At 41.9% G+C, this 60,948-nt stretch overlaps 3 protein-coding genes across 3 annotated transcripts in view; 1 reads left to right on the plus strand and 2 right to left on the minus strand.

Moving 5' to 3' along the window:
- apc2 (APC regulator of WNT signaling pathway 2) overlaps positions 1-97 on the minus strand; it is a gene marked incomplete at its 3' end in the record, with an annotated part of 25,973 nt that extends 25,876 nt beyond the window's left edge. The window contains exon 1 of the mRNA XM_079221488.1: positions 1-97. This exon is cut by the window's left edge and continues 59 nt beyond it. Coding sequence (XP_079077614.1) covers positions 1-82 — 82 coding nt within the window. The 5' untranslated portion in view covers positions 83-97.
- Positions 98-20,311: 20,214 nt separating this feature from the next.
- On the plus strand, positions 20,312-21,415 carry diras1a (DIRAS family, GTP-binding RAS-like 1a; the record flags this gene model as incomplete). Its single annotated transcript, XM_079221311.1, has 3 exons — positions 20,312-20,449; positions 20,557-20,727; positions 21,125-21,415. The coding sequence occupies 3 exons, from the start codon at positions 20,312-20,314 to the stop codon at positions 21,413-21,415; spliced, it is 600 nt and encodes a 199-aa protein (XP_079077437.1).
- A 12,812-nt stretch (positions 21,416-34,227) lies between these two features.
- Positions 34,228-49,462, minus strand: tprg1 (tumor protein p63 regulated 1). The gene is made up of 6 exons (XM_079220747.1): positions 49,424-49,462; positions 48,703-48,913; positions 46,647-46,738; positions 44,277-44,453; positions 35,329-35,482; positions 34,228-35,218 (listed from the first exon to the last, which is right to left on the minus strand). The coding sequence occupies exons 2-6, from the start codon at positions 48,904-48,906 to the stop codon at positions 35,024-35,026; spliced, it is 822 nt and encodes a 273-aa protein (XP_079076873.1). The 5' UTR covers positions 48,907-48,913; positions 49,424-49,462; the 3' UTR covers positions 34,228-35,023.
- Between the last annotated feature and the right edge of the window lie 11,486 nt (positions 49,463-60,948).

Here is a 60,948-nt window from a genome sequence, read left to right on the forward strand (position 1 = left end):
CCCTCCTCAGGTGGGAGTTCTCCTTGCGGAGCGCCTCCACCTGGTGGGCCAGCTGGTCGTAGGAAGCCACAGTGTTGGCCATCTTCACACTCTGCAGCGCCCCCTGCAGGAGCACAGAGGAGAAGGAGAAGCGTTGGACTGAGGGATGAGAGGCTGGTGGCCGGTTTTATGGACCTGCCACCAGGTGATACACTTTGACACTTTCACACAGGTTGATGCTCCTTCGGTGTAATAAACACGCATCCATGCAATATCAGGAATTTATGACGACGATTTCTCCCAAAACACCTGACCAAAACCAGGTCAACAAACTGTTGGCCCGCAAATGCACCAACGCTGGCGGTTACCATCCAAATAAAAGCCTAAAAATAAGTAGCTCATCAAAAGAAGTTGATGTCGGCTGTTTATTTTTTGTGACTACAAGGTTAGCTAACCATATTGGAAAAATGCAAGAGAAGTCGGAATAAAGGATGTTTTCCTGTTCTCCCCATTCTGCATGAATGAAGACCAATTCAATCGCACAAGGACACGAAGCAGAAGTAACAAAGCACTCAAACAAACTTAAACAAACGTGAGGAGAGGCACACGTACACAGAGGTTTAAAGCCAGACTTGAACCAGAGTTTGTTACGATGCGACGCTCTGCATCCTAAACCGCAACAGGACGCCCTGATGGAAGAGTTCTAGGAAATGTTGAGTTTGCGTCAGCAGCATCTCAAGCTTCTTACACACAGTTTGCTTTGAAACACATATTGATTAAGCTACCAAGCACTCATTTATTCAGTTCATTGTTCAGTCTGTGAAATATTGATGACAAATTGGAGCCCAAAATGAAGATTTTTCTTTCAAAGATGCACTTGATGGCAGATGAAGAGGAATTGAGCAAATCCCCTCATATTTTTCTAAAAATTAAAGTTTGGCAGAAATTAACAGCTCATTGAAGTGATTTGTGTTGCAAACGGACACAAACATAAAGTTTGGTATGGTATTGAATTTATAATTATATATATATATATATATATATATATATATATATATATATATATATATATATATATGTTTTAACAAAAACAGATTGACAGTAACAGTGTGCATAGACAAACAAATATCAACTAAAACTCACTTTGTGAGTGAGTGTGTGTGCATATTTGTGTCTGTCCATGACTTTTCCTGCAATCTTCATAATATTTTGGGTGGCCTGTTACGGCTGCATGCTCAAGGACCTCTCGTGGTTGCGGTGACTCATGTCTTCCCAAAACACTTATTATTATTATTATTATTATTATTAACTTGGTGAGTTTGATCTGCATGACTTTGAGCCGATTCCCTGCATACGTCACCACTTGTTTGCCCAGGCCGTTGGGATCAATTGTGGGTTGACTAGTTGACGAACTAGGTGATATCTGCAATAAGTTACCAAACATATATGAGATGAGAGAAGCGTTTCAGTCTAGTCAGTATAACACGCACACACAAAAATGCTTTTTTTTCTATTCTTATGGAATGTAACTTTGTCATTCAGTTCATATTCAGATAGAAACGATATCTCCTCCTCTGCAGCAGATGCGTCTAATAATCTGTCGCTTCAGTTTTCCGTTTGGCTCGATGTTTCTCAGTCTGTTAGATAACGTGTTATCCAAGTTTCTCCTGCGGCTGTTTTCCAGCCTCCGCTCAGCTGATCCTGAATCTGTCTGACAACAAACACTTTCCACTCGTTACTCTGCTCTTCATCTTTCTGTTTTCATCTTTCTGCAGATTGTTTCTGCAGAACTGCTGAAAAAAAAAATGGAATCTGACTTTTCATCAGTTTATTCAACCTTTTAAATTAATCATCAGAAGATTTTTTTAGGCACGTGTTGTTTGTTGTTATGTAACTGTAATCATTTTACATAACAAATTATTGACTGCAAACGTAATGCCAATAGATCATCTTTCATCAATATAACGAGGGCACAATCTGACAAACAAACGGACGACATGCTTCATCTGTTTTTTTATATTGAAAGTGCGATGAAATGTTTTTATGGTTGAGTTGGTTTTTAGTCACGTGCGTAATACATTTACCTCCAGATAACCGAGAATGAGGACTGTGGATTCTGTCCTCCATCACAATATGAATTATCTTATAATCCTGATGAACTGAGGGAATTATTGCAGGAAGCTAAACCTGTTCAGTGTTCATCTGGATGTTCATCTGGATGTTCATCTGGATGCCTGACTTTAAACCAAAACCACCATCGTTCCTGAACCGAGGAGAACATCTTAGCGTTGGGGTCAGCAGAAACACGCACCGTGCACTAATCAATCGATAAACCGATCAATAATGAGACCTCAGATGGCGTGTGTGTGACACAGTGAGGTCATAACTTTGGGGTCAGGGCTGCACATGCTCAGTGCGCTCTGTAAAGCAGCTCATGTGACTGAGTCGGGCCGTGACCTTCACTGCAGAGACGACAAATCAGTGAACTCGCACCAACGTGTGAGAGGAAGTGACTCTGCGGTTTGTTTGTTTTCCGTTTCAGACAGTACATAAAAACAACTGTCTGTTTATCCGTTGTTATTAAGATGGTTTTGAATCTCTGTCGTCAGGTTTGTTTTTTTGTGCTCGGCACAGCAGATCTGGAGTCAGCAGGCGGTCCAGTGCACCAAATGTCACTGCTGCAGCATTTATTATGAAGAGCTGGCCCTCTGGGATTGTGGGTAAGAGGAGGAGGGTGGGGGCACCTGATCCAGACTGTCATTTAATGTGGATCTACTGGACGTGTTCTCAGGTTGCAGAAGACAGGAATGAAGTCATGTTATTCCCACCGTTCAAAACATGTTAGCAGCTGATGTATAAAATGTGATGTAATACTTTCATCATGATGCATCCATTTTGTTATTATTGTTAATTTGATAATCTAAACCTTTTTCACTTTGAGTGATACAAAAAAATTTGAACCGCTTTAGTTGTTTTCTACAACAATAGAGCATGTCAATTAATTTGAGTGTCAGAAAATAGATTTATATAGATAAATGTATACACAGCATTTATAAAGTTCATGTTGGAGACAGATTACTGAGCAGCAGAGGAGCAGATACTGGACTTCTAGTTAAAAAACTTTGAATCCTACATTTCCCATAATGCAACTCGATAGCATTAAAGACTCTTTAATGAGGCGCATGAGCTCTGTGACTATTCCCCGTCAAGTGAGGTAAACGTCTCCACACTGCTGGTGACCGTTACTGCTGTTAGATAGCGAGCTGGCGTCAGGAGGCTGCAGCATCCGACTAACTTCAGCCTTAAGATTATAACAGCTGGCTAACAGGAAGAAGACTGAAGGGACATGACGGCAGATCAAACGGTATTTATTAAGGTATCGCTAACTCTCAAGTTAAGACAAGGTCACAAATTAATTATCATTATGTCTATAAAACAAACATTTGTTTAACAAAAAAACTAAATGCATTAACATCTATGGGATCTTCGCTTTTCTAGCCCCACAAAAAGCGATGCAGCTACTCACTATTACTGCTCACTGAGTTTCAAGTCCACACACCAACGAATATCGTCCCGCCAGAGAACGCGACACCAAACGTGTCACAAGCGGACAGCCCAGGAGGTCAACACAGTAATTAAAGGCACGATACGTAGAAAAGAATCAAACAACCCATTCGCCCCACTGTCCCTGGATGTGATGCTGTGTTCACCGCCCTGACGTGTGGTTGTATGATGTGCTCATCAGTACGACTGTTGCTGTGAGTGTATCAGCAACAGTCGACGGAGCGAGGAGAAACAGGCAGGAGGACCAGCACGTGATTGAAGAAATATACTGCTGTGGACGGGGGAAGCTAAACAAATGACCTACAACAATCTGTATCATTTTAAGTTTACACACATTAGATATATTTTCCAAACAAATGTTATGCAAAAATATTGTATACTGAGACTGATTAATTGACTGATTTATTTTTGGGTCTTTAGTCTTTGGCTAAATCATGTTTTGCTGCTGCCACAGCAGCGTGCCCCACCATCAGCTATCATCTACTGAAGGTCATACACTGACTAATATGTACCTCACATAAATCCCCTCCGAGACATCTGAAATATCCCTTTAACCTCCAAACAGTCCAAACAGAGAGGCAGGGAGAGAGATGTCTGCGTGTGCTCTTGTGTTCTTATGATGACCTCAGGAAGACAAAAAGAGAAGGGTAACCAAGACAATTAGAGCCGATCCAGACAGGACAGACAGATCCATGGTGATCCCACAATGAACAAGCTTTCTCCCGTGATGATGATGATGATGATGATGATGATGATGATCCACGTTTGGATCCACTCAGGTATCAGTCGCATAAAAAGACCTGCAGCGCCACAACAGACCTGACGAGGCTGAAGAGAAATGATGATTTCCCGTCTCCTACAAACAAAATGTCCTCTCCAACATATTTAGTTTCACCAAACGACCAGATCCTCCAACACAACATGAGCTGTTAAGGACTGGAGCATCATGACTCCGTGTTCTGGTTCTGCTCAGACTCTCATGCCTCTGTGTTCATGACAGTGAAACCTCCTGGACTGGTTTCATAATAAAACAGTCTGCAGTGTCTTGAGACACACTGTGGTTATCAACCACCGTCTTTCACAAAGACCGATTGAACCAGACATCAATGGTGGTCCTCAAAGACAGAGTAGGTCTTAAAGTGTGTGTGTGTGAGAAGGTTAAGTGTGTTAAGGTTAAGTGTGTGTGTGTGTGTGTGTGTGTGTGTGTGTGTGTGTGTGGGCCCCCATCATAAAGACCTCAGCTGGTGTGTGTGTGTGTGTGTGTGTGTGTGTGTGTGTGTGTGTGTGTGTGTGTGTGTGTGTGTGTGTGTGATGTCGGTGTTTCTCATCAAAACACTGCTCTGACATATTGATGTTCTGTGTTACCATGGTCCCCCCATCATCATCATCATCCAGTGATGTCTCTTTCCACCTCCCTTTTCATCTCAAACACACACACACACACACACACACACACACACACACACACACACACACAGAGAAAGAGAGAGAGAGAGAGAGAGCGCTCACTGCTGCAGTCGTTGGCAAAGCATGCTGGGTAAGAAAATGTGGGAGCTCCCGGGAGGATAACGAATCAGACGGGGACTTTAAAGCGAGCGTTAACGGGGCCCATTAACGGGCTGCAGTTGCTATGGCAACAGCCGATCCGATGCGCGTGACCCCGATACGAGACGACGACGAGGAGATGAAACGGGACGAGCTCAGAGAGAAAGACAAAGCATCAAACCATCTGCAGTAATATCTGCTTATTGCAGAAATGTCTAACATTGGCCATTCAGCCACAAGAAATGTGGATTTAATTTAGAAACTGTGAGTTAATTTAGAGTCTCACCGTAAACTGTTATACGCTCAGTTTGAATCAGGCTCACGATAAAAAAAAAAAAAAATACAAAATGAATCTATTAGCGTAAAACGAAACACTGGGTAAAAAAAAAGGGAATATATATATATATATATATATATATATATATATATATATATATATATATATATATATATATATATATAGCGCATATAAATATTGAAACATTCTTTTTCAGTAGAATTTGGGACAACTTCTTTCCAATCAGCCGGCATATTGTTATTGGATATCGCTCCATCACAGCTGACTGAACATCACAGCACTAATGCGCACGTCCACCTCAATGAGGAAAGATCATCAGTAGTCAAATGTTTACAACGGTCCACGTCCCATTGGCTTCTCAAATTCACGCAGTGAGTCAGCGCAGTCTTCCTCTGCAAAGGCCTAATTATGTATGCATGCATGCTGATGTAAAAAAAGTAATATTATATAATGCGACAACCAATAATGTGTCTGTCGTTTCAGGCCTGATTAACTTCCTCTTCTTCCTCCTGCCGAAGGTGATTTCCGTCTTTAGTCATGACCTCATCTGTTAAAACAGATCTACTGACCAAGGAAGACGGCTCACACACTGGAGATCATGGTAAATGGACCCGTACAGCACTTTTCTAGTCTTCCGACCACTCAAAGCGCTTTAACACTACATGACATCATTCACACACTGATGAGAGGAGCTACCATGCAAGGTGCAACATCAGGATGATCAACCATTCATACACAAGCAATTATACATTCCTTCACGAGCATACGGGAGCAAATTAGGGTTAAGTGTCTTGCTCAAGGACACATCGACATGGACTAGCGGAGCCGGGGATCAAACCGCCGATCCTCTGATTGAAGGACGACCCTGCTCACCACTGGGCCACAGTCGCTCTATATGTTGTGTGATTTTAATCATGGATGTATTAGTCTTCTCCGCTGCTCTCTTTCTTTCTGAAATCAGATTCTAAAGGTGTGGAACTCTCTTTACAGTAAATGCTCCCACATTAGAGATATATTGTGTATCTGAACAAAGGGAGTGTCGATCACTCCCACACCACCACTCCCCCACATCCTTCCCAACCTGCATCTCTCGCTCACCCCCTGTAGGGAACGTCTGGTTACCCTGGCAACCGCATCCTCCAGGCAAAGAGGAGGAGGAAGAGAAAATGGCGTTAGTGTGTGCAGAGCGAATGCAGTCAAAAATCTCTAACATCGTCTTCTTCTTGTCTCAGATTCAGGGAGTTTAAAAGACCTTCGACCTCAACTGTAACACAGTCCTGATGCTTTTACACTGATACTGGAACCCGGATGAGAGTATAATTTCATTTGGTGCGTCAGAGGAGACACTCCCTGAGACATTAAAAAGCAACCCCTCGATCAGTAAGTGCCCTCCGGATGCTAAAAGCTAAGCTAAACGAGTCAATTTGAGTTATACGGCGCCGGATCACGACAAATCACCACGTTGATGAAAGCTAGATGACTATAGCGTATCATCCACAACGTGTCGCACACGGTTTCCTTTCTGCTGCAGCTCAAGCAGACCCAAACCAGCAGTGAATGTTTCTACTCACAAGTACTGTGTGTGTTTTAAAGCCTGATGCCTCCTCTGCCTTTGTGCCATAGAGCTCCGTCAACAACGATGAGCCTCACTGAGTCACTGCGAGACTCGTTCCTTCATCCCATGAACACACACTGTAGGCCATTTTGACAAAACCCCACACACACCGTCCCGCTGCCATGAATACTCACTGGAGCACCAAATGTGGATTAATCCGCCGCTGAAAGTAGTCCCTAACAAATGCACTATTTCTAAAAGCTACAGTGACTGTCCTTTTTAAACATGAAACTATGCATTTGTGTTTTTAGAGATTTACGTCTAGACTTGGAACCGGCGGAGCTGAGAGCGGAGAGCACATACGTCAAGTGGAAGACTTGAGAGATGGACTGATGTGCTGTTGGTTTGGGTCTTTTTAATGGGATTGTTTTGATGATTAGAAAAACCTGATCCTTTACTCTTGCAAAATGATTCACCGTCATCTTATCCTCCAAAAACTTGAACTAATAACTTAAATTGTGACAGAAATTGACAAAAATAGCAAATTGTTACTGGAGGTACAATCACTGTGTTTTCAAGACTTGTGGGTACAAAGAGGAGGAAGAGGAGGAGGAGGAGGAGGAAGAGGAGATGGGTGGATGTTGGAGGAAGCTTTTACCGCACATTCAACAGGCTTCATTCAGCACATTAACAAAGGGCTGTGTCATCACAGAGTGAGTCAGCGCTCGCACTTCCTGTCTGCGAACACATGGCCATATTGTTGTTGTTGAGGAAACATGAAATGTGCTGCTTCTGTCTCTGTGACTTCTGGAGGTCGACGGCGTGTCCGCGTCTTTATCTGGAGAAAATCTAAAATTACTTAATCCGACTTCACACGGCTCCAGACATTTTAGACTGCTATGAAACATGTGGGGTAAAACTCCTGGAAACACCTGGAAACACCTGGAAACAGACACACTGCGACACACAAAACGAACACAGGAGACAACCTGACTGTTCGGACTGAATGTGAGGCCTTTCCATCAAACCAAACTTTCAAGCTCAATGTGGACTATGAATCCCCAAGAGTCTGAATACCTCCGTCTTCACGACAACGGCGTGAACGCCACTTGCGATTGAGCGGGTGAAAGCTCTGGAACAAAACAACGAGTGGACCTTGAGTTGACATCGTTGTTTGGAACCAAGAATAAGATTCAGAATAAAATTCAGCAGATTTAACCAGCAAGAAGAAGGTCAAAGGTCAGAGGTGACACATCACTGCCACATCAGACGTCTGTGTTTGATGGAAAACGTTCAGCTCTCCGTCCAAAGCTGCTTATTTTATTTTTTTTTATACATAAAATGTATAACTCGTACATAACTTCATCGCTGCCTCTCTCAGTGAGAGAGAAATGAATTCCGTTCCCCGAGGCTCGCTGAGTCACGACCCGAAAACACGGCAAATATTTTTAACGATCCGAACTGAGTCTGATACACACAGGTCAGGGGTCAGAGGTCAAACTCCTTTTACCCTCTTGGTCTGTTTCTGATAGAAATCAGCACGTCCGTGTGAATATAACAGAGACATTTCTGACGTTTCTCTGATTTTATCCACGTGATGCATCAGTGATATTGGTGACAAGAGGTGCCTGTGAAGACCCCAAAGGGTGACAGGCGTTTATCCGCCACAGCCACCGCCTGTTCAGCCGGCTGCCGCCTGGCAAGAGGCGCAGAAGCATCAGCTGCCGGACCACCAGGCCTCAGAGCAGCTTCTCTCCTCAGGATGTGAGACTTGAAGGGTTGTCTCATGTCAAAAAAATGGACTACATCATTTTTGTTGAGCAGTGACAATAAATCAACCATAACCCTTGAGCGTTTGCTCACTGCAGCTTTATTTAGGAGGAAACTAAAATCAAGAAATCACTTTTTAGATTGATTTCCTTTCTTCCAGCCAGCTGGTTGGAAAAACATGAGAGATGTTGCAGAGAAATAATCCATCAGGTTTGATTGTTTCTCATCATAGGGACTTGCAGCTGACAGAAATCACTTCCTGCTGTTGTGTTCAAGAACACTCAGACATCCGACTTTTGAACACCAGCAGAGGGATGATTATCGGAAAATTAAACAACAGGTAAATTTGTTTGTTTTCTCGTGTTAAATGTTTCTGTTCTACAGCCGCCTCTCGGCTGTCAGAGTTTCCTTGAACGCATCAAAGGGGAAGTACATGTACTGTAGGTCTGAATGTGTGTTTAGGAATTGAGACCTGATAAATGTTGCTGTCAAGACTTTGGCCATTTAAAAAAAAAGAAACTTCACATTCAAAATTACATTTATAAAACAACCAATTCAGTGCTTTGGGAGGAAATTTGTACCAAGAGCGGTTTTACAGATATTTTGTAGATTTATAAAGACACTTTTGCAATACTGGAAGTTAAATTTGATTTGCCAAGTAAAGATTTGACGGCTCAAAGAAAGAAAAAAAGAGTAGCTTTGACATCAAGAATAACTGCGCAGACATTGATGGATCATCTCTCTGCAAAGTCACTGTAGGTTCATTAACGTGTGTTTGCGGGGATGAGGAGGTTTTTACAAACTGTTACTTTATGTAACCATGTTACAACAATATAGGCCTAAATTCCAGTTTGTTCATTGTGACGCACCCTGTGGTGACCTTGTAGCACCATTTTTAGCGATTATTCAACACTTACTAAGAACTCCAGATTACAGCCCTGAAACCAGCATCTGAAATCTCCTCTCATGTTTCTCTCTTTTCCTTCTGTAAACATGTGAATCTGATTAAACTGAAGCTTCAAGGTGAAACTCTGGATTTGATGTGACATTTCCTCTCAGCTGTATCATGATGTCCATCAGTAAAACAGATGTAGAGAGAAGAGGAGCCGCACCCTCCATAGCACATCGGTCAGACTCGTCCATCAGCACGCATTAATGATTCATTTCATTTTTAAACGTCCAAGTGTGGCTTAAAGCCTTCCAGCAGATAAATAAGGAAGCTTATAAATGCAAAAAGGCTAAATTAGTTTTGTGAATACACCAGATTCTGGCACATTTACAACCAGACTGTTGTCAACCTTTTCTAACAAAACCAGTGCGTCCCAAAACCTCAACCTGCGTTTCCCAGTGGTTTATGATGCTGATCACATGACGACCTTTCCCCCTTCACTTCCTGTCCACTCTGTCCTCTACTGGAGGCACATATTAGAATAATAAAAGGACTTGCAGCTTTTAACTCAGGATTCAAAGTGTGTGCTTTTCATAGAATGCCATATGATGTGGCGTTATTATTAAAGATGCATTGAAAATGAACCACAGTCAGCAAAACTCATAATACTGAGCCACGGAATATGATGATAAGAGAATAACACGCCACCTGTGTAATAAGCAAATATATAGCTTAATTTGTCTTGTTCTTATATTCTTGGGAGATTCATCTCTTGGATGATTCCCGCATATTTATTTTCATCACCTCGTAGATAAAACTGATTCAATATCATGTGAATCCAACAAAACAAACATAAAACATGTTTAAAGGCAAACGTCACCAGCAGAGCTGCTCCTGATCCCACAGGGTTCCTTTATTATTCCTATTTCCTCCTTTTACTGGATCTACTTTCACTTTTCATGTCAGATCCATGAATCAACAATAAATAGGCTAATGGACAGAAATAATCAGCAATATGAATCTGTAAAAAATAACCGATCCCTCCATGAGAACAAACATAATAAAAATAATAAAACAATAAAAAAAATAAAAACATAATCAATACAAAGAGAGCGACTTTAAAGGCCACTGAGACAAACGGAATAAATGAGCAGCCTCCACTAAACTGGCCTGGAGCCTCCCAGCACCAGTGAAACCAGCACAGACTGGGACAGACCGCGGGAGACGTTCAAGGCCACAGATCTTCAACCAGCCGGAAACCAAATGAACAGCCTGGAATCAGACCAACACATGTTCACATGTTTGATTCAACGCGGACGAGCTCGACGCGTCCGCGAGCGTGGAAATGTCTCGTTTGCACGCAGATGCAAAGAATCGGATTGATTTATAACATCGACTATATTCTCCGTTTCATTTCAGAAATCAAATTGTGAAATGTGTTTCATCTTCTGTTTTTTTTCCCTGTTGTTTGACCTCTGAAATGTGTGTGTGTGCGTGTGTGTGTGTGTGTGTTTTCTGACGACATTTATGATTCATCGGCTCCTCCATCCTCCATCCCTCTGCCCGCATGATGGAGGAGAAAGAAAATAGGACGCATCCCGCAAAAAAAACAAAAAACGCATAATGATGAATTAGCCCAAATGAAAACATGATCACAACGCAGCTTTGAAGAGCGACTTTAATCCATAAACATTGTATTTTAAACGTTTTAAACGCTTTGTATTAATCTGGACCCGCAGCCTCCTCCCGTCGGATCGGCGCTAATCATCGAGGCGTTTATTGTCTTTAATTCGCAGTTTTCTTTAATTTGCTGCACAGCCTCAAAGAACCGGACCGAGCCGTGCCGGGTCGGTAGTCTATCCCGGGTTAAAAAAAAACATATATGCATGCAATACGAGATCAATGTGAGCTAAAGGCAGAAATATTAGGAGCGGTCTGCTCTTACCTCATGACTCCGAGCTGAGCTGAAGATCACTGAGGGAGAGAGAGGGAGGGAGGGAGAGGGAGAGAGAGGGAGGGAGGGAGAGGGAGAGAGGGCGGGAAGGGGAGGGGGCTGCTATTTCATCCGTTTATGAACCACATATTCATAAAAAGAAAAAATACTCAATACTCTCAACCTTTTGTCATTTAAGTCGTGAGTCTGATTATTAAAAAAATTGACCACCCTACCATTTTTTTTATGTTGTATAACGTGGCAAAAAAAGGACAACAAAATAAGTAGGGCTCTAAATAAGCGACTGTCATCTTTAATGACCAAATTAAATATTCTGCTTACACCCTCACCTATCACCGTCTGCCTTTGAGGAATCCACATGTAATGTATTCGGGGTCTTATTTCCTCACTATACATGTTTTACTGGTCTTTGTCCTCTCCCAACATTTACAAATATTTATTCCAACCATTTTGGCAATACTTCCACTGCCCACTAGATGCCACTTTTGGGATTTTTAAAAAAAATTCATATCAGTTCGTCATATTGCATATTTACATGCGTACATGAGATTTGGTCTCTGCATTTAACCCATCATCCTAAGGAGCAGTGGGCTGCTGTGAAGCGCCGGGGAGCAACTGGGGGTTCAATGTCTTGCTCAAGGACACTGCTATCTTTATTTGGGGGAGTTTTTCCTGATCCGATGTGAGTGTGTGTGCGTACAGATTGTAAAGCCCTCCGAGGCAAATTTGTGTTTGTGATTTTGGGCTATATAAAATAAACTGAATTGAATTGAACTTCGTCATGCGGACTATGGAGAGACTGGGGATCGAACCGGCTACAGCCGCTAGCTACAGCCGCTATACCATCATATTGGCCAATGCTCCCAACCCAGAGGAAGAGATCCACTGTTTTCCTGTTGGATTGCTCCCCATATTATCCCCACACAACTCCCAACATCTTCTCCAAGTCCACAAAACACATGCAAACTCCTGTGAACCCCGACAACCCTGCAAGGATGAAACTCAACATTACTACTCCTGGATTTGGGGGTCTGAGCACCCTGGAATGAGCTCGGCCTGCTTCCTTGAGGCCAACTGAAAGCCCTTCTCTCTCCGAACCCCGAACTCCTTTTATTTTTACTCTGTGACTGTTTAAAGGCCCAAACCCCTTTCTGGTGTCGGCCTGCTGCTTCAGGGGACTCTTGGGCCAACCGAGCCAGAAATGCCTCCTTCAACTCCAGCGTCCACCAGCGGGATCCTTAGGTCGCCTCCATAACAGTAAGGGACTATAGCTGAGGGCCAGAACTCTTGTATCTCTTTCAGTAAAGGTTTTGAACATGGCTCCCTGGATTCCACGTGCCGAGGGTCCCCCCATCCTCCCGGGGACAAATTAAAAATTCTTCTGGAAGTAGGACCTTGTGTTCCCAGTTCACCCGCGCTACACTTTGTTCAGTCTTCTTCCTCCATCTGATCCAACTCACCACCAGGTAGTGATCAGAGCTCTGTTCACCCTCATGAAGATCTGATGACGGCCACAAAGTCCCCCATCGATTGTGAGACCGAGTACTAGAGATTCAGCCTGTGCCGAAACGTTGTGTTTGTTACGGCCAAGTCATGCAAAGAAGTCCCATAACTCCAAATATGTGGACAGCTGAGCATATGTGACATTGTATTCAAGTGAACTGTTGCTCATCTGTGTGTGTATGTGTGTATGTGTGTGTATATATACTGTATCTATATGTGTTTCATTTGTTTTATTGCAACCCTCCAACTGTCCACTAGAGGAGGCTACAGGTCTTGGGTTCAGATTCATGATTTGTTTTGTATGTCCCTTCACAGTGAGACTTACAGAAACATCTACAGTTTCTGCTGATGCAAAATGTGACAATAATCAATCAGTTATTGATCACTCACTGCCGTCAGCCCCAGACTATAAACAGTAACATGCAACATAGACAATAATGTACATTATTAATCCAGAAACATCATGGATTATAGTAAAACACAGACAGGTGTTTTTACTGAGTTTAAATACATGTTGCTGATAATACTTACATACTTATGAATGCAGGACTTTAACCTGTTCCGTTTCTATCTTCAAGCAGTCAACTAGTGGAGTGGGAGGCTTAAAAAGGTCTGGACCTGCACACAAATTAGTGCAGTGGTTCTTAACCTTATTGGAGGTACTGAACCCTGCAAGCTTCATCAGTGCATTCACCGAACCCTTCGTAATTGGAAAAATAAAAAATGATTTCTTCAAAACATAGGTATATATTTTGTTAGTGCACAAAATGAACCATGCATCAGTTGCACACAAAATCACTTTGTTCAAAGAACAAAATCAACAAAACATGAATTTCACACAAAAACATAACTCAATGAATATTTACTGAAAATAAATGAAGAAAAATTGTGTGTTGCGGCCCGACATTGCTAGTGTGAACCGGGCTGTCTTGACCCCTGTCGAACCCTTTAGAGTGACTCACCGAACCACTGGGGTTCGATTGAACCCAGGTTAAGAACCACTGAATTAGTGTATTATTATTTTTATTTCAGTAAAGCACTTCTTCCAAAACAGCTTGTTTGGTGTCTTTCTGTCACAGATGTCGAGAATGAAAATATACAGTTTTCTATCTCACTATTTTCTGTCTTTTTTTAAAACAGTTTCTAATTCTAATTCTATGTAATACATGATCTGCAGTTGTTTCTTTGATCCAATCTAAAGGGATCTGATGGAGCACAAGGAGAACTATGTGAAATACTGTATGTTGAGTGAAAAAATCTTATTTACTGTATCTGTATCATAATCAAATCTTATTAAAAAAAAAACTTTAATATTTTCTTGTCATTTCAACACATTTCTTGAACTTGAACCCAACATCCTCATCATTATAACTGTTTTTAGTGAAAACTTATTGGATTTTAATGTCATGTTTCATAATGTTGTTTTACTCCACACTTTTTCTGTTGATGACGCATGAGTGACGCTGATGGAGGTGGAGGGAAAATGTATTTATACTTTGGAGGACGATGATGATGAGATTTCAAGGGGCGAGCTGAAAATAAGACTTCCGCTTCACAGTTACAGCCTTCAGAATAAAATGTAAAAACAATGTGATTTCTCGCTTTATCTAGGTAATTCATTGTGACCTATATTTGACCAGAATGCTTGTCTGACATCGGAATGTCACATGCGATACCAATTTACAACTACAACAATACTATGTCTTCTATGAGGCTGCATTGTATGTCCTATCTTACTTTAAGGGTTTTTAATGACTGCTTGTTTAGATTCCATGCGGCAAATTAATGTTTTGTTGACCATTTTTGACCTCTGCGGGTTGAGCGATATCGTGCTCTTATTCTGAAAATAAAAAAAAAAACGAGCGAAAGTCTTGTTTCCTGTTTTTTGCCGACTGAGCGGAGGAAGGAGGTGATAGTGATGGATGGAGGAGGAGGAAGAGGAGGGCTGATGTGTTCTGATCAGTAGCAGGTCTGAGGATGATGATGGTGACGATGATGACGATGATGATGATGCTGTGAGTCAGAGAGTGGAGGGTTCACGATGCTCACAGCCGCTCCAGAGTAGAGAGACCCCGCACACAGAGAGACGAGGACCCGCCTAAGGAGACACGGTGAGTCCGCACACACCGTGTACCACCGTGCACGCGTGAGTGCGTGTGTGTGCGTGTGTCTGTGTGTGTGCGTGTGTTTGTTTGTGTGAGTGCGTATGTGTCTGTGTGTGCGTGCGTGTGCGTGCGTATGTGTCTGTGCGTGTGTGTGCACGTTCATCTTAAACTACTGGGTACCCTGCTGTGCGCGTGCCCGAGCCGTCCTTACTTTGAATGGGAGTCAGACTCATTACCATGATGTGAGGAGATAATGACACCCTGCAGCTGATTGAAACTGAGAACAAAGCAGTGGGTCAGCTGTGTGTGTGTGTGTGTGTGTGTGTGTGTGTGTGTGTGTGTGTGTGTGTGTGTGTGTGTGTGTGTGTGTGTGTGTTGTAGCATACAGGTATGTTGTGTGTGTTGTGACCGCTGCCAAATAACATCATCGGAATAGTCGGTGTCGATGTGTTTGGAATACTGCAACGAAAGTAAACTCGTGATTATTTGTAAAGATAAATATGATATAGTCTAAGTACTCCTAAGCAGTGATGGAATCAGTAGATAAGAACCTTAACTGATGCAGAAGTAGGCTAGAAATAAAATAATACTCCATTAAAAGGGTAACAGAAGTAGCTTGGTAACCAACATGAAGCCTAAAAAAAACCTGAAACAAAATGGCCAATTATATTATGTCATAGGATACTTGTTACTGATGCATTAAGTAATATAGTAGTAGTATAGTAGTAGTATTGTATAGTATTGTATAGTATACTGCAGCTACGTACAAATAGTATAGTACAAAACATGACATAACATAACATAAGATGGTGTGGAGCAAGAGTTTCGGCTCATTCTTTGAGTTTAAAAGCTGAAGAATGTTTAGTTCTGATTAAACTAATTACCGGTATTATCATTAGTACCACTGGTACACCACCATGTATATCACACTGTAACTTCCACTGGTACACTGCTGATACGAGTGTGGACTCAGAAACACATGAAGCTAGATCGTAAGAAGAAACTCCCCTGGATTTTGTTTTAATATATTCTTACAGTTTATGAGAATATTAATTATAATAGATTATATTTATATCTAATTGCATTATTATTATAGTTATATTACAATATATTACAATTCAAAGATGAGATTGAAGCTCTGGGGATGTCAAATTTAAGGTGTGAAACTGCAGCAGCGCACCCACACACACACACACACACACACACACACACACACACACACACACACACACACACATACAGTGTTTTGTATCCTGCACTGATAAAACTGAATTCCTGTTGACCTGTGTGTGTGTGTGTGTGTGTGTGTGTGTGTGTGTGTGTGTGTGTGTGTGTGTGTGTGTGTGTGTGTGGGGAAAATGACACAACTTGTGTTGATTGCCCACACAGCATTCCAGAGCACTCAGACACTATTGACACGTTATCACAACGTTCCGCTAACGTTTTAGTCTTTATGTATCTGCCGTCAGTTTTGGGAAGTTTCTTCAAACTAAATAAGGACAGAACGGATGTCCTCGTTACCTTATCACACTCGTTAGTTCATCACACAACTATAACTCCCAGGATGCATTTCACCGACGAACAAACACCCAATCACAGAGCCTCACATTATGTGACGCGCATCGCTATCGCTATGTTCTATATTGATTCGTTGAGTCGGCGAGCCGGAACTAAAGAGTTCCGGCTCGCCGACTCAACGAATCAATATAAAACTGTGACGTGTTTCTTTTCTGAGGAAGTCTTCTGGCTATTTTAGTATTTAGACATGTGAATAGTACAGGGGGAGAAAAAATTAAAATAAAATCCTTGTGCGTTTTGTGTGCAATTTATTGTGTCCTCTTGAACTGGGACTCAGACTACGAACATTTAAGGATGTCATCCAGCAGCCCATCCAGCAGCTCAGTCTCCTGGCGTCTGATGAACATCACAGCCTGAGACAGTCGTGACTGTGGCTTCAGATCGTGTGTCAGAAGATGTATAATTATATTCCTAATCAAGTCTGAGGCACACTGTTCTGACGTGATTAATAACACAATGATAAAGATCTCCCTGTGCATGTTATGTTTCACAGTCTGGTCCCGTGTGTGATTGAGCAGACGTATTCCTGGAGCTCTGGCTCATCCGTGGTGTTTTCCCTGCATTCCGCCTCCGCACAGGAAGTGACGTCGGACGATGTGGGCAGGCGGGTAACCGTGACAACGGCCCTGCCGATGATGACATGTTTGCACTCCTCTGCGAGTGTATAAATCTCCGCTGTCTGTCTCTCCTTCTCCTCCGAGCACCGTCGCCACGGCAACCAGACAACTCGCGCACACACGCACATTCAGATGCTCCCATGGTTACATCCAGAAACACAATGGATGCTATCAGGAGGCAGGTGCGTGTGTGTGTCTGTGTGTGATAGATTAACGAGCTGCTGATTAGTCACTGGTCTAAATTTGTGGCTGAGATAACGAGCGCTGATGTCAGCGCTCTGACTGAAACGCTCAGCTCGGAACAGCGAGCCGCTGATCTGAATTCAAACACTTTTTATTTTTACATGCAGTCTGGTGTTTGTGTCAGTTAGAAGGAAGCCTGAGGAGATATCCAGAAGTCAAAAGGGAGCTGGACTCGCTTTAGATTCGTGAAGATTCAACTATGTGTCCACACTTCAAGGCCCGGGGTCACACGGTGTGAATTGGTCTTTCAACCACTCCGGATGTCAGGATAGTATTTCATCCTATACCAAAATGTCTTAAAGCATCCAAGAAGCATTTCAGATGGACTGAAGTGTATATATGCGTTCTAGCCATATTCTGGATTTACAAACTGGACTGAGGTGTACTGAGGCTTTAGTTATGAAAGGTTGATCGATGCAGAGATCCTGAACCTGTGATTCATTTCAGAGTGTTTTCTTTTAATAGATCTGAGCATTATTTGCGCTGGTAATTCATGCGAAAAGTGTGAATTCGATAGGTCATGCACACACGCATGCAGGAACGGGTCTGTGGAACCAGACTGTGATGCTGTTTGAAAGGTAGACCGTCAGCTTGGCTCACACAGCGAGAAGCAGTGGGTGGAAAGAACCGGATGGTGGAACGGTATCTCCTGTTCTACAGACGCTATTACAGTCTGGATTCGGTGAGCTGCGGGAGGCTGTCAACTGCGAGTGGGAGTAGATAATGCAGTAGATCAGGGATTTATTACAGGGAAATCACATTTTTTCCCACCAGAAAAGTTGTCAAGCCCAGTGGCAAGTGCTCTTGAGACAGTGAAATGGTTTATATTTGAGAGCATAACTCACACTGTCACGTTGAAACCCCCCTTAGTAGTCTCTCCTCCTGGTTCCCATCAGCTCTCTTCTTTAACGAGACGCAAAGCTCTAATCGATGCTCGTCATTCTGCTGAGGGGGAATATAGCTCGGTATGCTGGGAAACTCCCCGAGGCCATTCGCTCCGTCTTTTTTTATCCACGTTATCTGTGAATACGCTGTGAGCGTTCAGAGGGGGCGAGGCGCTCATCAGATGTCCACGTGTTGCGGTCACCGAAGATTTAAATGTCACAGAGCTGCAGCACAAAACAGGCGCATCACAGCAGCATCTATTCATAAAACACACAGGTCCATATGTATACAGTAGGCCTATCATATTTACACATATCTACGTTTTCTTTCTTGCATTCAAATGATCTTTTTCAGCTGAATATATAATAAAATGAAGCTAGATGAACTAAACCAACATTTTTTTTGCTTACAAGTTTACCTTATTGTAGTGACCTGAACAAGTCACTACAATGTACAAAGTGATTTATCTGCTCAAATTAAGCCAGCCTGACAACCTCACTAAAATTAAACTGACTAAAATGAATAACTAAAGACCTTAGCCACAGCTGAACTGGAACAATCGCTAAAAGCATCTACCAAACCTAGCAAGAACTAGCTTGTCTTGTGTGAGGCAGTGGACAATCGAGTTCATAAGCACAACTCAGAGGCAGGTGGCAGGCAAAGTTCTTTAGTCGTGTATTCAGGCAGGGGTCAAACCCAGGAGATCAAACAAACAGGCGAAGAAATCCGATAAGGGGCATGCAAAATCCAAGGTCGACAAGACAAGCATAAACGGGGTCAGAACAGGTAGGCAGCAAGTACAACGATATGCTGGAGAGTTTGGCACAATGGACAAGACAATCTGGCAGAGGACACGTGCAAGTGAGGGGACCTAAATAGTGAGCTAATGAGGGAACGGGCTGCAGGTGAGCTGGATGTGAGGGCCAGGTGACGGTGATAAGGGGTAATCAGGTGTGAGTGGCAGGATCTGGAATGACAGGAGAGTGGTTAGAACTGACAGACAGGATGAAAACACTTAATATGACGGGGAATCCGTGACATATTGATTGATGACCATCACCAACTGTTTAATATTCTCAACAGATACCATTAGCTAGCCTTCACCAAACTGTTTTAGCTGCTAAATATGACTGTAAGCTCATTATTTAGTTGCTAAACATAACTGTAAGATCACTTGTTTAGCTGCTTAATATAACTTTAAGCTAATTTGTTTAGCTGCTAAAAAAAAATATCGGTCTGCTAACCTGAACCAAATACTTTTAAACCAAACTATGGGCTTGCTAACAGTGGATTTAATGAGCAGGGGACTGATGCACTGAAGCTTCTAAATTACATGGTCATTGTTATGGAGATAATCTGCACTTGAAGCTGGTTGGGCGTCCAGCTGAAGGACTCTCCCAGAATAAAACCACGAGAGTGGTTTTCATTTACCAGTTGCCGTTGATGGCACTCAGACTAATTACATTCAGATCGTTTGTCTGTTCCTGCCTCGCTCTGAAGGAACAGTGTGAGTGGAGTTCGTGCTCATTTCCCGCTTGCTTTTAAAAGTATTACCAGATATTGAGTTTTCTATTACTCTTCATTTTATTTGGATGATTTCCATTTTTTTAAAAGCCACCAAAACATTTCTGAAAATAATCTAAATCAACCTGAAACTCGATCCATCATACTACATAATATGTATACATTGGACTTCAACATTAAATGATGTGTGCTTTCACATCCAGGTTTCTCTTTCATTTCTGCCGTAGTACAACTTCTCTTTTCATCTCCTTCTCAGCATACAGTTCAGCTTTCCAGAGCAGCAGCAGACTCACACTCCCAGAATGCCAGAGCAGAGCAACGACTACCGGGTGGTGGTGTTCGGAGCAGGCGGAGTGGGGAAGAGCTCGCTGGTCCTTCGGTTTGTCAAAGGCACTTTCAGAGACACCTACATCCCCACTGTGGAGGACACATACAGACAGGTAAGACATGAAAACTATTTATATTTTTATTAGAACACAGTGTGTGTCATTTAAGCTGTTGTGATAACAACTTGTTGAATTTTGAACATTACCTGTTCTCTCTGCAGGTGATCAGCTGCGACAAGAGCGTCTGCACGCTGCAGATCACTGACACAACAGGAAGTCACCAGTTTCCAGCCATGCAGCGTCTTTCCATCTCCAAGGGCCACGCCTTCATCCTGGTCTTCTCTATCACCAGCCGCCAATCACTGGAAGAGCTGAAACCCATTTACCAGCAGGTCACAGTCTTTCATTTAGTTTCAAGGGGAACAGGATCATTAGATGTCAGATATCAGATATCAGATATTAGATTTCAGATATCAGATATCTTTTAGTTGGGAACTAGCAGCAGTTTGTCATGATAACCACAATTGGGAAAAAACACATGATAGCAGTCACTAATCATTATTTTACATCTTAAATTAAAGTTTTTATGAAAGAATTAAAGTAATTAGCTACAGTAACCTGGTCGGATTTTCTATAAAAAAATAAATACTGATAATATTATCAATTTCTATGAAGCAGTGTACGTTCTTCGCTTAATCTTTACTACAGGTGAAGTTTGAAAGCTTTAAAGCTGCATCATGAATGTTTTCTAGAAAGGTTGTGTTGACTTGATCAAAATATTCCCTTCAGGTCTTGGCCATCAAAGGTACGGTAGAGTCCATTCCCATCATGCTCGTGGGCAACAAAAGCGACGAGACGGCCCAGCGTGAGGTGGAGAGGAAGGATGCCGAGGCTCAGGCCGCCACCTGGAAGTGTGCCTTCATGGAGACGTCGGCCAAGACGAACTCCAACGTAAAGGAACTGTTTCAGGAGCTGCTGTCCCTGGAGAAGAAGAGGGACATGAGCCTGAGCATCGACGGCAAGCGCTCGGCAAAGCAGAAACGAGCCGACAAGTTGAAGGGGAAGTGCAGCATCATGTAGAGCGGGAGGGAGGTGGACTCGCTGTGGAGATGTGGAAGCAGCAGGCAGGAGGGGAAGTTTGCTGACAAGCTCTCATACAGACTCCCCCTTCCATCTTTTCCCAGCTCTGCATTACGGAGGATGGGTCTTGTTTGATGGCTCTCCTCCACCATCCGTCTGAACACTAAAGCCCCGAGGAACAAAAATGAGGAGACCGACTGATAATGAAAACTTGTATTTATACCAGGGCCTTGGGGCTCCTTCTGCCCTGAACTGGATTGTGTTTGTGGCTCCAAAATACATACATATATATATACATACATACATACATACATACATACACAAACACAGAGCTATTTAATGGCTAACACCATCAACGATCACGATAATATTATAATAGAGGAATACTCCACTGATTTTATTGCGAATCTTGGCCCAAGCCATGAATGTAACTTGTATTATAAAGGCCAAAGATACATTAGATATAACTTAATTTATTCCAATGGGAAATTGTTGTACAGCAGTTGCAGTACAAAAAGTAAGTGGAATATAAAGTGGTCACAGATAAAGTAAATCTTTCAGATCATAAACAAGCTCTCATTTGTTTCAGTAGCTCCTACAATACCCAGGATTCACAGCGCATGCTGATATGTTGGTAAAGTTCTGCATGGGCCTGAAACTGACACTCGAACTCAGCTGTACCTGAGTCTTTAAGACCCAACTGGTACTGCACAACTTGATACCACTAAGCTTGCAAGTCTAGAGCAACCCATTGGGTAAACCATTCTCAGTGGGCATTGGGTGAACCTGAACCAAACCAGAGACCCAAGCTTTACCAAAACTAACCTGAAACTTGACACTTATTTTGACAAAATAGCAGGTAAAACACAGTTGCTATTGTTAGCCTAAAGTCTCATAGTATCCAGGACAGGCTCCACAACATGTTCCAGTCCTGAACGAAGCCTGTAAGCTAGCTAATGATAAGCTAACTATTATCCTTGGAAGTGATGTTAGGTTACTAACAGCAAAGCGAGTTAGCTGGACATGCTGACGTTAAGAGCTGCAAGTAGAGCAAATAATAAATTCCTTAAACTTTTACTCCTATGGTTTGGATTTGTGAAATTTTAAAATAAACGTCAAACACCGCTGTGCCATAGTTACAGATGCTTAGCCATGATTGGACAATCATGCAGATTAATAAATGGTCAATTAGCAGTGCTTGACCCAAAGCAGTGCAGACTACATTTTGCAGAATGCGACCACACCTTACAGCGAGCTGCCTTGTGACTTTTCACCACATATTGATAATACATTTAACTATTAAGCAGCTACAGGTCAGGCCAAACTACAGTGAAGTATTCCTTTATCTAATAAGACCAGTGACCTTTCCATTATGAGTCGGCTCTGCTTCCTGTTGTCATTAGAGGAACGCCCACATGCAAGCTAACGGTCTTCCCCCTCCTCAACACAGTACAGGTGTCCAACAAGCTGACGGGAACCCAGAGGAAAGACAAGATGCTCTTAAAACATCAGGAAACTCAGAAAAGGTTGCATTGATTTCCACAAGCACAAGCCGGCCCTTCACTCTGTTTTCATCTCTGTCAGACTCACCGGACACAACTTCATCCGTTAGCGTCAACAATTGGCTGCCGACAGAGCAGCAGTGGAAGCGCACAACTGTGCAAACTGTAAATAGGACTAAAGGAACAGTGCAACATTTTGGGAATCGTCGCCAGAGTCCGATGTTTCAGATGGATATCCTTTTTAATCTCTGTGTCCAGGACAGAGAGACTGGTTTAGCCTAGTTTAGCATAAAGACTGGAAGCAAGCGAGAAACTCCTAGCCAAACTCCATCAAAACCATCCAAATTTACATGTTGGCTACATGAGCTGCTAGTTAGCACAAAGCGGGCACAACCTCCCACACATCTGTAAGCAGGTTGAGTAGCATTGCAGGTAATGTAGGTGCTTCAAGGATTGTTGTGCGAAGTTAAGTCCCTATTCTGCAGAATCAAGACAAGAGGACTTTTAAATGTTGAACTGTTCCTTTAACTAGCAGGAAAGTACTGTACATGAGCACCTGTGTGTGCAGCCGCTGTATATTTGAAATGCCTTTTCCTACAACTTTACTTGACAGTTTGGTATATTTTCCGAAACATAAGTGAGCTTAAAACTTTTCAAAGCACAACGAGCGCAACAAACTCAAGTTGGAGAGCAACAAGCCGACAAGCACACGTTCATCCTGCATCCGTTATCTTATTTACGCGTCAGAGAGTCCATGCTGATCACATTTTATGCGCTTTTGAAAAATGTGCCATGTGTCACTGTAAAATCAGCCTTTTCACATGTTTTGTGTCCGGTATCTCACTGCATCCTCCCCATTACCGCTCCAGGCTGTACTCTTAAATAAAGAAAATGGAGGGAAATAACTTTAAGTTCCAGTTTATAAATTCTTACCATACCATCCATGTTCATGTAGTTTTCACAAGTGTGACATTTAAACAAAGAGGGTAGCTCCTAGTAGAACTCAGCTGTGCTTTTATTTCGGGGTCCATCAGAAATTAAATGAAATTATCTTGAGTAAAGCGCTTTGCAACTCTGGAGGAGATAAAAACATGCATCGATATACAGCTCCATTTCATTTGCGTTCCAACAAAAATCAATCTTATGTCCCTGCATGATTTGCCACAGGAGTGTAGCATGTGCATATAAAATACGAAGGGGCTCAGAATAGACCCCCGAAGGACCCCACAGAAGATTAATTATGCATTATTTAAACATTGTATTTCCTTATATGCTGTAGGATGTGTGTTTGCTACACACTTTTTTCTCCTTCCTCCGTTCAAGTCTAAGCAATAGGGAAGAGAACTCCAACACACACGCATGGAGGAGGAATTATGGTAAAAAACATTCAAACAAATGCATCGGAACTAGTGACCCGGTCACTCCAGCATTTACAAACAACTAAACTTCACAATAAAATGTATTTAATCAAATTAGCAGTTAGCAAGCCTGGAGAGCTGTTGTGACTGGGTGGAGACAACATGTTCGCAGCTGCATTGCTTGTAATATGAAAAGAAATCTGAGAACTAACTGGGCTGGTATATTCATGCAGCGGGGCTAAATGAGTAAAAGGTGTCTGAGGGACAGGTGTGAGGGAGACTAAGGTCAGGTGAACAACAAGGGCAAATTATTATAACTAATCTCCCAACATTTCAGTCTATTTTTTTTTAAAGCTTCTTCACAAGAAACAATCATTTAAAATGATTTATGTCATTTATTGGGGCTTTTGCTTTCAAACAAATAAAAGTAGAGGATATTTTATCTAAAAAAAAAACACATCAGAAATATGTATAACGTGTGTGATGATCGGAGGGTCATTAAATGTGCTAATTTCTATATTCAGAGCCTTTATAAAAAAGCAAACTTTTTGCTGTGTGAAAGATGCTGTGGAGTGTGTGTGTTGTAATCCATGCTTCTCTGTGCTTTGTTTACATCGCCGGGCCGGCCGCGCCCGCTTTTACTGCATGTTAGTGCATGTTACTGCGCTCATGCGGTTACAGATGATTATGCCTTCGGTCATCGCGGAAGCATCAAGCCCGCCCTGCGGACTGTTAGCTCTGTTCGCGCTGTTAGCACTTTGCACCGTTAGCTGCCAACTCAGTTGTCGCCATGTTGAGAGCCGCTAAGAGGCAGTAGAAAGGCTCCCAATCTTGTGTGAAGCGACTTTATAAAACAGCAGAGAAGTGTTGATGAAGGTTTTTTTTTTTTAAATCTATTTTCCTCCTCAAATACATTGTGGACCAACTGACAGGGCTTTGGTTGAGTCTGCAGTCCCACGAGACGCTTGGTGTTCTGTGGCTTCACATTTGCTTTGAGGGTAAAATGGAAACGTCTCTCCTGTGAAGAAAGACAGCGTTGTTGAGCAGAAAATCTCTGTTTCTTTCAAACACAGTTGATGAAAACCTGTTAGACATACCAACATTATTATACACACATTTTAGATACAACTAGATACAAGTCCAGTACCGCACCATCCCAGTAAATTAATGTTAAAACCTCTAAAACCAGTCAAGACTGCTAACATCTGAAATACAGTGATGACAAGACCAATAGATCATGAATTTTGTTGAAACCCTGAGATATTTCTGGAAAAAAACATGTGAATTAGAATATCTTATTTGATTTATTAGAATTAAAAACATTCCACATGGGCACAAGACAACAAAACAAATGTCAACAAGGTTGGGATCTCGATAAATATTTGAACACATTCTTGTCATAAACTCTTGTCAGTCAAAAAAAGACCATCAAAATAGACAATAATAACTGTCCTAATTAGGTCACAAATTAAACGCGTGTGTCAGAAAATAAATAATTAACCCATCAGTCATAGGCTTTTTGGGGCATCATCTGACACAATTTTTGAACAACTAAAAGGATTCAAATTAAATATTTTGAATTTTTGTTGTGGTTTCTTTTCTCCAAAGCTCATTAATCCTGTTCCCATCATTGCAAGTGATGCAGTTAACACCCAATACCTGAGAGAACAGTTCTGCTGCCCCTTGGTGGCTGAAGGGTTACATTACTGCTCACTGCTACGTCACTGGTGGGCTGAGAACACAGAAGGAACGTTTAACAAACTCAGGGTTCCCACTCTGGTCCAGGGATCATGGCCCAGCGTCTCCACAGTTCAAAGTGCTCTCATCCATAAACTACCATTGGAGCGTTAATATGATCCTGCACCATGTGTCTGTTTTGGGGAGCTCTCACAGACGGCCTTATATACTTCTCAGCTAAAAAGGAAAGTAGGACACTTTTGAAATATTTTGTAATTTAACTCATTCTCCATGTGTGCTTAGAGAAGGAACCGTGAAATAGCGTGCTCATAACTCATATCATACGTATGAATACACTGCGTTATCTTTTGTTCCGACAGAATTTAAACTGACATCAAGCCTGAATCTCTGCAAAGTTGAAATGAAATTCCAATCACGTTGACTAATTTAAGTATTTTGTATGGCTTTAGAAAACTATAAAATATGTTTTTCCAAAAATGTATTTAGATGTTTTTCTTTTCTCCGATTAAAGCTAATAATACACAAATGCATCAATAATCATAATAAAATAAATGTATTATGAGATAGACCAGTACTTTACTATTTTAGCAAAAAAGAGAATACACATTGTATTTTTTTTGGTAAAACGGGCCCCGTTAACATATTGTTATTATGTTTAGTGATGGTGTTAGAAATAAAAAAAATGGAAAAGCTAAAGCTTCAAATAAATTGGTATCATTCACTCAACTTGCAATGCTCACACCTGATAGGAAGTGATATCCAACGAGAAATGTACATGTACATAAAAATAGGTTAATATATCACTCTACTGCTCACTGAACAGTTGAAAACATTTACATTTTGCTTGGAGAAAAGAAAAATAGTTTTGGAAGTGGACACTTATCTGACCTCTGTAAAAAAAATAGATATATATAATAAAGAATCCTCATATTATGCATTTACATTGTTTCTACGCCATGCGAGTGGAGATATTACATCTTTTCTATCTGTTCCTCTGTCGCCCAATAAAAAGAATCGCTCTGCTGCCATCTTGAGGACTGCAGGCTGAAGTACCGGGCTCCCATCAGGAGAACTTCAGTGAGACTTTAGAGTCTAAAGTCTCAGGATCCACACGCAGACTCTGGGTAATCAGTGGAAGCATGGAGACGTAACAAAAAAAACAAAGGTAAACACAAAGACATGTGTGTTCAGCCTGGTATATTACATGTAGTCAGAAACATTAAGTATTAAAGATGGAACACATGAAATCAGAGGATATGTATTTATTTATTCATCAAATATTTCATTTTGTTATTGAAGCTGCTTTGACAAAAACAAGTAAATAGATTATTTGAGATAACCTTTCATCTTGTGAGGTAGGCCTGGAAGACATTCAAGTCAGGGAGTAAAAAGTATGAAATACATACACCATTTCACGCCCTCACAGCCTCTCACACTTACCAGTGAATCCCAGGACATAAGTCCCCAGGGTTCAGGGTTTGAGGCCTATCGGGCCATATCCTCTTCTTAAGGGACAGCGGGTACGTTCTAGTGACATCTAGTGGTGAGTTGCAGGTTGCAACCAACTAAACCCTCCCCTCCCTTACCAAGCCTGTCGGAGAACTACGGTGGCCTTCAGGTGGGGCAAAGGTATCTTCAGGGTGTTTGTACAACAAGAATCTTATCAATACCAGATTCTTAGCCATGAATAAATCCTTCCTTTTTAAAACATATATATAGAATTTTAAATACAAATACATCAGGACCGAATTAGACGTTATTTATAATTTAGATATAGCTAAATATTGTTTCCAGAGCGGCTACGGTATTGTTTACAGAAGATAAGTGATGATATAAAGTCATTAATATTCCACTGGAAACAAATGTAAAATTTCAGTTAAATAAATAACTCTTCTGTGTGAAGTTTAAAAATGATAATAATCAATAATTAAGAATACAGACATCAGATGGCATCAGTCATTCCTCCTCCTGTCCTCTGTTCTTCTGGCTGCTTTGTCTCAGCTCTTTGCTAGAAAACTAGTTTTGGGTGATAAGACACCAATTAAAACATATGACATATTATATTAAATATCTGGTAATAAATCCCCCTAAATGAGAAGAATGTGAAAATGTTAATGTCAATGACAGTTGACATAAAAAATGTCTAAATAGCGTGATGTTTATCATTCAGATATTAGCCTGTAAAAGCTCTTAACTGTTCAGATGAAAAAAACAGCAGTTCATAAGTCTCCTAAACGCATCGTTCTACTAACATCCATCAGGCTGTTTGATCATTATGCTTTTGTTAACTGTGGCAGCATACTCTCCAGCTTTTTTATTATGTGTTTGCCATCAAGAGCATGAATGGCTTTTGTCACAGCAGTTAGAAGAAGAGCCACTAAGATAAGATATACTTTTATTGTCCCCTGAGGGGCAATAGAGCTGCACACGGCTGCAATCCTGCTTAAACTGATACATAGCCGACAGACATACGGTCTTAATGTAATACCAATAACGTATTTCAGCAGTCAGACGAAACCAGAAAGAAGAGCCACCAGATGGCAGAAGGGCACTTCACAACAACAGCTATGGAGTTTCCTCACCTCCAGCTGCTTCTCCAGATCCACTGGTGAAATAAGTTGTTCTTATCACATGAAGACCACGTGGCCTTAGGGTGGGACATTCCCAAGGAAAACATATGGCGGTCACTTGATACCATGCAACCTCTCTTTTTTAAAGAAAATATAAAACAGAGTGTTTCGGGCCTAAAACCAAGGATCTGTTGATCTTCACCAATCCACTCAATAGTCAAACTGCAGCGCTTTGCACTGACCTTTTGACCCGGCCACTGAACCAGAGAACTACTGAGAGACGTATCTGTTGTGGATGAAAAATGAACCACAGACAAATAGAAACCATGAAACTAAATGTCACCAAGAGACTACTTATTCTGTAGCTCCTAGAGGACTGCACCTAAATGTTCTGTTTTCACACCTGAACGAACAGGTTTTTCATTGATTGAATTGTTAACAAAAGCACAACGTTCTGCCCCGGGAGGCCGATTTATGGCTGTTTTTGAATGGATTGCGGTGAATTAAAAATAAACTGGAATATTGCAGAAACATGTCTCTAATAAATTGCAGTGTATTTACATTGCACACCCTTTAAACAACATTTTGACTAAATAGAGTGAACATGTTTCTTGTTAACTTCTTGGCACAGAAACCAATACTTACCACCTCTGCCTGTTCTGTTAGTTAAGTCTTAGTATTAGACTCACAGATTCATATCTTACATTTACACTTTTAAGTGGGCCCAGAGGCCACGAACAGAAAACAGTATTTCTTCCTGCCTTAACATCACCTTTTTACAGATTCACACACATCACAATAATGCAAGTGACCATTGAGGCCATGCACTGTATTAATTTAAAAGTATTGAATTATTTCAATAGTTAAAACTACAGCGATGTCAAATCTTAAACGGTTCAGTAGTGTAGTTATTTTGACCAAAATTAAAATGTTGCAATGTCGGGAAAATAAATCGGTATTTCTGATTATTTTTTTAAACACAGATGTTCTTGCAGTGGTTGAAAACTACACATTCACTATTGTTGGAATGTGACTCCACATAATTTTCTGTATATGGCCCAAATCCAGTTTGGCCACCCAAACTTACATAATGTAACAAACCAATAATGTAACTGATCCTTAAATGATGTTTGTTTGAGGCACAACAATCCCTCTGGCTTACTGACACTATTCCTATCAATACTGCTTATTGGGTTGGTTTCTTATCGATAATCATTCTTTGAGTTCTTTTTGATTATTTTGTGAGAAAAAAAGAAAATGAATGCAAAAAACAATCACTATTGTTTTTATTACTCTTGTATGAAAACAAAAAGTATTTCTTGAGCAGCAATATAAGGAGTTCCAAAATCTTTAAAATACATTTACAGCTTAACGATTAGCTTTCATTCAGTAGCCTGTTCCTATTAGAAGATCCGTATGTCATCGCTAACGTTTCCTACAGAGGACAAATCTCTGCTCGCTAAACAGCCAACAACTGTGCATTACTGCAGACTTATGTATTGTTTGTTTGTTAAATTTTTGCTAAATTGCTGGTTTACTTGTGAGGTTTTATTGCATCGAGTGACATGTAGCCACACTTTGGATCTTTTAGTGCTGCCGATGCTGAAGTCTCTTAAGCTTGCATTTCCCCTACTGGCCATCAGGGGGCGACTCCTCTGGTTGTATAGAAATCTATGAGAAAATGACTCTATTCCTCTCTTGATTTACTCCCTCAGTAAACATTGTAAACATGAGTTTATGTCTCAATCTCTAGTTTCAAGTCTTCTTCATGATAAGCATGATGCTCATTTAGTCAAAGAGGCCATACAGCAGAGTATGCTTTAGGGCGGGCTTACAGTGATTGACAGGTCGCTGCTGCAGCCAGAGCCGTGTACAACGTCTCTACGTCACTCCTCCCATATCTCTATTAACCGCATCACCTCAGATGTTTCAGCGGTGAGAAACGGAGAGGAGCGTCGGAGCGGGCCTCCGCTAAAGGTCAGCAGATCAAGGGGCTCAGTCGAAAGCGGCTTTAAGTTTTTGCCCTTTAAAAGAGTCTGTTCCTTAAAGCAGCCAGATTAGTTCAGTATAAAGCGTCAGACACCTGACCTGAGAACAGTGATGTCCTCCTCAGCGAAGGTCTCCCGCTGCCCGGACCTCGTCCACGTCCTCATCTGTTCATGAAAGCTGAAACATAAACGTGTCCCACTTTATTTGCTGCTGCAGTCGGCGTATGAGAATGACATCAGCTAACAGGAAGTATGGCCCAAAGCTGTTGCCTGGCAATGCAATCAGGTCACCTCTGTTTTATGGTTTTTGATGATGTAGGCCATTTTATACGTGTAATATTGTTTAAACTAAGGAAGGTTTCCTGTTGCCCTATATTGCAATATAATTTGACTGAATGAAGTATTATTTTTGTTCTAAGATTTTAGTGGTAATATATGTTGATTATTTGGATTGGACATCATAAATAAACAAAATATTTGTATTATTTATATTTTCTAAATAAAATATCAACAATTCAAATCATCATTTACATGGATGAGGGCCCATAATCTGAAGGTGGCACTATTTGGGGATTTGGAATTCCCCCAACATGTAGATGAGGAATGATATCAATAACTGACTGACCAACACAGGTATCTAATGAAGCAAAACATGGAACTTATGCAGGAGGTATGATATGATGTGAGGGAGTGTTCATTTAGAATAAAGACATATTGAGGGTTTTTATTTTTATTGAAATGTTGGAGATTAAGTATACAGATCATAGAGTTTGGGACAAACTAAAATTTAAATTTTAAACTTCTTCAACATCAACACTAGAGGCTTTGACTGCTTTAGAGGAGCAACTCTGGAGTTATACAGGACTGTAGCTCAACTATAATGGCCCTGTTGGAAACACTCAAACTGTACTTTGTTCCTTGATATTAAAACATGTGAAGCACGTTGGTGTATACATTTATTTACTACATTTAAAATATATATACTAATCCATGTGAAAAATAATGAAAGGGTCTGAGGTCAGCATTCCACAGTGGACTGTAACCTGTAACTCTTGTTTTCATCTCCGTTGTCCTGGAACAAGCAGCGATAAAGCTTCAGCTTCAGACTTCAAGAGGCCTCCTGCCGCTTCTTGGGTCTCCAGTTAAGCTGCTCCTAAGATGTCCTTCACAGCTGGAACAAGTAATTATTGGGTTGTCTTTTGTCTATGTTCCTCCGTTTGATGTTCTGGAGAGTTGTAAGCATAGGAATGGTGTTTCTGGGTTTATACGCATGTTCATGAAGATTCATATCCTGCCACAGCGAGGAGCTAAATGATGTGACGCAATGCCGTGTGTAATATGGACTTCTTTCATTTCAACACAGCTGAGTAAAGTACATTTACTCAAGCACTGTAGTAATGTACAATATTGAGGTACTTGTACTGGAGTGAATGTTCTGCTACAACATTGTTCTCCAGTAATGTTAAACCAATAATAATAATAATAATAATAATAATAAGTAGACCTTTGAGCGCAGGACTACTGATTGAATCTGAGTATTTTACACAGCAGTATTGCTACTTTTACTTCAGTGAAGGATCTGAATATTTAGAACAAAGCTATCTGTAAGGAAATAAAGCTGTTTGTTTGCTTGTGGTTTACAGCTATTGTTGCTGACACATCCACACTGTGCAGGCATGCTTTTCCTCACACGTTCACGCCTTCACACTTCAACTGCGAGGGCAACAGATGGAAAAACTAGAGGGAGGCGAGAAGAAGGGGAGAGAGAGACAGACACAATAAATGCTGTTGGACTTGGCCCGTTAGCAAGCAGCATTTCTCACGACAGGTGTAACATGTTTACCAAACAAACAAGCAACACGGATGTCAGAGAAATGAAAACGGCTACTGGGGAGCTGCACAACCTGTGAAAATGAAACCCGGTATTGAAGCTAGCATATAAATATATATTACATACACATATGGGGCCTTTGAAGGCATCTCAGAGATGAGACTGCGTGCCACACCAGGACTGCAAGTGTCTGGCAGAGTTCGTCTTGTGTTACTCGCCCCGAGCGCGCCGCTTGTTAGTCGGGGTCATCCACAGTGCAGCCGGGGTTTCAACCTGGATTTATAGTTGAAAACTGCTTGATACTTTCCAACCGGATAAAATGTGGTTACAACATCAACGTGTACCAAAACACCAATATGTTCTAAAGTGTTGATGGTTTGTTCAGGTAACCGGTGGGAAGAAAGTAAATTAGATGGAGAAAAAAGATGGCAACAAAAGTGATAATCAATACTATTGAATAGATTTAAAGTCCTGTGATACCAATTTAAACAATTAATTTAAGTCCAGAATGTGTTGAATTAAGCAACAATGACCTAACATGTGAGATGATATAATTTATTTTATTTAGTGAATCCAAATAAATTTTACCCAGATTTTATTATTCAATTCAATTCATATTGTACAGCCCAAAATCAGAAATGACTAATTGGCATCACACATACGACATCCTCTGTCCCGGGAGAAAAGGGGAGAGCAACAGAGGAGGATTCCTCTATCAGGATGGAAAAGTTGCAACATGTAAAAGTACAACATGTGTACAGAAAATGATCTTTTACATGTTTTTGTTTCGATTTATTTATTCAATTCTTTTTACTCAAAGTTGTAATACTTAAAATCTAATCAATTCTATTACGTGTCACTTTGTTGCCATCATTTTTTAAGTAACCATTGGTCACATTTTTTAGGGTGTATATATTTATATTGTTGCTTAAAAACCCATCTATTTTTAGGCCTCTGCTCGAAAATTGCATACCCAAACTAAAAAAGGTATATCTCTGCAACCACTAGGGCTATTTGAATAATGTTGGTGTTATAATAAAAGAGTATAATGTTGGTGTTATAATAAAAGAGTATAATGTAAGTTGTGTGTTCTGATGTGTAAATATCAGTCTATATGTTACTGGTTATGAGTAAATGAAGAAGTGAATTATACAGTTTTTATAGCAATATCTGCCGTAGAGCCCATATGGGCGCCACAGTTTTCAAGGGGTTAATAAATACAAATGAAGTGTTGCCTGTGTCACATGGTCTTCTTGCTCCTGAAAGTGGAAACTGTGGATGTGTTACGACAACAACGTTTTAATTGCTACATATTTTACTGTGAGCATTTTGAAGGTTTAAAAGACGGTCATGTTTAAAAGCGGTTTTCTGTAATTAGACGTTAACGTTCATGACCGCATTTCTAAATTTAAAAAAAGGTAAAATAAATCTGTGCATATCATTTCCTTGTTGTAATACTATATTGTGAGGGAAGAGGAAACTATGTTTAATCACTGATATTCATAAGCAAAATGTGACACACCCTTATACTCTACTACTTTACTGTAGTTCAAGTAGCTTAATAATCAATACTGCATATTCAACCATGTTAGTCAACGTTGTAGAATTGCCAATAAGCCGAGGATTCTCTCACTTCCACTACACTGTAAAACCTCCTGCTGCTATGTAGTCAAATCAAAGGACATTTTATCAGGAACTTAAAGCAGCACTAATATAAAATAAATAAATGAAATAAAATGGCTGTGTAATGTGAAGGAGGCCATTTGTATTAATAAACTATCACCCAACTAGTTCAAGCCACCAGGACTTGAAGTGAATTTGGCACAGTGGTCAAGCGGTGGAATTACAATTACCGGGTCCAAAAATACTTTTCCCCACAGACTAACATTGGGAAAGATGTTTAATGTTTAAATGATGTGTCTCATTGACATTTGCCTCACTGTGAGAGGATTAGGATTCAAAATGTAGCAACCAACTCCCAGTTACGCTCTACTGTGTGATGATAATATTCACTGCAGCAGCAACAGGACATGCATTCTTGCCTAGTATGGACATGGTTAGCGTATGATCATAAACAGTGCAAAGAAAAATATAATATATATATTTTATACCACTACAAAGGACAAGAGAACAAAACACGCACTGTGACACATAAAACACACAAATCAAGGAGGAACTCCAAAACTGTAAATGCACTGTAAAAATAAACAGCGGATGATGAAACTATAAACTGACAAATGTGCCCCCGTGCTCCGGTGAATCTCTGAGGGGCTGAATAGCATGGGAATGAGATTTTTAACAGACACACCGGGGGAAGAACAAAGGAGCCCCGTTAGGAAATTACCATACCGCTGAGGAGCAAATACAAAGCGCCCTGAGAGCAGCGCGAGATCCGCCGGAGCGGTGCTGAAATGCGGATGTTTCACAGTGGTAATAAGCATAGGGGGGAGATCATACAGTTTGTTTTAACCTCACACAGAACATCCTGAGAATCCAGGCTTCAACAAGACACTAAAGCAAACCCCAATATGGAAACGTCTTTGGTCAACCCTGAAAGAATTTGACTGAACGAACATACAAACATGAATTCAAGGCGTCTTCATCTTTCCCCCTCCGACTATCTAAACGACAACACAACTATTACATGAAAAGCAGAAGGTGTTAGAAGCCGAGGTTTCCTCGAGCCATGCAGTATCCCAGTTTGTTCTGGTTGCCGAGGAAAGACATGATGCCCACGTAGGCCTCGATGTGGATCAGCTGGTTCAGGACCAGCACGCCGTTGGCCTTCCCGGGGAACGGCTTCACGGCGTGGGCTTTCTGCGCCGCCTCCTTGAGCCGCTCTTGAAAGCTCTGCATCTGTAACAAGAGGGTGGGAGGACCAGGCAAGTAATCGCACATATAAACACATGTATTTCCTGTTGGCAGCTGTCTCGCCTTGGTCAGGCTGTGGCGGTCGCTCTACTCACGTCGCAGAGGGCGGCGAACTCGGCGCTGAGGTCCTTCACAGGGTGGTCGGTGAAGGTGATGAAGGGGAAGTCAGTGGCGAAGGGGTTCCACCTGGAGGAGAAGGAGGGTTCCCTCAGCCGGTCCCAGAAGACCCGCAACCCGTCCCCCGCCCTCCTGGACATCAGGACACAGAGGAACACACACGTCAGTGTCACGACCGACTCAAACAGGTGAGTCACCATATAAATTACGTTACTTAACATTACTACAAACATTACTGACATTTTTTTAATAAAAAACTAACCAAACTGCAGTTTGTATTTTCAGATTTTCCGGACTTAGTTTTTTTGCGATTCCTGCTTTTGATGAACATGTTTGAATTGAAATTCAATTTATTTGATCTATTCCACTAATAATTGTAGATGGACGCAGACACAGAAATATACACGATCCCTGAGTGAATAAATGAATAATGTAATATTCAAACTAGCTAGAATGGACACGCATGCTGAAAGAACACACACGGCCTTTCACCCTTGGATTTAGCATTTTTCACATATTGTGTTTGATCTACACCAATGACCTTTTGGGAGCAAAAAAATGTATTTAAGAACAGTTAAAAGTACTACAAAGAGAAAACCCCAAAATGTTCCCAACTTCTCTGTGCCTTTCTGTACATAATAATAAATAAAAAAGTTTAAAAGTGGCATCAGCTTTTGGGCGCCTTATATTTTGAGTAATTAAGATACTATGCAGTTGTGTGTCAGCTCCACCAATGAAAACGTGACATGCACAAATGTCCTTTTTGGGATAATCTGCTTTGTTGTCAGTTGAATATTTTGCACTTTTGTCTGACGTTGACGGGCTTGTTGAACTTTTCCCCCCACAGTCAAACTAATGCATCAAAAGAAAACACAACTTGCTGTTTGCTCTCCTTTTTCAAATGTAAGAAAAGGTTACCATGTTGTTGATGGCAACTACAGGCCAAGGATCTGTTTCCAACAGCAACCTGGCAGCTGTTAACATTATGTTTGCTTCAACATCAGTTCACATTATTTCCCCAAAAGGCGGACCACTGCATCTGTTGGTTCCATGTTAACAATGTAAGAATAATGGGGAAAGAAACGGCACTAATCTGTCCTGAGGGCAAATACTGGATGTGAGTGCTGTCTCATGTTTACGGTCCTTGAGGTAATCTACGGCGTGTTCCTCATATTAAAGCAAATACCGCAGGCTTTCATGGAAAAGCCCCGGGGTCATATCTTCGCTCAGCCTAATGAAACGCCAGAAGAAGAGAGCAAACCAAAGACCTCTGAACGCTCCTAGATCCCATCTTTGAGATGATGCTCATCTGCATGCTGTAAAGATTCTCTCTCTACTGTTTGTCCATCAGGTGTGATCTGTGGCTCTCATGTCGCTAAGACTGTCTCATACAGTGTCTTCGATCAAAAGGTGAAGGGTCACCGTGAGTTCAAAACACCCTCCTCTGCATCTCCTTTCAGAGCTGTGCGATAATTATTTTTTTTAACAATGTATTAAAAAAATCTTGGTAAGTACAGAACAGCCACCACTTCCCTGAGCTCCCATAGTTCATAGCAGCGCCGCAGGAGCTTTCTTCAGGATCCAACCTCGAGCAAAGCTGTAAAGTTTGTCTAAAGTCTGTGCCAACAAAAATCTACGACACAACTACTTTATTCCGGCACCTCCAGCTGAGTGGGAGGCGTGTTTGGCGCCGCGTGCACAAGAGCCGATGAAAAGCATCCAGCATTCACGGAATCGTTTCCTGTGAGAAGAAGGCGAGTTCACGTTTGTAACGCGTGTGAATGGAAACACATCCAACATGCTAACTCCGTCTGAGACGGTCTTAAGTTGAGCTGGTATTTTGTGTTTTTTTCAACGCTCCAATGAAGCGTCCTAATCGTATGTAACGCCGTTGGACGGTTCCCGGGGAAATTTAACACCATAACTCCATCAACGAGCGCTTGAGCGACGCTACGACGATGTAGCTAACAGTGTTGTTGCTTTTGTTGCTAGCAGTGTGAACACAGCGTCAGTGTATGTGTGTGTTCAAAGGAGGATATTTATAAAGTTAGGCTTGTACTATAATGTCCCAATCATGAATTATTGGGATTAATCAAAGTTGAATTGCTGGGTTGGTCATCTTGGGCGCACTTCCACTATTTTATGATATTATATATACCAAAAGATTAATTGATTAATTAAGAAAACAATGGATGACAAACAATTCATTTGTAACACAATATGCTCCTGGTATTGTGGGCATGAAAGGTTTTAGAACAGGTAGCTTAAATCAAGTAATCTGATTGGTTGACAGACGGTGTTGATGCCAGAGAGATTGTCATGTTTCATTGTAAACATTATTTATCATTTAATAAATACTATATCTATAACTGTAATATTACCATAGTTGATGAACATTTCATAAACGCAAAAGCTTACTGAATGCATATCCAAAATGCCAAGACTTCCACATTTCCTTCGGCACTGTGTCTTTGTTAAAACATGCGTGTCATGTGTTATGTTTTTAGAGTCATCTGCCGCAACACAAACAAATACTCAAACCCCAAATCTGCTTTCTTAACCTCTTAAAAGCAATATAATAGTTGTGTAAACATGGGTCATGAAGTGAAGCTTCTTACTCTGAATTGGCCGTTTTTTTGTGAATCGGATCTGAACAACTTTAACAATGGGCAAAAAAAAAAAATGGAACTCTGCAAAGTCTTATCTATAATGAACCCGCTGGTTTGCATCCAAAAGTAAGAAGGACGATAAATAAATCAGGGTGCGGGAGATTTCCCCAACGGTGTTCCGATTTCTTTAATGAAGTGTGTCACACTTTGACCAGTTACACCTGAGGCGAAACAATGGTGGATCATAAGGGCGATCAGCTCTACCTGTTTACACAAGAACTATCCAACGTGCTGCTAAACATGTTGCGCCTCCTCCAGAGCAAATTGTATTTTATTTGACCTTTATTTAACCAGGTAAAATCAATTGAGAACCAATTCTCCTTTACAATGATGACCTGGCCAACAGGCAGAAGCACAGTCCACACAAAGTGACAAACAGCACAGATACAATACAGTATGACAAACACATGAGAACACGGCTAAAAACAACATAGGTAAATTACCTATGATTTGTTGCAGCTTTTGTTTGAACATGTTGAGAGAGATGTTAGCTTGAGCGTGTTTTGTAGTGAGTTCAAGTCAAAATGGAAGGAGTTATGACCAAACACAAATGTTGTGCGGGGAGAAAACTTAATCTGAATGGGAATAATAAAAAGCTTTGGCCAATTCCAACAGACTGACAAGCACCTCGAGAAAGAGGCTCAACCGGAGGAAACGCAGCTTCTATAACCTTCCACACTGTTCATGGGAAACGCCAATAAGAGCAACGCCGTATTCTGAGCTTAAGGGCAAAGTGACGACAGATTCCTCCCTGGGACTCATAAGTCAACGCAGCAGATATAAACATCAACCCGTCTCCAGTTGTCCCACACCGACTCAGATAAAAACAAACACATGGGGTGCGATCGCTGGTTGGTCAGCCATCCATTCACGTCTCCATCACCATGTGGAAGCACGACAGAGGGAGAAACAAGGGGGTGGACTGATGACTAGAACATAACAAAGAGCTCGCTTGTTATACACAGCTTCCCTACAACGTCCGGGCCTTGAAAAGACATTTACATTATTCATGACGGAGCTGCTCGTGCAACCCTCCGACGCCTAAAACACACAGCCGCGGTGCCGCGGATGTCATGATGCAAAAAGCTGTGATATCATAGCTGCGGGCTGTTGGCAAACACGTTTCCACCCCGAACATCAGAGTCCACGAGCGGAAAAACCGCTCCAAGGTGTTTGAATTTAGAGCAGCGAATCCCAAAAAAAACATTATACGCCTATTGGTGAAAATTCATGTGTGTATTTACATTTCTTTTTGCAATTTATGCCGCGGAGGTCCTGTTTATGAAAGTGCAGTTGAGGTGAATTACACGGAGTCAAGTAATTGAAGGAAGCAGGGAGTGTGAAATTTCACCCTTGGTGCAGATGATGAAGAAGTGCCAAACAAGTGCCGGAACTTTTATTTTCATCTATTAAGCAAACTAATTTAAAGTTCCTCATCTGTCGGTCTAAAATGTGCGATGCCAGTCCTCGATGTCAAAATACCAAGGAGGTCTTAAGAACTTGTTGCAATGCTCCAAATATTTGGGTTTACACAGGTCCATATTCAAATTCACACCAATATCCTAGACATATAAATACGGCAGTAAATAAATCTCCATTACAAATGACATTCAAATTGAACACATGACATACAAACTAGAGTTATGGCTTTGCTCTCCGGTTGGCAGTGTAATGTTGCCCGTGGGTGCTTCCAGAAGTTAATCTGGTTGTTTTAAGACGAGGTTAATGTACAACATTTTAAAAGGCCATCCCGCTGACTTTAGAGCTGAAGTTTTGGTTTACTTATCATGAGGAGTACTCATCGGGGGCTCTCTGAAAGACAAAATTGAGTTGCAATATGGGAAATGTAGATTTTTGTACATAATCGAAAGAAAAGTCAGGATGTCTGAGCCTCTGTGTGCACATTTTATATCATTATTTCCATAATCTGTTCTGGTTTGTACCAACATTTTAGGCAAGTGCAAGACTAAATCACAGCGCCTCTCTTTTTACTTTTAGCGATGCAAACTCAGCCTACATTTCTTTCTTTACTCGATCACAGCAAAGTGCGAGTTGCGCCGCTCTATACAGAGGAGAAGTCACGCCCCCTCCAGAGTCTCCGGTGGGACACTATTTTGGGAAAAATATATTGCGTGAAACATTGCACGTCACCATCGCGGGCGCTAGCTTGGGTAGCTCGTAGGGGTGGGGGAAAAATCGATTCAGCATAGTATCGCGATAGTTTGCGTGGCGATATTGTATCGATACACGGAAGCCAAGTATCGATCTTTTTTGCGCCGTCCGCGTGTAAATCAAACGTCTGGACTTCCCGTCACTCGTAGCGGCGCTGCTGCACGGCGCACAGGACAAAGTCCGCGACACGGCGCTGGTCAAAGACGTTAACTCAAGCATGAATCAAACTGGCTGCTGGTGCTCTCGTAGCGCTTGAAGCGGCCGGTGTTGCGGATTAACAGACGGCCGTGTTAACTGGTGACTTCCGGCCGAAAGTCACCAGTTAACACGGCCGCCTGTTTATCCGTAACACCGTCATCCCGACGCAGTTCCTGGAGAAGTAATATTATGACACGACGGTGTTTGATGCTCCGACCTCTTTGGGATTTCCACAACAAGTATAAAGCAGAAATAGTAGTTATTTTCACCGGTTTGGCCCTAACAGAATCTTTTTAACCTTTTTCGCAGCAGATTATCGAGCAGTAATCGGTTTGTGGAGCTGTGAGCTCAAAAGTGGAGCGAAGCGTAGAATAAATACTCCTCTTCCCATGTTTGCGACGTATCTATTTATTCGACTGGTCCAGCGACGTCGCCCCTCAAACGTGACCCCAAAGGTTTATCCCCACCAAAATAACCAAAGGTGTGTAGTTTGATCTGGTTTAGGAGTGAAAACAGGACAACTGGTGGTGTGTGTGTGTGTGTGTGTGTGTGTGTGTGTGTGTGTGTGTGTGTGTGTGTGTGTACATCCCTCTTACTCTTCTGCTTCACATCGCTGTGGCTCTGATTGAGTCATCCTCTGCTGAGGTGCATAATGCTGATGAATGAGATCTTGAATAGCCACCATGTACTGACTGCCCTCTGCTGTCTGAACGCGTAAGCTGCTTGTTTGTGCAGAACGAGAGGAGGACCGCTTGTAGAGAAGCTGCAAAAGACCTAGTGCAAAGACTGTCATACCCTATTGATCTGTATATCAAAACAGTGCAAATGTGTAAAAAGCCCACTTGAGTCAGCAACGTGAGGAAGGAATTCTAGTTAACAAAACTGTTTGAAGTCGTTGGACACAGGGAGCTAAATAAGGCATCATTCCCTCTGAAATCTTAATTCTGAGATAAAGAAAATGAAGAAACAGTAGAGCTGTGCTGGGATCATTTCCAATAAAAATATATTTATATATATATATATTTCTTTCAACAGTTACTGAAGCAACCTCTAGTGGGGCTTCTTTAAACCTCCACTCCCAACTCTTTCAGGCAGGAATAACAAGATATGAAGTGCCGGGTAATTAGTTTGTCTAGACAGTTTGGAAAGAAGGCACGTTGAACACAATCTCTCTCCACAGATGCAGAATATTCTGTGCTTTCGCCGTCACCTGGAGATCGCGCGGTGAAAACAAAAAATCGTCAGCAGTAAAAACACAGGCGCTCCCTCAACGATATCTATTGGCATCATGGGCGTTTCAGGGAGGCGGATGGAGCCGACGCCAAGTAACGCGCCCCACAGAGGGAGTTCGATATCCTTTGTTCTCAAGCTGGTGGCCCGGGAACACCAAGGGGTCAAACGTTCATGAAAGTGCTCTCAGTCTCAATTCAGTGAGCTGATATCATCCATAGACGTCTACGGTGAAACAGAACTCAAGCACAAGAGCCCCGCTGAGAGGACAAGGTCGACTTATGTGTCAGATGAGAAGCTCAACATCACTCTCCCGTTTGCCCGTTGAGGCGGCAACAACCGATACTCATTATCAAAATGGGTATGTGACTCATTTTGATAATGAGTATCGACTAACTGTACCTGAGGTGTCACTAGGCGGCAACCTCTGGTTCTGCCGAGTACGGAAGTGTCTTAAAGCTCTCATTCTCTCTACTGACCAGCAAGGGGCGACTCCTCCGGTAGAAAAAGAGGTCCAATAGTTGCAAGTCTTCTTCAATACAGCATGATGCTCATTTAGTAAATTATGGACAAATAAACTATAAAGCAGGGTATGCTTTAGGGCGGGCTTACTTAGTATACGGTGTCTCTACTTCCTCCCCATTCCAAACATGGTAACTTCTGTTCATTGGTTGCGACGAAAACATGGCGACGGCAAAATCCACAAACCAAAGGGTGAGGACAGGATGACTACATCCACTTCCTAAATACAGTCTATGGGTGTCACTCGTTGAGGTGAATCCTCAGATAATTATCACCTGACGCTGCTGTTCTCCTTCACCTCCATTGGAGCTTTGTAGCACGATTAGCGTAAAGGCTGAAAGCAGTAGGAAACTCTAATGCTCAGCTAAAATCACGCTGTTGTTTAGTCTGTATACAACTAGGGATGTAGTTGTTATACTAATCTAAAGTATTCATCACCTCCTGGCTACCGGTGTTTAATTAAATGAACTGCATGCCTTGCTGTGTATAAGAGACTCATTCAATGTGTAAGGTATGGCTTTACTAAATTAGTAATACAAAATAAATACATTGATATAACTGTATTGAGTAATCCTTAAAACAATAAATCCTGCACTATCGGCTTTTTTTCTAATTATTTTTGACCGGGGAAATAAATGTTTTAAATGCACCAACAAATCGGTCAAAACCTAAACAGGAATTACAATACCAGTATATAAAGTCTATAGTACATACACACAGAATGTAATTGAATAGATCGACCCCGTTGTCACCAAAATCCGATCCAGCTCTTCGAGTCAGTATCGGCCCGATATCAGTGCATGCTTAAACGTTCTTAAAATGTAGTGTACCCGAAAAAGGAAAGCGACATTAAACATAGCAGCAAAATCATCTTCACAGCCTGACTTTTCCTACTTTTCTCTCACATTGATTTTGTGATGTGGAAACAAAGTTTCTTGTACCATCACAGCAGTGGGGAGGATTCGTTCTCGTATACACATGAACTTTAATGTAGATCAATTTTCTGCCAAAAATAAGACAGAATGACCTAGACGAACAAAAGAAGGCGCTTCCTGAGGGACAGGCAGAGAAGAAGACGGGGAGGAAGTAGTGAAGATGAAGACAGAGAGGGGAAGTGTTTGAGGGTCGAGTCTTTCTCATTCGAATCCGTCTCTTTGCTGTTGGACTCCCGGGTGGCTTTCACGAGCGCGTTATGTATAATTCAGCGTAATGTGCGGAGATAAAGCCCCCAATACAGGCCGCGTTCTTCTAAGCTCTTCACAGCGCATTACGTTTTATTCATCAAATTAGTTTTAGTTGGTTTGGTATTCCCTGAGCCGCCGTTAAAAGGTTTGGATGAAAGGACTACATTAATTTTGCCACTAATCAGTTAAGCGACAGCTCCAAGTGACAGCTTTGCACTCCTTACCCCTCCCAAAAAAAAGAGCTCTCGCTGCCTCGTCGGTTTCGGGCCGCTCGCTCCGTGTCCCCGGCTGCCCCGCCGGCTGCCCTCCGGCTGCCGGGCCTCTGCACCAATCCCCCTTCACGGCCTTCTGATGCGCCGAGTCACCGCTCTCACTGACAACTCCGATCACTGTCCATACTTTCAAGTAAACCATGCATACTTCCACCTTTTGAAAAAAAAAAAAAGGCTGCGCGTTACATTCTTCATTACATCCTCTAAAAATGATCACAGAGCTTGAGAACACAAAAGTTACAATATCCCAGGAGCAAACAGGGCATGTTTCGTGTTGAAGCTCAACGGTTAATCGTGTGCTAAAAGGGATTTTTTACTTTTGTGAAGCAAATTAGAGCACGGAGCAGATAATTAGGGCTAATATTTGTAAATCTCCAAGTGAGGTTTTTTCATTTTTTCCCATTAGTGCCGAAACACTCCGAAGATCAATTTTTAAAATAGACTCGCTGAACATGAGTGAAAAAGGAGACGGGACACCAGAGATCCAAAGCTTTCTCTGTGACACAATGCCGCTCTGCTCACTGATCACATGCCGACGTATGTGCCTCTATGAAGTTAAGTTAAAGTGTCAGAACTTTCCTGGTTAACGTTTATCCACCGCAAACTACAGGACCTTGTGAGGTAGAAGCTGCAGATGAAGGTATGAGTTTACTGTTGACGGGCTAAGGAGAGGACCTACTGCAGCAGGGAGGGCTTCGGGAAGCTGAATTGTCCGTGGGCGATGCGGTCTATAATGTTCAGCGGGATCCTCTGGATTTGCTCACAGTTGAACATGACGAAGTCGTACTTGAAGACCAGGAGGGAGTGGTCCGTGATGAGGACCACGCGCTCCTTCTCATTGTTCCAGTGATCCACCCTGAAACACCAGAGAGAGAGAGAGAGTGTGCTAGAATCCGTTCTTGGTATATTTTAATTTTGACACATTCTTTACCAAAGTTTTGCTCCATTTCTTTACAGTGTGAACTCTCACCCCATAGAGCACATTCATGTACATCCAATGAGTTGGTCTGATCCCTTGAACATCTTTATGTCTTTATGTATGTAGCATATGTAACAAGCATAAGCAACGGTATGCACTAAGTTTTCAGTTCATTCGTTAATTATTTCACTGTCGGAGTGTCCAGTAGATTAAAGTATTTAGTTTAGACTGCAGACATGGTCCCAACCAATCTACCTCGTGACTCCTGAAATGAAGCAACGCCGAATCCCCCGTCACTGGTAGCATATGTTCACCGGTTATAACCAGTTCAACCACTGTGTCATTTTCTTTTCTTTGTTTAATATCGAATTTTTTTCATTTTTTAAATTTAAAAAAAAAAAAAGGTAAAATAAATCTGTGCATATCATTTCCTTGTTGTAATACTATATTGTGAGGGAAGAGGAAACTATGTTTAATCACTGATATTCATAAGCAAAATGTGACACACCCTTATACTCTACTACTTTACTGTAGTTCAAGTAGCTTAATAATCAATACTGCATATTCAACCATGTTAGTCAACGTTGTTGAATTGCCAATAAGCCGAGGATTCTCTCACTTCTACTACACTGTAAAACCTCCTGCTGCTATGTAGTCAAATCAAGCCGGGCTCATGTGGCCAACTCTGAATGAAACACTCGATTGCTGCTGGCAGCCGCGGGTCAAAGGAAAAGAAAGTTCACTGAACAGCAGCGGCATCATGGGAAAGATGTGGGTGAAGAGCTATGACTGTGCTAATGAAATGAGTTCGCCCAAACTTGACTGGGCACGGCGTCGCGGACGGTACAGAGGTGTTACAGTGATGCCCCGTCAGACCGTGGGTGGTCTGACAAGCTGCGGACAGTTGGTCTGACAGAGCAACAACACTAAGGGATGTGCTGGACTACCGGCTCTACTGTAGGTACAGGCATTAAAACATCCACTCTATTTGTAAGTCAACATTTTGTATTTTATGATCAGTGAACGCATACACAAATGGGATCTACATAATCAAATGAGATACTGATGATAAAAGCGAAAGAGGAATAGTCAAAGCAATAAAAGCATCATCTTCCTCTTTCTAAAGCTAGCGACAATACTCAGCAGGGCCGGATTTTAGGAATGGTCTCATGCGCCTCTAACATAAGTCACCGTCCTTCCTCTGGGGAAATTCTGCAGCAGCGTCACAGAATTGCCATGTAATGCACTCTCTGTGTCGCCAGACATCCTACATCCAAGTCTGCAGCGACGGCAACTGCGGGGCCAAATGTAGGACAAGCGTTACCGCGTGTTGGACAGAGCTGCCTAAATGGGATGCATTATTAATTCTCACACGGCCGGCCTTTAAAATGTTTCCTGAAAGCTTGTGCGGGGAGTGATACAACCCGACGGCTCGCAAGTGCACTTGGGAAATGCCTTTTCTAGTCGTGTCATTTTGCTCCGTGTTGGAAGCAGTTAGTTCACTGCTGCTGCACTGACTTGTGTGACATGCAATATGGTATGAGGCTTAATTAATACGGGAGTCTCTATCAATATGGACCTATACTGTAGTAGGTCATGTGTAGAACCTAAAACTCCCTATGGGCAGTAGATTATCTGCAGTTAAACTGTACATATGTTAATGATGGATTATGGATGAGCAACACATGATACTGTAACCTGTGCATTTATAGTTGCCTCGTCATTTTCAGGTGACAACCTTGTCACTCCAGTTAAGAAAGAATTTATTTGATGGTTCTTCAAAAACACTTTATTATACCACCTCCCCAATGTAGTATGTACAAGCCTACGTTCTGAGACCAGACCTCCAGCGTGTTCTTGCGGCTTCTTACCAGTTGGACGTGCCAAGAAAACATCCAGACTTTGGTTATACATGGACCGGTTGGCTCGTAGAAACGGCCCTGGTATATGCGTCAGTAACCCACATAGGACTCTCTGGGTGACATGCCTGCAAGCCTTCTCCAAGTCCACAAAGCACATGAAGACTGGGTGGTCAAACTCGCATGACAACAGACCTGCAAATATAAAAGGGCTGGTCCACTCAGCCAAAGTTGAGGATTTTTTACAGAGCCAAAAATGGCACAAACTCACTCTGCCATCAGCCAAACGTTGTGAATGCTGCCATCTACTTCTTCATCCACCAGAGCTTCAACGTCTTTGACGGCCTGTTTCAGAGTGCCAGGCTGAGGAGACAGAAATGCACGGGTGTCACTTTCTAATTTTCCATTGTGACAATCACAATGTGTGACAGAAAGCTTAAGGGGTGATCTTTGAGGCAGACGCACTTCTGGGACTGGCACTCCAACAAAATGTCAGCGCGTCTGTGTGTCAAACAAAATGACAATAAACAAAAAAACATGAAGCCTCCGCATATGAAAATGACTGCAAATGAAGAACGCTGAGTGTGCAGCTTCCGCGTGTATAAACCTGAGTAACAGGTGTTTGAAGACACAAGAGAAAGCTTCTGTACGTAATACACTACACAATCCAAATGTTTCACAATGCGATCCACACTCATTTCCACGACTGTCATTTCTGGAACATGGAATTATATCCTTCCACGTTTTATTATTTCAGTCGCAAGTTAAAAAGATTAGGAGTTCATATTGAGGGTTCCTGACAGTCTGGTGCTGAGCCAACCTGGCAACATATTGCAACCCAATCCAGCCGTGCAAAATAGTTTCTACATATCTGCTACTTTGGTAATGTATTTTATTGTATTGTGCTTGAATGTGCTGTACACTGGTGTATATAGTTAAATAACTGTAATGTGCATTAGTTGTATGCCCATCATTGTTATAATAGCCCTATACTGTGGCTCTCATGCCAGGGAGTGGAGATGCTACATTATTTTATAATTTGTTTTAAGCGGTGCATCACCTGTTTCATATACCCCAAGGTACCTTCTATGTGCTGTTGTTCTCCTGAGCAGTGGTTAGCTAGCAAATATGCTAACTGACAACAATGATATTGTTAATATTTTTGCCACAATGTGTGAATCAACTTATTTTCGTATAGATCCAGGGAGGTACCGGTAATTATAATACGTGATGCTTTTGAGAAACCATTGCCACTGAAGCAAACTGTCGCTGAAAAGGAACAACACGCTGTTTTCACTTGGTGCTGTTCACAACTTTTTCCAGCTGTTCCAGCATCTGTTCATGTGAACCATCATTTCGTGCTGAAACTGGGCCGCTCACAAGCCCAGCCATTATCTCATCAGCCATTATCTCATCAGCCATTATCTCATCAGCCATTATCTCATCAGCCATTAGTCTCATTAGCCGTTGGAGACATTAGTCTCCAAAGATGATTTGATTGCAGTTATTGTTCTAAAATGAATTACTCAGCATTTCATACAGTGGGGTAACAATAACAGTGACACAATGTTGAAATACAAGTAAGTTACAAGTAAAAGCCCTGCACGAAAAATGATTACTAAAGTGAGTGCAGAAGTTAGCAAAATACATTTAAAGTATTAAAACATTACATAAATATTATGCAGCCTTTTGACAGGTTAACGTTGTTATTTATGTTGGATTTTAATGTAGTCTAAGTTAAGCTTTATAATCAGCAAAACAAGCTTTTCATTGTACAGAGTAACACTGTTATCTGTGTATTTGACAATACAAATATTATGAATGTTGAATCTTGAATCTTGAACCAGCGTTACATCCTTTTGGGTTAAATACAGTGTTTTATAATTAGATAATTTAACTTAATATAACTTAATCGAAATATCGCAACCAGCAGTCGAGCTAACTGCTAACTTAATTGGGACTGCAGATGAAAATTAGCATTGAGCTAACTCTGGTACAACCGATTGCTAAGCTAACATGTATGTTTGATGTTGTAAATGGCCAATAAACACTAAATAAATTAAATACACAAATAACTACAGCTGTCAACTGTAGTATGAAGCTAATGTTGTCCAAGTATAACCTAAGTACAAGTAACATTGTACAATTTAAATAAAGAGTAGTAAGTTGGGGACAGTAAAGTTGTACCTAGCTTAATTTAATTTAAATAGACCAACACTTGTTATTCTCATGAATGTTTTGCTAAAACGTGGTGTGGATTTTCTAAACCTGGTCAAAGTGTCTCAGTGACCCATTGGCAGCACACAGAGGGAAGTGACCGTCTTTACCCTCAACACGAAGAACTTCCTGGTCCTAAACTGCTGCAGCGTTGGCTCCACGGAGAGGTCGCTGCGCTGGGGGCGGGACGCCGCGACCCCCTCTGCCCGCTCCTGCGTGCCCTCCGCCGGGGCGGTGGGCTGCGTGTCCTCGGGGCAGAGCTGTGGCTGCTGCTGCTCACTCGCTGGTCCTCTCTCCTCTTCCGCTTCCGCCATGGTGGGGCTGCAACGACACCTCTCAACATTAACAACACTTACATCTTATTTAGGCTATCACGTAAAAGACTGTCCCGTGCACGCTGACCCCGCTGCAGGGCAAGCGTATATATAGCACGTTTCAACAACAAGGCGATGCAAAGTGCTTCACATAAAACCATTAAAAGCATCGAAACATGATGCAGAGAAATCAGGATTTAAAAACAGTTAAGAAAACATTAAAACGGTCAAAAAGCAAAATACAAAATAAAAGTTGCAGTGCAGTTTAAGAAATACAATGCAGTAGTGAGACACAAAAGTCTTCAACCTGGATTTAAAAAGGAGCAGACCTGCAGCTTTCAGGAACCTTGTTCCAGATATGTGGAGGCTTTCACCACTTTTTAATCCGAGCCTCTGGTCGTCACCTTTTTGTTGCACAACTCCCCAGTATCGAAACGTGCACACACTGCGACACATATTCTCTCCCCACGTCCCTCGGAGATAAAACGTCAAAGTGATGGTAATAAATACAGCTTACCTGTCGGTGTCGCGGAGTGTGTGGAAGGCTCAGCAGGTCTGGATCCGAAGCAGCGCAGGTGCTCAACTTCCTTGTTCCTTGTGTGTTTTAGGGCGTGCGCCACAGGGCCGCAGGACGCCTGCTCGTGACTCTGATTCATGTGTGATACATACACCTGCCCACGAGCTGCTGCACCTATACCATCTATAAATAAAACAGGCTGCTGGTTTGGGACCGGTTATATAATGTACTTAATTAAAATCATCTCAGTTTTTTGTGTCGCCTATTTATGAATGTTGAGGGCTTTTATTGCACACCGCTCACTGCAGTCTTTGTGAAAGGCCTCAGAATGACTCCACAAGGTGCATGACCAGATTTACCTGTTAGGATGCAATGGAACAACACTTCTCCCTCACACCACACTATTTGTGCTCTGTCCAATTAAACTCAACTTTACAGGCACAGCACAATATAAGCGAAAATAAAATTGGAAAATAGTGTCCCTACAAGATTGGGCCCCAGGATTAGGTCAATATAGGACACACCGTTGCACTTCAAATTTTCTTGACAAAATTTGCAATTATTCATATTACTTGACATATGGGGAATCAGCACCCTGTGAGAAGCTGCCATCTTTCCACTGTGTTTTTTAAGTCCACACAGTATACTATAGGTTCCCAATGTGTCATAATATATGAATGCACATGTATTTACAATTCCCAACCCTTTTGTGTATGATTAGTGTACCTCTTTCAATTTGGTAAATTTGTTTTCAACAAAAAAATTATCCAGCGAGGGATGTCCACATACGTTTTGTCGTATACTGTCTGCCTTTTGCTGATATGGACATATCAGCAAAAGGCAGACATTATACATAAGAGTGAATAAAGTGTATGTAAAAAATGGAGTAAAAAAAGGTGCTTTACGAGTTACACTCCAACCAACAGAAATGTGTTACTGAACCAAAGCAGACAGAAGTTAGCAACATGTGGAGGGAAAAAGTCAATCAAGTCAGCTCAAGGCTGATATTTCTTTAGGAGTTTAGACCCCAAAGAGAGTAAACATTAAGATGAGAGAATAATTCATTGTTTGCTAACAGGTTTGCCACAACAGCTTAAGACAATAGTGTGTCTTGTTTGGCCAAAAAACATACAGTTTGCGTTAGTATTCCTATACCTCTACTCATAGGACAAATCTTATTGTCCTCTATTAGTTAGTGCTACATGACATAGGAAACAGTCATGTGCTGTCAAAAGCAACTGACTATGCCACTGTGTGAGTTCTCATTGGAGGGTTGAGGGTTACTGCTGCCAGTAAGACCCTAACCATTGTCAGGTGACTCGCCACATTTAAAACCTGTTCCTTTAGCGACGCATACATTGTATGTACGGGCTATACAACAAGGAACAAGCAGAGAGGTTTGTGCAATGATGCATTGTTCACAGATGCAGATGTATTTTTTTCCTTATGTATAATAAGTAGTGGAAAGGCTCTAAAACACAAATTTCCCATATAAGTTTAGAATCATTAACAACCACAGACAAAAGAAAGATTTAGCTCGCTTTGATTTACTCTCTCTAACTTACGTTGCTGTCTTGACATTTCCTTAAATACCGATGAATGGCATTCACGATCCAACTAGACCAGAAACTCAATTAAACAATCATGGGATGAACCAGATCACCGACAGCGAACAAGGCTTTTTGTTTTCTGATCCTCCCCCGAATCAGTCTGCGTGGAAGCTAATGTTGTCTGACACAGCGTACTCTAAGGAAACTCATTCCACGTCTCAGTCAGGGAGCTCTTCCAACGCCCTGTTGGAAGTTTAAAACCAAATCCAGTTCTAATCTGCAGCCGTCAAAGACGTATAGGCAGATTTTTAAAGGCGTTGCTTAGCTACTCCCACGGACTGCTGAGACCTTTCAAGCACTTTAGTATTGTGTGAATGTCCACTAGCTTTTAAGTCCACATCTCATGTAAATTTAACTATTCCTATTAAGTATTTCTTTGTGTGTGTGTGTGTGTGTGTGTGTGTGTGTGTGTGTGTGTGTGTCTGTGTGTGTGTGTGTGTGTCTGCAGTCAAATAATTACTTCTAATCAATTCAGAGCTTGTTTGCTTCAGTGATGATTTAATAATGAATTTACTAAAAATGTCCCTCTGTTCTAATAGAAGCACCGGTGCAAGAAGCCGTATTTTCTTTCAAATCTCCATGAAACCTGTAAATCTCCTTCCTTTATTTGATTCTGTGATAACTGCAAACTAAAGACCGGAGCATAATTGAATCACAGACCTAGTGGCAGTTTTTATGGAAGTATCTCAGCATGACAGCACCATAACATTGGATTCCTGCTGCTACCCGCTTTACGTAAACCGGTGAACTTGGAAACCCTTTTGCCCCGTGATGCATCGCATCATTCGGAGGAGCAGGGATAAGAATAATCCATATTGTTGTATCTAGGCCAAGTAAATCAACACTGCATAACTGGAAATGCTCACTGTTGCCAAGCTGTGAGAGCGTTAGAGTTGCTACTGTATCTCCTTGGGTTCACGCTTCAGTCCCTCCATGCAGTTTTTTTTGGTGCTCTCCCAAGACATACGTGTTCATCACCGATGGAATTTAGCATGAATAAATAATAGGTTAAATAATACATGTCATATTTCCGGTGGCTGTTTTAGATGAATTTGCAACGCATGTAGTGCACTATGATGGCATGTGTGAGGAATAGTGCAGCATGTGTTGTCCTTTGTAGTCGCAATATTTTGAAGTGTATCTTAGACCGTTTTATTTGTGTTTGCTGTGTCACCTGTAAGGTGGTATATTATGTTATGTACTGTGCACCTCCATGATAGGCCCCCAAACACCCGATTGATACTATACTGATAACAAATATGTGTATACTAAGAATGGGTCAAAGGACCAGGCTTAAAGTGTATCACCCGACTCAGAAGTTCCCCTCAGTTTTATGGAGCATTTTAGCATCTTTCAGCTCATTGTTTCGGCAGCCCAGGCGCCAGGGGAAAATAACGTTGGCATTGTACGTTTCTGCAAACCAAGGGACACGTGACACGTCACCGTTTCGAGACATAAACCATGTTTCATAAATACGTTTCTCGTATCACGCTTGCAGAAGGACACAATGCCTCATGAACGTTGTGAAACGTTTGGAAGTTCAGGCAACACAACTACTTGGTTAAGGTAAGAAAAAAAGATCATGGCTTAAATGTTAAAATAATAACATAACAATAAAACGTAACAACATAACGAGTGTAAACAATGGCTTCGATGCGCGTGTCGAGTAATCCAGGTAGATTTTGGTGAAGCGCGTATCGAGGCTTGTGTCGATGACGTATGCGGTGACGTTCGAAGCCTCGCCAGCCGGCCGCACCACGTGACTGATTCAGAAAATGGTTCGTGGGTTTGCCGTGCGATTTGAAATATAAGGGACAGCGAAACTCAATGGATTTCCCCCTTCCTAGAGCAAATGAAGCTCCGTGAAGCGTCGGCACATGAGCGAACCAATTGGATGGAAAGCTTCAATGCTTCAGGAAGCTTCATCTCGTCATCACTAGTAAACACAATGACAACCACCCATAGCAGACTGTGTAAAATATGTTAAGCAGCTGAGCGTAAACTCAAAGTTTACTTTGGTTTCACACAGGACTCAAACAGCGGTCTCCTGGGTGAAAGTCCTGTCCGGCCTTTGTGGACTTTCTCGCTCTTTATACTCGTCATTATACCAAAGAACTTTCAACTACGGCCGCTGCACAGACTACTTCACTTGTTCTGCGCATCGCAAGTTGTAATATGTCACTTTTATCCACATGCATAAAAAAAAAAAAAAGTTTAAAATGGATTTCCTTAAAGCTCAAGGGGAACTACATTTGGGCCCTCCATTTATTAATGAGACATGGAAAGCATTCCTTGATTCCTCCCCTTGTAAGTAGACATGGGCTCATGACATTTTAAGACTGTACATTATGTTCATCATTTTCTTAAGCTCCAACCAAAAGGTGCTGAGAAAGGAAGCAAAAAGTCCAGTTTCTCCAATGGATACTTGATGCTGGCTCCAAAAGCCTGTCAACCTGCATGGACCCCCATGTTAAAATGCCCAACTTTATGTGAAGGGGGTAAATCACCCCCTTCACATAAATCACATCATTTAATGTGAGTAATTTGTTTCTTTTTTATTGAAATTCCCACTATCATTTTACATTTTAAACCTATTGTTGGAAAGGGCCTGAAATACTCTGTGTATTACAATTAGTCTCCTAGGGATACATTGTTGTATATCATTTGTAAAATTCAATGAGAATTATTCAAAAAAAGAAAGGAAGAAATTATGAATACATCTAAATTATATTTCTTCATTTTGGGCCTGTTGTACACTTGTGGAAAACAAACGTGAGTTGGTTGAATCTGGGCCAGAGCATCCGTTGACTCTACAGCTCAAACATACACAAACATGTCCAGGGGCATCCGCCCTTCAACTTCAATGTTCCTGCTGGATGGAAGTAATTCAATTATGTCCCAGCATGTTTGTGTTTGTTTATCCATGTCGCAGCGAGGCCTGATTGAACTCTCCTGAGATATCACACGGGATCAGCAGATGTTACGCAGACCCCCGTGACCCCATAAGTTCCACAGTCATGATCCGTGTGTGCACAGTGGCTTGCTGAAGCGTAGCAACACTGGCAGCTTCTTTTCCCCCTGCTTAGCCTGTGAGTAATGCTCAGACCAGAGCGCGGGGGCTGGGCCACGAGGGTTCATTAACTCAGCTGAAGCCTGATGAGCTGGAAAACTCCTAACCTTCAATGTTTTAGCCCAGCAAAAGCTCAAATTTTCTTGCCCAGCATGACAAATGGCTTGAGTCTATGTTAAGGTCTTCTTTTATTTATTTATACAACAGATGCAAGAATAACACTGCTGTGTTGTCAGAGCAGCAATATGAGTTCAACGATGTGTATATTATTGCAAAGCATACATAACAGGGACATAATGTATTACATGTACTCCTCAATATATAAAACATTTCCCTCTGATATTATTTAAGGAAAAAAGGGTTTAGTTACAGCCATTTTCATAGTTTTCGTATGAAGTTAACTTTTGCATATCAATTGAACTACACTTAATTCTGTCAGACAGTAATGTGCATCTCGGGACCCGTGTATGATGTCTTGTGTTGACAATGATGTGGCGTGGGAGAGCAGCACATACCGACCGTGAGCGGACCACAGTGTTTACCGCCCAGAGGCTCCACTTCCAGATGAGTGCAGACAACTGCTTCACTTGACCTTGGCCGTTATGACCGGCAGGCCCGGACCTGTCAGGTTTTGGTTCACGGGGACGTTTTAGTTCAGTGATGGAGAGTTTCAGGGGAGTCTGCTTGCTGCCTGGTGAGCCTGAAAGTGATAGTACACATGCAAATCAGTGTGACATGTGGATGTCATTTCTCAAAGATAAAAGGGTCAAGGCCCTGACCCTCTACGTCCAGGTCGGAGACAAAGTCTTACACGAATGGCTTGGTTCACATTTGGGGTTAAGAGATGGAATGTAGAACCACAGCTGTGTGCAAAGTCAAAGTACACATATGCTTTAAAGGCAGGGACAGAAATACAACTTTTTAAAAGTTAGTTTTGTTTAAAGGAATAGTTTTTCGTTTTCGCGTCGATTGAGGAGATACTCCTCTCTGAAGTATGAAGCTCGAACAAAGAGACGTTAGCTTAACCGACTGAGCGCAGAGACAAACGGCAAGACTGGCTTTGTGCAGTGTTCACAAGTACACCAGCTCAGATTAGGTTGCAGCAACTCGATAGTGATGACAAGACTCCAGGAAGTCAGCGACTAGTCGCCAAAACATATTAACAGCGAATGACTTTCCTATCAAACCTACGGTGAAGCAGTTAGCTTAGCTTAGAATAAAGAGTAGAAGCAGGGGAAACAGCGCTAGCTGGGCTTTGTCTGAAAGTCCAGCTACCAGCATCATAAAAAGCTTAATAATTATCATAATATCTCAAATGTTTAATACGTAGACCGAGCACAGTGTTATGACTTGTTCAAATAATATAATTTAAACCATAACAAAGTCTGAGATATTGTGAGAGCTACCATCATTTCTACTTGATTAAAGATTTGGAAGTGTCAACAAACCAAACTGGCTGCATAGTCGCAGTCACAGTTGTTAGCATCTGAATAAAATCACAAAGACACAAAGACAGTGGAATCTCAGTTTAGATGCCATGCAGTAAGTATTGTTCAAGAGTCTGAATCACTGCACAGACAATGAGATACACAAGAGTATTTTAAAGTGTTTACATAGTTCCAGAGGCTGAAATCTACAGTTAAGTATGCAAAGTTGGTTTTAACAGATATATGTGGTACAAAATTGTGTGAACACCACTTGGGTAATAATAGTTAGCGTGGTCTTAAATCCTACCAGCAGAACAGGGAGGGAGGTACAAGCAGTTCAAACAAGGCCTTTCGCTGTAAATTCCTTCCCCGTGCCCCACATTTAGGCATGCAATGTGTTTTTTACCCCCACGGGCTGAAACCTCAAGTGATTCTCATGGTGCAAATATCACACAAGGCTGAGAGCTGTATGAGTGTGCCGAAGAAAACCTGGCAATGTGTTGTCCAGAGGGAGAGACGACCCAGCCACTAAGTGGCAGTGTTGTTCCAGCGATGACGACGACAGCAGCAGCAGAGCATGGAGAGCGGGGCCAGAGGGAGCCAATTCATGTTCTACATGTGCGATTACAACATGTTTAACATGTATTAACTCACCAGCCAGCCTTTGTTTATTAGCCAACAACCTGACGGGGACTATGATATGATTAATAAAGATCCTACCATTCCAGCTTACTGTGCACTTTCAAGTCAATATGCATTCGCTGTTTTTCTCCCCTCTCTTGCTTCTGTCTCATCTTTCTCACGCCACCTCTGACTGAAAAGCAGACAAGCCCTCCTGGCAGATGTCATTACTAATCAAAGCTGTTTCTCTTTGACAAAACCCGTGTCACCGTGGACACACTGCTTCCACTTGGCCCGTCCACGCAACAGGAGATCAGACCGATCGGATATCGTACAATTTGTGGCAAATTGTGATGTTTTCTGACTCACCCGAGAAGCGCGTTGGCCTTGAGCTCGGAGTGAGCGACTGCCACTGAAAAGTAGCCAGAAAATGATTGCTTTGATATGTGGTGCTAACAGGAGGAGGATGAAAGCCAAATCAGAGCTGATGAATTAAGGGTGGCAAGTAACACATTTATTCTTAACTGCTGCCTTTGAGCAAGGCAGTCTATTTTGGGCCTCATCAGTGTCCTGCCATGCTCATTTGGTATTACGTAACCTCAATAAACTCTGTAGGAACATTTGTGTTTTTGACTTTCATTTCTACAAAACGAGCATTATTATCTTACAACAGAAGTGTGACACTTCTACACACTGAATTCTGAGGCTTTACTGAATGCAACATCACGGGCGTTTCCCTTGAGGTGAGTGGTTTCCTGGAAACATCTGTAACTATGACCCGGAAGGAGGAAGGTATTAGACTGCTTCTGGGTTTTCTCATAAACGCCCCGCCGCTCTGGTGCTAGGTAACTAATGGCTTTCCCCCCCCCCAGTTGATGAGGTGTCACCAGCTTGTGAGCAAAGTCCTCTGGGAAATGTACAGAGTCACTTCTGCAAACGCCTGCTATGCAAAGTGTCAACTCTTCCTCAACATTTTTCGCCTGATTTTAATGTCAAAGTAAAAACTTGAGCTGAAGGCCAAAATGAGCCATGCTTTGCTTAAGTCTCTTTTGCCTCCGGTGGGCCTGAGGTGAAACAGCCATTCAGGAATTCCTACAGACAATGCTCCACCTCTGCTTAGGAGAAGTTCACAGATTTGTCATGCAATGCCTGTAGGAATACAGTGCGTTTTCTGCTCTGCCGCAAAATCGCATTCTGCTCCACTGACATTCTCTTGCTCCGTTTGTTGGGGCAGTGCACGGCCTCATGTGATTTATTTAGCTTGATTGCAAAGACGTGCAGCAATTCGCTGCATCCCCCGCCATCATTAACAGTGTATCATCCTCAAACAGGCCTGCCTCCTTTTTATTTATTGTTCACTCCCTTAATTTCTTGCTGATTAAATGTGTTGTTCGGCACAGCTCGGGTTCTAGTCCCAACATGTGCCACTTTAGGCTCTGTTTAGTTGACAAACTTTTGTGTGCAATTGTGGAACATTAATCCGGAATAAGGTGCCATGTGAGGATGTTGTCTCTGGTACGCCTCCGTCACATCATCGCCCACAGTGTCACTTCTGACGGAGGAGAAGGCAGCAAACACTTCCTTTTCAAGTACTTTCTCTGGGAATGAAAGGCGAAATGAGAGAGAAAAACCCAGAAAATGAGGAGGAATTACAACAAGGTAGCCACGCAACGTTCCCGGGACGTGGAGATGATGAAACAGGAGCCCACTTTAGAACAGAGAGCCCTACAAATCTTACAAGTCCCCAGTTTATCAAAGCCAATCCAGGAGGCGAAGCGCCCCCCTCTCCCTCAGCCTCAGTCATTTCATGCCCTCACGCAGCGTCTCATCTCCACAGGGAGGTGAACTTTGAAACCAGATAAATAGTTCACCCCATTTACCGGCAAGTCGAACGCCTTCATTTCCCCCCGAATATTTGTTCAGTGTAGCTGGGGGACGTTTCATCCAGAATTTGTGCCTTTGCTTGTTTGTAGAAAAGGGTGCGCAATGGCTACTAAAAATAGCTCCATTGACCCACTTTTTAATAGGACTCACTGGCATTGTTGAAAGGGATAGATCAGATCACACAAGACCTTTTAATAGAAGCATCCAGTCATCCTCTTTTCAGTATAATCTTGAGGTTACGCTGACATCACCCGCAGCATGCGTTTCTGTTATTTAAATGCTCGGTGAGGCCCGTCTCTGGTTTCTGTTTGCCAGGAAGCACGCATCACTGAGATCTCTCCATGATCTGCTGGAACATGGACATGGCTGCCTTGGTTGAAAAGCAGCTACCATTAGGCTGTGAGTGCGTGAGAACTAGTTTGGGAGCTAGCAGAGAAGCAATAACAGTTAGCTAAAGGTACAAACTTAAATGCTTTTCATAGTATTTCATAAAATGAATGGATAACAGGTGGAATTGTAAGCTAAAAGCAATATAAAGAGCCAAAGAAGAAGTAATAGATAAACAAATATTGATATTCTGGCAAAAAGTAATGCTTAAACAGTTGAATTTAGCTGAAAATATTAAATGTGTAGTTGAAATGATTTGCTAAAAGAAATAAATACTAAATAATTAGCTTAAAGTAATAGTTAAAATAGTCAACAGATAATAGTAATAGTAAAAGACGCATAGTTGAAATAGTTAACTTTAATTTAAAGTACATAGGTGTACTTAGATAAAGAAATACAAGTAATAGCTACATAGTTGAAATAGTTAGCTAAAAGTAATAGATACATAGTTGAAACCGTTATAATGAATAAATAAGTAAAAGGTTTAGTTAAATGGTTTAGAGGTGCCACTCCAAGGGGTTGTGACAGAACTGGTGACTTGACTAAACCCAGCTGGACATCCACTGTTACTTATCATTCACTTCAAATGGACTGAGATGAGGTGGTCCAGCACATGTGAGCTCCTCTGATAGGGATCTTGGTTTGGGAACCACTGGCCTACAGGGACCTGCAATACGTGCGAGCCATTCAGATGACTTATTCGTGGCTGAGGAACGGTCCTAAGCAGCGGAGAGCAGTGAATGGCATGTATCCAGGATAGTATGCTGACTTTTCTCTTTTCTGGTTGATTTACCAAGAAGTCTTTGAACCCTTCCCGGGTTGGGTGATAAATCAGCGGCAACAAAAGGGAGCTTACAAAATCTTCTAAAGCAAATCAAGGCACGGGGATGACAAAACAGAGGCTACCAAATCCTACATTTTGCACTTTATAATACTCACAGAAAACGTCTCTTCTCGCTGCGGTACATATATGCGTTTTTAAAGCTAAACCCACATTACTATGTACTCATGAATGGTTCTGCAATAATAAAGGCATTCTGAACTAAACATTTTCTCCAAAGTGAGCTGCAAGTCATCTAATGGAAGCAGTGATAAGTGTAAAATCCTGGACAACTCCCCTGACACCCTCTTGTAGATCTGAATCCAGACAGCGCGCTCTGAAGTGCTGCACTTTCATGGGAGGAAAAAAAAAGACGCCTGCTCCTATGGCAACAGAAAATCAGTTAAATGAAGACAAACAGGAGGCCTCTGAACCTCCACCTACGCATGCACTAAAAAACACAACCTTCCTTTCACAAATCCATCAATGTGGTAACTTTGTAGACTCGCTGAATGCTAATGGCTCGTAGCATGCACCGCTTAAATAGGTCACGACTGGGAATAATTGTATTAACTGCTGTAAATAGAAATAAACAGGGAAAAGTGAAGAGCAGTAATGGCTCGTCGGGATCTATTCTGAGGCTTTCTCAGAAAATGGCGCAGAAGTCTTGAGGGAGGCACTCAATGTCACAATTTGGCTTTTTGTATAAAAAAAACACACTGCCATCTGCTTAAGAAAGCCAATTATGAACAGAGAGACAGGAGCGCAAAAAAAGAAAAAGCTGATAACATTCCTCCATCAATGTGCTTCAACGGTGTTCGCTCAATAACACAGATAAAATATGAGCTATTATTCCTCTTTACCTTACATCTCAGAATGCATTTAACAGCTATTAAGTGCTCAGTGATTCAGAGTGGGCGATATTACGTATATGAACTGGAAGATTCAGTTATCTTCAGTGTGATCCGTCCAGTCCACTGGGCTGGAATGTTCTGTCTGGCTCTGAGAACACACCGCCAAGAACAAGCTGTTCCCTGAACGCCACACAGATATGTGCAGCGGAGGCCTTCAGTGAAAACTGCAGGAAGTTGATCAAGTCTTCCATCGGCCAAAAGTTACCCGAGCTGGTCAGATGCACATAATCACAACATGTTTGCAGACTCGCTGGAGAAACGTCATCGCGGCGATGAATTCCTAGCAGCAGTCGACTGCTTTCGTCTCAAACAAATCTCTCTGCCCCTCTACCTCAGGAGCTACATTTACTCGACAGCAGATTCCTAATGTTTTCTGGTCAAGTTGCTCTACTCTCTCTCTGGCAGGCGAGCACAAGGTATTCTTTAAATGTTTGAACAGATGGCTCCCAAGAAGTCTGGGGGTAAAAATATAAAACACGTGCGAGAGGCTTGAGAGCTCAGAATGCCATCTATTCTTCATCCCTTATCTCCTCTGGGATCCCGGCCTGGGGGCTGATGGTTTTTGTTGAGGCGCATGCACACTCGGCCAAAAACAACAGCCAAATGGTAATATGTAATTTGGAGGTTGTCTACGGTATGAAAGCATTCCACTGAGAGCAGTGCTGTAGATGCAAATCACGACTTTAAAAAAACCTAAATTACACTCTGAATGTCTCCGTCTCCAAATCTCCCCATTTCCATAATGTAAGCTGGAAATATTGTTCCTGCTCTACTGGAAGGGAGATTGCAGTC

This window comes from Taurulus bubalis (genome assembly GCF_910589615.1).
Source record: "Taurulus bubalis genome assembly, chromosome: 7".
NCBI lineage: Eukaryota > Metazoa > Chordata > Actinopteri > Perciformes > Cottidae > Taurulus > Taurulus bubalis.

Bases quoted from the DNA above. Each gene is read 5' to 3' on its own strand.
- tprg1 (XM_079220747.1), bottom strand. From the start codon at position 48,906: ATGGCGGAAGCGGAAGAGGAGAGAGGACCAGCGAGTGAGCAGCAGCAG. The intron at 46,739-48,702 runs GTAAAGACGGTC...CTGTCTCCTCAG, and splicing joins GGAAGTTCTTCGTGTTGAGG to CCTGGCACTCTGAAACAGGC. The intron at 35,219-35,328 runs GTGAGTAGAGCG...CTCTTGTTACAG, and splicing joins AGTTCGCCGCCCTCTGCGAC to ATGCAGAGCTTTCAAGAGCG.